We start from the raw sequence: 72,089 nt of genomic DNA on the forward strand, positions 1-72,089 counted from the left end.
CAGTACAGGAAGTGTTTTGTTTGTTATCTGGGCCTCCTTTTTCATTGTAAGACTAGTATTCTATTGGGAAGGCTGTCATAGACAGTCCCTCTTTGAGAAGTAGGGTATTTCCAAATGCTTTCTTGACACTTTTCTATGTTGCTATGGAAATTTTCCATATTTCCCCTCCCCGCAACAGCTCAGTTTAGTATCCAGTAGAGGGAGTTGCTGGATATCTAATTTGTCCATCTAAACTGATCTGAAACATGACTCTTTTGCCATCTGTGGCTCAGATGGTTGCTTTTAGTATAATTTTTGGATTATTTATAGAAAGCTGTCTTTATTTTTTTTAATGTATGTAGCATCCCGCAAGAGATCTGCTACACACAAACATACAGCTAAGATAGTTAGATGTCAAGGTTGAGGTGCATCAGAATGTGTTTTCAGCTCGACATTCAGTAGACATAACAAATAATAATAACATTGCATAACAAGTTATAGTTGGTCTGAAGTAAATTCAAGTATTAAAGTAATTTGGTTTCTTACAACCAATGCTTTTAGTTTTTTTATTTTCCTGGCTTTGTTAATGAATAGCAAAATATTTGCTCTTATTTGTTAGGGCTGGCCAAATGCAATGTGGAATTAAGCCATAATAGTTTTATTTTCCATTAATTTTGTTGGTATTATGTAACAGGTGAAACTATTAACAATACTTAACATGAAGCTGCTCTAAATCTGTGTTGTGGCTCTACTTTGTGTGGAACAAAACCACATGTAAAATTTTGCTATCAAGTAGAAATGAGAGATTAACTGCACCATGCATTATACTCTGCTCTGTTCTAATAGTATCAAAACCATAATAACCATACAGAGCATTTAGCCCTGGTATTAAATAAGAGTTGAGTGAATGAGTCTAGCAACATGATAGAAGGTGTGCCTCTAGGTGACTCAAAGTATTGTTTGCTGTGTGTTAATTCTGGCCTTTGCCTCTGCCTCACACTTTGTATCAGTTCATACCTTTCTGTTTGCACCCTGATGGGACACTCCTGTCTTCCCCCATCAGACACACTGAGCCTCATCTGGTGGGACAACCTTTGGCTTTCGGCTGGCTAACTTTAGCCTCACAGCTTGCATGGTTTCTCTAAGCCTTTTTTGGGGTTGTGGTGTGCCAAAGTAGATTTACCTTCAATAACCATTTATTAAATCTCTATCCATTAGACTCTGAGGCTTCGTAAGAGCTGGCTGCATTAAGCCTGATTATGGGATGCCCGGCAGAGGAAAAGGGTCTATGTGTCAAGTGTGTCATCGAGTGATTTATATCCCTGGCTGGGATCTCTGTCTTGTCAGTCGGGAGTAAGCTGCAGAGAGGACAGAGAAGCACCGCAACCTTTAATGATGGCGAAACTTTGATACTTTTTACCTGTGGCTCCAGGGGCTGCCTTGGTTCTGCCGTGCATATCTAGGGTTTCTGTTTGTCTCTGATGTTGGCGTGGCTGCTGAACCCTGACCTGTCGCTGCTCTCCAAGGATCCCTGTCGAAGTCAGTTTGACTTAAATTCTTTTCAACAGTCTTCAGCATGGACACCAAGGGCCCGAGTGGCACCTTTAAAAGGTCGTCCCTCAAACGCAGCACATCTGGCTCACAGAGGGTAAGACGAAACCTGTTACACAGCATCACATTCAACAGGTGATTCAGTATTACCTTACCGAGTTGGCTGCAAACTGTTTTAATTTGTCTTTAAAACTTTGTTTTATGACATCCTGAGCTTTTTCTTGAATTATGCTTTTAATGGCAAGTAAGTTTAATGTTAATGACTGACAACTGCCGTTTATCTTAGATGCTTTCAGTGAACTTTTGGTGCCCAGAAACCATTTGATTATTCTCAGAATGACTTGTGCTGCACAGCTTGTGTCACATGAAACCATTTCTATAGCCAGAGTCCATATTAGGACCTGACCAATCATTTTAGAGCCTCTATGTCCGGTATAATGACATTCATCATTCAGGACTGCCGGCTGTATATTGGTGAGCGCATGGTCGGCACACCCGGCCCTGCAAACTCACCGCTAAGTGGTGTTTGAAGCTGAGCAGCCGCTTGCTCCAGTACAGCAGTTTAATCCTTCATAATGGTCCAGTATGGATGACCACAACCATGACAGATTAAGGACTTTTATATCATTCTAATGTCTGCTTTCATGTGATTAACACACTCCTGTTAACATGTCCTTGAAAGCAAGAAAGATTTTTATATACATGTACGCCTCCACTCCCGGTCGAATGAGCAGTGTATGCTGGGATTAGAGCGCGCGCACACACACACACACACACCTAAACAATTTTAAAAGCGTCTAGTTTTCCTGAAAAATATGAAGACGGAAAATAAACTGAAGTATAAAAACACAACATAAAGAATTTTTTATTCATTGTTTCTGGATGACATATAGTCCATATCCAGGATCAACATCAGATATTGTACTTTTTTTTTAATACCAAGGAAAATTGTTTACTGTGTGGATGACCAGCCCAGCTCCTGATGTATTTTCCAACAGTATATCTGACAATGACATCCTTAAAAGAATTTAGTGTGATGGGTTTCTATACATTACAGCAGGCATTATTTGATGAGATTAATATTCTTTGTATAATCCACAGCCTTTTTTTTTTTTTTTATGAGGTTTTACTCTGTAAAGCAATCAGCAATGTCATGGCTCTCAGTTGAATAGTGCTGCACTTTTAATAAGATCGGAAATGTTGCTAAATATAAACTCATTGGCTGGACAAACCAGACGGCTGAGAAATAATATTGTCCTTTTTTCTGATCATGCATATTTGTCATGTAGTTATGACAGTCTTTAATCATGGATTTAACTGCTATATTTAAATCATAGGCGTATACTTCACTATTTACAGTGGGTGATGGTATGAAGGAGGATTTATTTTTCATCCATGGTATATTATATCAGAATAGAGTAAAGGCAATATCTCTTTGAATTGTTTAGATGGATGACCCTTGATTAGAAACGAGGGTAAAAGTCATGCTTGTTGTGTTCTCCAATAGAGGGCACATTCAGTTATATGTTCACGTGATATTACTCAAACCATAAATGAACTTTGTAAAGAGGTCACGTCCATCTGTGGAGTCCTAACTACAGATACAGATACACTGTTCACCCGCAAACAAGCTGACTCTACTGCCCTTTCACTACTTTTACTGAGAAACTGTAGGTTACTGCTCAATAGCGAGGAAAGAAACATACTAAAAGCATCGGTGGCCTGATGAGTTTGGTGCCTGGACCCTTATAAACCAAATTAACTGTATCAAAATTAATAAATAACTGCGAAAGCATCAAAATCAATACAAATGCGATTGAGAAATTCCACAATTTCCACACTGGGTTGGCGAGATCATATGACTGTGATGTAAGCGTCAGGCTCAGGTCAGGTGAGGGCTTAAAAAGCTGTTTAGACTCAGGTCAGGGTTGAGCTTAGGGGAGGGGACCTCTATGTGTGAATGGCTGAGTTTGTTAGGGTTGTGAAAAATAAAAGTTAAATGAGTAAGATCAAATGTTGCAGCATTTGCTGCTGACTGGCCATAAGCTGCCTCCATATTTATGCTACAGAATACTGCAAAGACTAAAGATCATATCGGTCAACTGAATGTTGCAGTTTGTTTTAAATGTAATATGGCCTATAAGGCTAACATTTAAATATAACCACTGTCAGAGCGATTACAACTAATGTGTGACCTGCTGTCAAACTTTATAAGAGTTAGAAATTGTTACCTGTTGCGTTTTCTACAGACGCTATCTTTATTCCGATTCCCTGATTTTAATTTTTAAAAATTCCATTTGGTCTCTTTTCCTGTCAGACTTTCCTTTGGGGAAAACACAGAAAAACAGCAGCTTTAAAACATGTCTTATGACTCCCTCAACTCTCGGGGATAATCAGTGACATGTTGGACTCATGTGATGGCTAACTGGATTTTCAAACCCAGGAGGACAATGAATGCATTTACAAACAGGGCTGACTGAAAACAGTTAGCTTCACAGTTAATGAAAATTTGCCTATCCAGACTCTATAACTCTGTTGTGTTGCTTTGTCAAAATATCTTTCCCCTCAAGTGAAAATTTGAAAAAGGAAGCTTGTTGTTTGGTCCACATGGGATTGACCATGAGTCTGGAATATTTTTTTAGACAGTAAAGGAGTCTACATGGGTTTCCTTCCTGTCACACTGCATCAAACTCTACCCACATCGCCATTCAGCACCAAAGCCGAGCAATTAGTTGCTTTTATCTTCAACCCTGGTGACATCACATTCCTCATAGGACCCCCAAATCCTTTCTGATCCATTTCACTTGTGCTGATGAGGCTTTTGTTGTGTGAATTCCATCATATTAAAATCAATATTCAGAGTAAATGGTGTGTCATTTGACACATGTGGTTTTTACTCAACTTTACAAAGCCACACACTGTAAACAAGTATGTGTTCAAAAATGTTCTGAACTAGACCAGGTCAGATGTCAACGTACAGAAATACAGCCGTCATTATACCTTTTCCTTATGACTGCTTATGACTCCTTATGACTGAATAGTCCATGTAATTGTATCTGAACTGGAACAAATTTGCTGTGATGTAGCTGCTCACTAAGCTGTGGGTCAGGAGACCAGGACCATGTGATTCAAGCACAAAAAGGCATGACTGTATGGAGTATACATACTCTGTATGTATACAGAGCATTGGGACTGTAGATGTCTTAACTAATCAAAATACGGAATCTGCAACATTGTGGTAGAGGTACTTATTCTTAGAGAGAATTAGGACAGTAGAATATGCATATCCACCACAGCAGTGGTTGCGGTCTCATACAATAGCCAAATTTTAAGGAAAAGCATCATTGCATCAGTTCAGCTAATTAAAAAAGAGGTCAGAAATATCTTTTCTGAGTCCTCCTCAGCAATCCAGCAGTTTTAATTTTCATCTCACACAGTTGTTTTTTGTTTTGACCGATCATTTCCTCAGAAAATTCTGCATGTTGGAATGAATGTTGTTTATTGTTCCGAGGCTTGTCCTAAGTCTTGTTAATTTGCTTGGTGTGACACAGTCTGATCCTGCAGTATCTAATTCTTTAAGGTTTTTGTTGTTAAGTGCTCAAAGGCAGCCCTTAACGAGGCAGCTGGTTGCTGACTGGATTTTGGTTTTAATTGCTGTGGTTAATGAGTTTAAGTAAGCTGAAATAACTGCGTCATACTGGCCAAACCCTTCTGGAAATGCGCTTTGTTTTCTTCAGCTATAATTAACAGTGGACCATGTGTGTGTGTTTTTTTTTATTTTTTTTATTCTGAAGCAGGACCAAAAGGGGGAAGTTGGGGGGGATGTTAGGCTCCTCTCTCTCTCTCTCTGTGTCTTTCTGAGTCATCAACCACCAACCTCCCTTGTCTTTTTCATGGAGAGTTACAGTCAGGCTCAAACTGCTCACTTCAACCATAAAAGGAGTGATTATCAAACCACTTCACATGAGGAAGGTTTTAAATGAATGTCCACGACTTTGTGCTTTTTAACGCCATCTCAGCTTCTAGCTCACTTAATGCCTTCCTCTGCTTATTTAAGCATGCACCGGAAAGCCCTCAACAACTTTAAATAGTTTTAATTGAATTACTACCGTGAATGATAAACAGAATTCATTTTAAACTCGCTTAAAAATCTGATTTCACTTTCCCCTACCCAAACAGAAGTCTAAAAATCCCTTTTTCAGTTTTAGTCTACACTTTAAAATGTTATATGTCAAACTGCAGTCTGTAGGCTAAATGTCATTTTTAAAAACAGAAACAGCCTGCACGGAGGCTATATATTATACAAGGTTTAAAATGCAAATCAACTTAACACTAACAAAAATTAAAAGGCAAGCTTGAGAGAATACTGAATGGCAGGTCTGCTGAGTTTTCTTTTCTTCCACAAAAACAAGGTGGGTGGAAATAGAGATTAACTGCAATTAGCATTGACTGACCTTGCCCCCAACTGGAGACCAGTCATGTCTTAACAAGGCGCCTTCCAAAAGAATGCCTGCATCCAATTCTCTCAATTATGCAAATTGGGTTGAAATCAAAGTAGTTGGAGGGGGTGAAAATTTTCAAATGAAAAGTTGGGGGGCCACTGAACGAGACTGCAGTCTTTTTAGGTTGGCCACTCTGCTCCGTCTTCTCACACAAGCTAAGATCTTCCACACTCTGAAGTGAACACAAAGAAAGGAGTTTCAACAAATTGGGAGATTAGGGGCCAGTTATCAAAGTAGATTTATTGTGCCTTGTTCAAGCGAAGGATGAAAATACCCTGTGGGCATGGAGAAGGGGTCATGGGACTCCCAAAAGGATTACCTTGAACTGGAGTCATGAGACTTGGGCGAACAAAGACCCTGCTCACATGCTCATCATATTAAGTGGCCCTCATAAAGTGAAGAAGTTTCATGTCCTGTGGGATTCAATGAGAGCACTTGACTGGGAGTGCAGCACCAGGAGAAGGCTCTGGTAGAGGGGCAGCAGACTGTAGACTTCCCCTCTGCTCTCTAGGCTTAATCTCCAGCAGCCTTAGAGATAGGACTCCGCAGCTCGGACAGAAGATTAAGTGTAAGTGTATCTACATTCTATAACTGCAACTTTATTTAATCGCTTTTATGACAGAATTAGTTAGATACTGTTGAGTGGCAAGAGATGTGGTATGAATTATAGACCCTCAAATGTGAAATTATTTGTGGTGAATGTGAGCAGGGCAGCACTGTGTGAGTTGGGAGTGCTTAATGATGCATGATAACACTAAGATGGAAAATTGCCGAGCAACAACTACACTATGCCTTAGACTTTTTGAAAATACATCAGGATGGAAATATTTTTGCAAAAACCTATAGGTGGCAGGTTGTATTTGTAATTTACCAACATGTAGGTTTGTCTTCATGCAACAAACAGTTTAACATTTTAAATTGGAAAATGCAAAAATTTCTCTAAATGGTTTTAAATAGGAAAAAATGTGGATTTTAAAAATTAGATTAAGCTTCACAGTTTAGCATGAGACTTAGTGATTAAATCTGCTCAGCTAAATCATTATCAGATTACTGTTTTTGATTAAGACAAATCAAAATGAATCTTTAATGAGTCTGGTGCAAAAATCAGTTCAATGTAGGCTACTGGCAAACAATAACGAGAGTAGTTACAGCTAATGAAAAATAATACATATGCGTGACATTAACAGGTATTTTTCTAGGCCATAGATATTTGTTCATAGTGTGTAGACAGGCTGTAAAAAATTATTAACCTGGTCAAATAATAACGCACAGCACTGAATCACATGAGGATTAGATGGTACCATGAGGGTACCATACCAACCAAAATCTCTACTAATATAATCCAAATATTTTTGTAGATATCGAACACACATGCTACACTTACAGAAAAAATTATTCTTCTTTTTTATTCTTTGAACACTTTTTTTTTTTAATGCATAACATACACCAGACAGTCTAGGATAGTTTGCAGTTTTTCTGCCACCCTCCTGCAGTACCTCCTGGGTGAGGCTGAGGCCATTTGAGCAGATAAAGAGAGGAGAGAGAGCGAGAACAGTAACTGTACTGTGTTATTGGCACTTGTGGTTACTGGTCACTAGACGTCATTAGAACTTATCCACGGTCTTTTATTTATGCTCATATGACTTCTTCAGACTCATTGGTAAAGTTAAAATGGAGATTTTAAAAATATGTTTTAAGCTGTGAATGCTGTTAAATATTATAATTCTGTTTTGCCAATTAACTTCTGAATGTTTTCTTGGAAAGATTTACTTCCAGTGCTTCAGTTTTAATTGGTCTTTCACTGTCAACAATGGCCCTCAGAGAAACTTTGCTTTGAACTCAGGTTATTTTTGCTCAGCACTGGAAAAAGATCAGACAGCAATGTGATGCTTTTCACTGGCTGCTTATCAAATTTGAGCAGACAATAGAAGGTGTCTAATTCCACAGTTGTTAGTCACCATCAATTATCCTATAATAATCTCAGGAATAAGAGAACGTGCTCGACCGTACCGTGTGATATACAATGTTTTTCCCTGTTGACACTGGTCAATGTGCAATATAAACTGTATTTACACCTCTCAGCAAAAACATTTTCCCTTGAATACTTTTTCCTGCTTTCTGCCATTTCTGGTTTCTTTCTAGAAAGTCCTCATCTTTTAGCCAGGATTACCACTAAGAGGATTTTGATAGTGAAACTCAGGGAAAAAAAATTCAGATATCAGCCAGGATGATCTCCCTGTGACTGTGGTATGACAGCATGTTATGTCAACTAACACTTTTTTTTCCTTTCTCTTTATAGGCACAGAAAGCTTGGATTGAGAGGACCTTTCTTAAAAGAGAATGTATTCACATATTTCCCAGCAAAGACCCGACCAGGTAATTGTGGTCTTTAAATGGTTACTTCTCACTTACGGCGAGTAACATATGGCCTTAGGCAGCAACGGCAGCTATGTTATGACTCCAAAACATTATCAAGACAACTTTGTCTGTCAAATTTAACTGAGTTTGACTGATAGTGTTGCACTGGGACTGGCTTCCATACCCTGGGACCGGCACTAAGCTGCACTTTATTATCACTATACTTTACTTTGTGTTTATATTTTTCACAAGTGTTCTTTTTTAACTTTTTGTGTTATTTATATGTGTGCCTTTAAGCCCGGGAATCTTACTGTTTCAGCTACAGCTTACTATAAATAATTTTCATTTTACTCAAATTTGTTGAGTAAGATGTTAATAGAACATGAGTAATGTTTTAAATAGATCAGAAATCATTTCTCCCTATTAATTCATTCACTTACTAAATCACGACACTTATGACAACAGGTTATCAGACATTTACAGAGATTAAAACTGATTTTTCAGAGCCTATTGTAGGACATGGTTACTATCCTGAGAACAGGCTCAGACAGGCAGTGAAACCCTTTGTTTGTCGAGGCATGTATTTCCCAGAGATGGGCACTGTCACGGAAGAGCCTGTGAGGTGTGTGTTTCGAGGAAAAGACACAGCCCATATCAGCAAACAAAACAACAGTGTTGGACTTAGCTCATTCATTTCTAGTAATGGTTCACGCCCTCGGCAACACTGGATGGTATTTTGCGCAGGGATTTCTATGAACAACCAGCCTAGTTTTTCAGTTTAGAAATCAGGGGCCAGACCACACAGACACACAGGGCCAAGTACTGATGTGTTAACATCAATGATTCTTGTTCTGTGATTTGTCTAGATGTGCCTGTGGTCAACTGACAACACAGCATGTGGCCATTCCTCCTGGTGCCAACTCAATAGAGGAAGCACACCAGCTGGTGCAGATTGACACCCCAAAGGATAAATGGACTGTGATCAAACACACCAGAACATACCCAACCAACGCCTTTGGCATAATCGAGTTCCAGGGCGGAGGATTCATCAACAAGGCCATGGTGAGTCTCAGCTACTGAATGTAGCTGTTTCTCTAAGAAGCTACAACAGCATGAGAGAAGTGAGTGGATGTGATGTGTCTTCAGTGGTGGTCTTTTCACATCTGGCCCTCTATTGAAAACATTTAGAACTTGCAGCAGATGAAGTGACTGTGTAGTCTGATTAGAAACAAGTTACAATACTGTGCTTTTCCATTCTTTACTTTACTAGTATATCCGGGTTTCCTATGACACCAAGCCTGACAACCTTCTGCATTTGATGGTGAAGGACTGGCAGCTGGAGCTGCCCACATTGCTCATCTCTGTTCACGGAGGTCTCCAGAACTTCGACCTGCAGCCCAAACTCAAGCAAGTGTTTGGCAAAGGCCTGATCAAAGCCGCCGTCACCACTGGAGCGTGGATCTTCACGGGTGGAGTCAACACGGGTAGGGCGCTGACAGCTCAGGATAATGCTTTTAATGTTCCCTTAACAAATAACAATTTGTGACATTAGAAGATTACCTTTGCTCTAAAATGTCATTACATAATACGTATTCTGCAATTTCCTGGGGAGATTTGACCAACCTATTGTCACAGGTTTAAGCAATATAATTAGAGCTTCTGTGGAAAAATTAATCGCAAATGAAAATCTGTGTGGATTTCGCGTGCAGTAAACACAGTGTGTCCCATGGTGCAGCTCCATTAGACAGTTGAGAGGGTCATTATTCATGAGGCTATATTTTGCTTATCACAACTTAGGGGTGATCCGTCATGTCGGAGATGCCTTAAAGGACCATTCCTCCAAGTCACGAGGGAAGGTGTGCGCAATAGGAATTGCTCCATGGGGGATACTGGAAAACAAAGAGGACCTCATCGGAAAAGACGTGAGAGCATTTGCATCTGCATTTAGTTTCCCTTAGACAGACACTTTATAACTACTATTTCCTCTTGAAGCATTTCAAATTAATTTCTTCTTCCTTTTCCAGGTAACCAGACCCTATCAGACAATGGCAAACCCACTGAGCAAGCTGGCCGTGCTCAACAACAGCCACTCCCACTTCATCCTTACTGACAACGGCACCTGCGGGAAGTACGGCTCTGAGGTCAAACTGCGTCGACTGCTGGAGAAGCACATCTCCCTGCAGAAGATTAACACTCGTAAGTCAAACAGTGTTCCACAGACGTCATAAAACATACTCCATCCTCCATGGTGTGTGAGTGTGAGCCACTCAGTCTTGTTGGACATGTGGATGAAGAGCTCCTCTGTGACCTGTGGGCTTCCCTTTGTCATCCTATGCCTGGAGCTCGGATAAGGCAGGGACAGCAAAGGGATGCTCAGCTGTCACCACTGACTTCACTCCCTCCCTCCTCTGGTTTTGCTTGTTGACACATCACATCGACGCATTCTGCTTCAACATTTCCATTCTCAAAGTCCTGTTATTATAAGGCAACAGATTAATGGATGGATGGGTTTTAAGGACTCACAATTTTTGCTGTGTTTTCCAGGTTTGGGTCAGGGGGTCCCCCTGGTGTGTCTGATAGTGGAGGGAGGTCCCAATGTTATCTCCATCGCCCTAGAGAGTCTGAGAGATGAGCCTCCCATCCCTGTGGTGGTGTGTGACGGCAGCGGCCGAGCTTCTGACATCATTTCCTTTGCACACAAGTTCTCAGAGGACGGAGGGTGAGATTTTAGATTATTTCTCCTTCTATGTGTTCTTATTATTCTTCTGATAAAAAGCTGAAATGTCATCCTTAAACATCCACTTCCAGCCTGGTTAATGATGACGTCAGAGACCAACTATTGGTGACCATTCAGAAGACTTTCAATTACAGCAAAAGCCAATCGCAGCAGATCCTGCTCATGGTAATGGAGTGCATGAAGAAAAGGGAACTGGTGAGTAGAAACTTAGTAAAATCCTCAGAAAACTTAAAATATGTTAATATCTTCAGGCTCCTTGTATTTCACAGTTTTCTCATATTTGAATATAACATGTCTGTGTTGATCAATAAATAATTCTTGAGTTGTGAAAAACATCTGTCTCCATCGTCATTCATCCATTCCACTCATCTGTGTATTTTCCATTAACATATTGAATAAAGATAATCCCCACAACCTGCCTGTCATTCCTCCTTCTTGTTATGGTCATGTGTGGTCATGTCATGTAATCCGTGGCATTCGCAGCTTCACTGTGGACCATTCTCAACGCTAATGTATAAGCGATCAGCTGTAAAGTGGTGGTGGTGGTGGTGGTGGTGGGTGTCTGATTCTGCAGTGTTAAACTCTTCACTTTAATGCAAACAGTTGTAGTTGTGGTTCAGCGCTCTATGATGAAGCACACACCTCTTCACAGAGCGCGGATTAATCCCAGAGCTGAGAGTGTTTCTCCAAAGTGTTTGCTCAAGACCTTGGTACGTAAATAGCAGCAGCATTTGTTGCATCCCCAGCAGATTTCCGTAAGTGATGTGATTAGTAGTTTGTAATACCCAGCACATATAATCTCCGGACTCCATACATTTGGGTGGGAAAGATCAGAGCACACTACCACCTGCTTAGCAGAGGCACTTCATCTATTCACCGTAAACATGCAGCACACAGATGGAAGAGAGGATCCATCTCCGTAATCCTCGGCCAGGGTCCTCTCTCTCTCTCTCTCTCTCTCTCTCTCTCTCTCTCTCTCTCTCTCCCTCCACTCCCCAGGCTTTTTTCAGTGCCTTGAGTGCTATCATTTCACCAGCGACTCTGCAACCTCTATCCCCAATGTATTAGACTGCCTAATGCTCCAACATGCTCAGATAAGCAACTTAAACTGCTTTTTTAAAGATCATGCCGCTGTGGGCTTTTTTTCCCCGTACCATTTAGTTCTCACTGATACCCGACCCAGACAATGCCACAGAACTTTACACACAACTAAGAGGCTACACTATTGCCTGCTCTTAATCTAAAGTGCCATGACTAACCTACAGGTGAATCAGTGTCACTGTCTAGTCCCCACATAATCCTTTCATCCTAAGTGCATCTCATGTGAACAGCTGGGTTACAGAAATAAAAACACTGATTTAGAAGAACTGAAATTTGCAATGATGTAACACCAGGATACAACATTTAACTAAATTATGACAGTTATATATGTATATATATATATATATATATATACATACATATATATGTATTTTTTAAACAGAATTCACTGTTGTAGAAGTTTCACTGTTTGCAAAAAAACAAAGCACACAGTTCACCCTACAACTGTCTGAAAGAGCAACACAAGTTTTCATACTGATGCAGGCTGCTCATTATTAACGCATCTCGGGACCAGCCCTGAAATCTATGGCTCTGTGCCACTTATTCATTCCAACCTAATCCCATTTACCATGGCTGCACATGTGACAGGCCTGTAAGCGTAATTTCATTTGATATAGTCCAGTCTATAACAAGGCAAGTACTATCACTCTGTCCGACCAGTAAATTAGCTGTTTGCGCTCGAGGGGTCAGCTGCAGTGAGAAAGCTGAAAGAATCTCCCACCAGTTGACGTCATATATTTACAGCTACAGCGAGAGAGGCAATACACTCCTGGCATAATTTCATTTACTTATTGATTCATGTATTCATTTATGCGGTTTGATATTGACAGATTCCACCATGTAATGACTGCCTGCCTCACATCTGCAAACATTTCTTCTCTTTTCATTTCTTTTCTCATGTAGATCACAGTTTTTCGAATGGGTTCAGAGGGACAACAAGATATTGAAATGGCCATTCTCACTGCTTTGTTAAAAGGTATTATCAAGTTGCATCACAGTTAGATTTTTCAACAGTATTTGTATTATTACATCTCAGCACTATTGCTCTTGTTATTTACTACATAACATCACTTCTCTCTCTCTGTTCCTCCATGTCCTTTGTATCAGGCACGAACGCTTCAGCAGCAGATCAGCTCAGTTTGGCGCTGGCCTGGAACAGAGTGGATATTGCTCGGAATCACATCTTTGTTTATGGACACAATTTACCAGTGAGTGGTGCTCACATCTGAAAAGTGTAAACGAATCGTTCCACGAGTGCACTATAGTTGCAGAGTTACCAAACTGTAAGGACAGAAGGAGCTTGTTTGAACTGATTTGTGTTTCTACACAAAACTCCAATGATTTAATGAAGTAACACAAAATTTAATACGAGACAGAGACAATGTTGAGACGACTGATATATTGATGTTAACTCAAAGAGGAGCTATAGCTTTCCCCCCTACTTATTTCTTTTGGTCAGCCTGCGGGTGCCATCGCGAACACAACAACCTCTGTAGCCCCAGCGCAGGAGAAGCAGAAGAGTCCTACCACCGCTCCTCGCAACAAGACCAGAGGGAAGAAGGGGAAAGGCAAAGGAAAGGCGAAGCCTGAACCTCCAGAGGAAACAGACCCAAGGAAGTTGGAGTTGATTCGTTGGGTAAGAGTGGGGTGTATACGAAAAATATTCACTACAGATAGAAATTTGAGAAAATGGAATTAAGGCTGTACAGTGTAAATAATACTTAGTTTCATGTATTAACTTCTCCTAGGTGAACTCTCTGGAGCAGGCTATGATGGATGCCCTGGTGCTGGACAGGGTGGACTTCGTCAGACTGCTCCTTGAGAATGGGGTCAATATTCACCACTTCCTCACCATTCCCAGACTGGAGGAGTTATACAACACGGTGGGCCTGACACAGAAACCACATCTAGATGCCACAAAATACAGAACTGACAAATACGAAAAAAGGTTGACACTTACGTCTCACCTTTGACCTCCTGTCCTCTGTTCTGTTCTGTTCTGTTCTGTTCTGTTCTCTTCTCTTCTCTTCTCTTCTCTTCTCTTCTCTTCTCTTCTCTTCTCTCAGAAACTTGGCCCGGCTAATACACTGCATGCGGTGGTTAGAGACGTCAAAAAGGTAAAAGGAGTTTTCATGCAGTATTAAACGTTTTCTGAAGTATAATATCTTAATGTCTAACATTTCAGACTATTTCAGGTTTTATATTATATCGAGATCGACACCTGCTTTATTATATATTACTCTGGTGCCTCTACAGGGAAATCTTCCTCCGGATTATCAGATCACTTTGATTGATATTGGTCTAGTGCTGGAGTACCTCATGGGTGGAGCGTACAGGAGCAATTATACCAGGAAGGCTTTCCGTAACCTCTACAATAATCTGTATGGACTAAAAAGGGTACGCATGGTTGGAAGAAAACAAATGATAATAACTTGCTCATCATATTAACTAACATTTGATATTATCTCATTTCTTTCTCCTCTTGCAGCCAAAAGCTCTAAAGCTTCTAGGAATGGAGGTGGGGTGTCCTTTTTATAACAAAACACTGTCAGTTAACTGAAACAATACAACTCACACAGCAGAATAATCTGTCATCATCTTTTTTTTATTTTGCTAGGATGATGAACCTCGGTCAAAGGGCAAGAGAAAACCCAAAAAGAAGAAAGAGGAAGAAGTGGAAATTGACGTGGATGACCCTGAGGTCTGTCGATTCAAGTTCCCCTTCCATGAGCTGATGCTGTGGGCGGTGCTGATGAAGCGCCAGAAGATGGCGCTCTTTCTCTGGCAGCGTGGGGAAGAAGCCATGGCGAAGGCCCTGGTGGCTTGTAAACTGTATAAAGCAATGGCTCATGAGTGTTCTGAGAGTGAACTGGTGGATGACATTTCCCAAGACCTGGAGAACAACTCCAAGTCAGTACACATAACATCTCTTGCAGTGGTTTCAGTGATATTGTAACAAGTTATTTTATGAAGATAAGAACACACTGGTACTTATGACTAATTCTAACACTTTTATGTTGGTTTCCTGTCAACAACTCTGAACAGACTAGGCTCGCTTATATATGCTTTCTATTACGTAACTTCAGTTTTTCTTTTGCTTCTCATACTTCTGCATTAATATAGCTACATTTATTCTATCTATAGAAAATAGATTTCATAACCTTATCTGTGGTCTCAAGCTCTTTGAGAAGTGCTATATAAAAGTGATTGTTATTGCTCCCTCTCCTTTCACAGAGAATTTGGACAGTTGGCGTACGAACTGTTAGACCAGTCCTACAAGCATGATGAACAGGTGGCCATGAAACTCTTAACATATGAGCTGGTTAATTGGAGTAACTCCACCTGTCTCAAGCTGGCTGTGGCTGCTAAGCAACGTGACTTCATTGCCCACACCTGCAGCCAGATGTTGCTCACTGACATGTGGATGGGTTGCTTAAGGATCGGCAAGAACCCTGGGCTCAAGGTTGTTGTGACAAAATGTTTTTCCTTTCAAGCTACCATACAAAATATTTTACAATGATAGCAATGACTTCAGTAGTTGTAATATTAGTCAAAGCATTGGTGTCACTTTAGAGTAAAATAATTCTCTCTGACCTAGGTTATTCTGGGAATCATCTTTCCTCCTCTGATTCTACTGTTGGACTTCCGTATTGGAGATGATGCGTCCTATCATGTACCTGGAGGCAAAGAAGAGGGAAAAGAAAAGGATGATGACACAAAATCCAGCAAGGTCCTGGTTCATACTGACAGTCAGATTAATTCACTTTCACTTACGCGTAAGCCCTTTTTGTCAAGACTGAAAGATGACAAACTGAGAGTTTTCTGTTACGTTGTAGGAACCTAATACTGATGCAACTTCTCGAAAGGGAGATGAGGAAGAGGGAAGCACCAAAGTCCGCAAAATCCCCATTGGAAAAAGGTTCTTTGAGTTTTACGATGCGCCCTTCACCAAATTCTGGTTCAACACTGTAAGTTCCCTTCTTCTGCATGAGGAGAATTATGGTGAGCATTTAAAAAATATTTATAACTAACAATAAAATGGCTTTATTACTTTCTTCTTCCAACAGATTTCCTATCTGGGCTATTTAATGTTGTACAACTACATAATCCTGGTGAAAATGGAGCGATGGCCATCTATACAAGAGTGGACTGTCATTGCATATATCCTCACTCTCGGCACTGAAAAAGTCAGACAGGTAAAAGTGACAAAATATAATTAGTTTGATCAGATTCTAGTCACTATGCAAGTCAAATATAATTTGTGGTTTCTGCCTGACCTTTAAATCCTGGTGCCTAGATTCTAATGTCAGAGCCGGGGAAGCTGAAACAGAAGATAAGTGTGTGGTTGGAGGAGTACTGGAACATCACAGACCTGGTTGCCATATCCACCTTCCTTCTTGGGCTCATGCTACGACTGCAGCATGAGCCTTACATGGGCTACGGCAGAGTCATCTACTGTATAGACATCATCTTCTGGTACATTCGCGTCCTGGACATCTTTGGAGTCAACAAATACCTGGGACCTTATGTGATGATGATAGGGAAGATGGTATGGACCTTTAGTATTTCACTCTGATTTAAGCAAATCATATGAAGGTCACATGAGAGACATGGCATTTATACAAATTTATTTTCCTTTTTGTCTTTTTCAGATGATTGATATGATGTACTTTGTAGTGATCATGCTGGTGGTGCTTATGAGTTTCGGGGTGGCTCGACAAGCCATCCTTCACCCAGATGAGGAGCCGACCTGGCGCCTGGCCAGAAACATTTTCTACATGCCCTACTGGATGATCTATGGAGAGGTTTTTGCGGACTCGATAGACCGTAAGACTAGAATTCATAGTAAGATTCTGTTTCCTGATTCTGGGCAGATGATCAGTCTTAAATTCTGTGATGTTTAGTGAGAATACATTACACCGTGACCCCCTCAATACTTTGTCTCCCTCTGCTGGCACATTTGTAATTCTTACTTCAGCGCATAGCAATAATTTTGTATTGAGGAAGAGCAGAATAGGTATCATTATCTCATCGCCCTTGACCATGATCATCTGCCTTCAAGTTTTTTTTTCTGTCAGTGCTTCTTCTGTCAGGGTGAAGGCTATAAGCAGCTATTGAAAAAGTATTTAAACATTAAAACAGTTGTTTTCTGAAGAAGTAGCCAGTACGTTTGTTTTAATATGGTCTATATTGATATTTGAATCTGCATGTTTGATTCTTCCATTTTTTTAAAACAAAATATTTGACTCTATTTTTCATTTTTTTCCAAGTTGTGAACTAATCTTAAAATCAGATTTTGCACGAGATTAAAGTTAAAAAAAAAAAAAAAAAAACATTTTGATGACACCAGTCCACTCTTTCATGGACATGAGCTTGACCTTGACAGAAGTATAATATGACAATCCTGTTGTTATTGATTTTAACGCTTTCTCCATGTTTCTGTGTGAATGCGTTTTTCTTGGATTTCTCAAAGTCTATGCAATGGAAATCAACCGTGAGTAATTTTCAAGTCAAGACTGCAATTCTAATCAATTAGCATAAATTATCAGAATAAATTCAATAGCTATAACCTCCTTTTCCCGCAGCTCCGTGTGGTGAACATTTATATGATGAGGATGGGAAGAAACTGCCTCCATGTATCCCTGGTGCCTGGCTCACACCTGCTATTATGGCCTGTTACCTTCTAGTGGCAAACATTCTTCTGGTCAACTTGCTCATTGCAGTATTCAAGTAAATATATGTTGCAATGTCTGACTGCTCTATTATTTTACAAGAAAGATCTACTGTACTGTTACAGCTTGTGCTCACTGGTCTGTTTCCTTTCCCACAGCAACACCTTCTTTGAAGTCAAGTCCATTTCCAACCAGGTGTGGAAGTTCCAGAGATATCAGCTGATCATGACTTTTCATGACCGCCCCATCCTGCCTCCACCTCTCATCATCTTCAGTCACGTCTACATCCTCCTCAACAGGATGTTTCGACGATGCGCCAGGAAGAAACAAGAGGGGGAGCTAGATGAGAAAGACCGAGGCCTCAGTTAGTTTCCTCTAATGATACAAAACATATAGATAGATAGATATACTTTATTCATCCCTCAGAGGGAAATTGTTATGTTACATATATGTTACATATATACATACAGTCTAACCAATCAAAGATAACTTAATATATAATTTCACTGGCTAAATGGCATACATGGCATACTTTGAATCCTTTAAGAACCTAAAGTGATTAAATTCAATCTGGGTCAATAAAACTAATATTATCATGTTTTAGCTCACTGACATACACTGACTTAAATAGCACACAGACTGATGTTGTCGTGATCTGTTATGTGATCCAGAGCTTAGGTTGAATCCAGAGGAGCTAAAAAATCTGTACGAGTTCGAAGAACAGTGTGTGGAGGAATATTTCCGCGAGAAAGAGGACGAGCAGCAGTCCTCCAGTGATGAACGCATCAAGGTTACCTCAGAAAGGTGAACCCTCTTTTCACGTATGGTTTTGACATTTCTACACTTGATAATTACAGCTCATGCTTATATAAACTTTGTGTTCTTTGCAGAGTTGAGAATATGTTCATGCGTCTGGAGGAGGTAAATGAGAGGGAGAACACAATGAAGGCCTCCCTGCAGACAGTGGATCTGCGTCTGGCCCAGCTGGAAGAGATCCACGGAAGAATGGCAGTCGCCCTGGAAAAGCTTGCAGGGGTGGACAGATTGGAGTTAACCAGAACCTATTCGCGAAACTCCTCTGTGTGTGACCCTTCCTCCCTCCTTCGCCAGGGAAGTATCAACAGTGCTGATGGTTACAGCCTTTACCGCTTCCACATGGACATGGAAGAGTTCGCATCGAAGCAGAAAGACACGGATGAGACAACAAAAACTGGTCTAGAGAGACAGAAGAGTCTGCGGCAAGCCTCCAGTACTTGTAATCTGAACACAAAGGAAGGTGGTCAGACCTTAGACGTTGTTGGTTTGGAGAGATCGAGGCCCAGCTCTTGTGTGGACATTCTCATATCTCCATGTGAGCAAAAGCCTGCTTCTGCAGCATCAAGTCAAGAGACCATAACCAACATAAAACAAGGCAGCACAATGCTGCTAGACAGATTATCAGACAAGAATAGACTAAGGCCTTCCTCCCCTCCTAAAAGGACTAAATCCTTGAGATGCTATCCAGTTGAAGATCAATACACATCTCCTCTGACAAAGAGGAGGGCGATGAGCACCATCATTGTCAGCCCTCCTGATGAAACAGAGGCAACAGGAGAAGCCACACAGAAAGCTCACATGCTGCTGGGATCCTCCTCTTCTCCAAAGAGGACTGAATCTTTGAGATATGTCCCTACTGAAACCCAAAGTCAAAGCTCTCCTATCACAAAGAAGAGGGCTATGAGCAGCATCATCTACAACCCAGTCGAAACAGGTGATGATGTGCTGCAAACTGCAGACTACAGGTCACTGGTGGAGCAAGTAACTAAGACGCCAAGTCAGTGGCCAGCAAACTTGGAGTATCAGGTGCACCCCAGCACTTTTGGTCACATGCCTAAAGTATCAACAGTCAGAACTCTTGCCCAGCAGTTTCAAACCAGCGCTGCACCTGCAGAGTTTAAAAAAGAGGAGCATCAGATTGATCAAATTCCTTTAGAAAGTAAGGGAACTCTTCCAGCGACAGAGCCCGAGGCAGACCAAACAAAGACGAAGGCGAAGAGAAACCTCTCGGACACTACTGAGTATCTGACTGTAGCTGATGAAAAGTATTTGCCATCTCACAGGTCACACAGCTGGAATTCCAGTGAGAGGAAAGCAAAGTGCTCAGAGTTTAGCAAGGAGCCCAGAGCCTCCAGCAGTGAGAGAGACCTTGCTGAAGCCTGCAGGGTGGCAGCTGGTGGAGGGGAAGACGTGGGAAAGAAGATGGAGGCAGAGAAGGGAGAAGAGGATGCACAGGAAAAGAAATGAGAGGTACCAAGAGCGAAAGTTGATTAAAGCAGCAACAGAGGACAGTTAAAAAAAAAAAAAAAGAGGAAAATAATTTATGTATAAGAGGAAGAGGAACTGAATGTTACCAGCAAGGTTGGTAGCTATGAAAATTAAGATAGCTTGCCATGGACTGGAGATCACCACTGACTATGGTTATGAAACAGTTTTCACAATGATGGAAAAAAAAGAATGACAGTGATTACCAAACTCTCCTATATATTTTCAAACATGCAGTTAATGATTGTCGTCATTGCCCAATAGTGAAAACCAACATAATATTCTCTCCCATCCACTTTCTTTACTTTTCACTGGCGGAACATACAGTTGCTTACAAAGACAATCATTCACATTACAGCTTTCCCAAGTTATTGTGTTTTCATGGTGGAGATGTCAAGGGAACCTGCTGGACAGTTTATTAGAAAATAAAGGATATACACAACTGTTAATTGTGCTTACATATACACTATGCAAACAGCAAAAACATGAATCTCCTATATATGATTAACACTTTGAAATATTGTCTGTAAACATTTTTTGAGATATTGTAAAATGTGCTTAATAATGACCCAATCAGAGGTGTCCCTACAGCTTTCATGCAAATACTGACAACTGCATAACAATATGTATTAAGTACAGCATCCAAGAAACAAACAACCCTTTAACATTTTCATTTAGTTACAGAAACCTGTATAAATAAAGGTTCCATTAAAAAAAATAAAATAAAATTGAGAGAATACAGTAGGTTGTATTTATACATACTTTTGTCTCTTCTGTCACAATACTGTAAATCCTTCTAGGTGCACATGAACAAGCAGAAATGTTGGCGGTGCAACTGGAGACCATAAGTCGATTAACATACATTAATTCACACAGATAAATACAATCACTGCTGAGACTTGATATGTGCATCTCACATAATCATCATAGTAAATATGACAGTAGGTAGTGTGTGTAAAGTAATGCTACAGTATATGAAAAAAATGATTTTTTTTTCATAGTTTTACATTCATAAGACAACTATGTGTAACTGAGATATTTTCATAAGCTCCACCAGAGGTATCATAAATGCCGACAGAATCACTGCTTCCTGTGAGCAGACACTGCATGGCCAGCTACAAACCACTGCTGACGATCACGTGCAAGTCTTTTGGATGGGCAGATAAAGAGTATCAGGCCATTCCTCACTGATGCAGATCAGGACGGCATCTCAACCACTCATGAACCTGTGAGCTTCAGCTGGCAGTAAGGCCCCTCTGATTATGACCAGTGCTGCCACTGCTGCGAGGACGTCTGGGGGGCAGTAACCGTCCAAAACAGCAAAGTCACGCTAGCTGTGAGCCGTGAACACCAGAGATAAGCAGCCTAGAGGACTGAACACTTGAAGAATTTAATTCTCTTCGACTTCTTCTCTGTGATCTTGACCGGTTTGCCTGACCCTCCGGTATTGTTGTCAGTCTAGCACAGGAAGACATGATAGTGGAGAAATGTAATACGTACAGTATTAAACAAGTGGGCCTTCTCATATAGTGCAGCATCTATTATAAGAAACTGTTCGACACTTACTGTCTTTGAGCTCAGATTATGTAATATGTCTCTTCCCATAGTATAAAAAGCCTTGTGTGAGAGAAAAACAAAAACAAATGTTAAATGTACATATACATGAGTCTTGTTACGTGACACTTTCAGGGTTAAAAATTTTTGCTTACCTCCTCTACATTTAAGCTGGACTTTGCGCTGGTTTCCAAGAACTTAACACCATAATCAATAGCCAGCTAAGTGAGATTTAAAAAAAATCAAGTCAGTGTCACTCAGTGCACACTGGAAATGTGCACAGGATTTCAATTTGTTTGAGACTGTTTTTTAGTAATGATCAGCTACAGAGACTCACTTTTTCACCTCTGTCTTTGGACACCTGTCTCCTGTCAGTCATGTCACATTTGTTACCCAGGATCATCTTCTCCACATCAGACGAGGCATGCTGGAAGAAAATTAAGACTCTTTAAGCAAGGTATGTTACTCTCAGCATATCATGACAATATCAAAGAGCGATGTTTAGAAAATATGAATTAACTTCATGCAAAAGTTTTAGTTTAAATACTAATATAAATAAAATTCAGAGCTCACCTCTTCAATATTCCTAATCCAGTTTTTTATGTTTTCAAAGGACTTCTCGTTGCAGATGTCATAGACCAACATAATGCCCTGTGAAGGAAAACAGTCATCCTCACAGTTTCTAAACTCTGATATGTAAGGTAGACGCACACTGAGAAGGTGCAGGATGAAGAGAGCACTTACCATAGCCCCTCTGTAGTAAGCTGTAGTGATGGTGCGAAACCTCTCCTGTCCTGCAGTGTCCCTGAGAACATCAAATCAACTTCACTGGTAAATGGACAGACCCGTCAAACTTAGATTTGGAAAAAACAAAAAACAAAACAAAGTCTGCCCAAATCACACTTACCAGATCTGAAGTTTGACTCTCTTTCCATCCAGCTCTATCGTTCTGATTTTGAAATCTATTCCTGAATTTGAACAAACAGAGTTGTATAAGCTAATTCTTATGAAATATGAAATTATGAAATTTGTTATGTTTACACTGCGGAGCAAACCAGCTACTTCTGTAATAAGTGGCTGTCCTTTGAGAACTATGAAATTATGAACTGTTTATCCTATCTCATTTTCCTGAAGGACATCATTTAATGTCACAGCAAAAGTAGCTGCAGCACTATAGAGCTTTATGGAGGTTACAACAATATTGTAACTATTCTTAAAGGCTTCACGTTTCAATTAGGTTTCCAAAGGTCAAACATCATGAATATAGTTTTAATCTCCTTCTAAATTTAGCCTAACTGATGCCTATGAACCATCAAGGACAGGAGATCATCACTAATTTTCTCTCAGTCCCATTGTCTTTCTCTTCTGCCCCTCCAAACACTGTGGGTCTGTATTGAATAATACAAATTTGTTACTGAACACTACTGTTACTATATATATTGACCAACACAAGAGCTATTACAGTAAAACACTGAAATCGGTTAATATGAGCATGCATTATATCAGATTTATATCCTTAGGGGCGGCTGCAGGGTACTCACCTATTGTGGATATGAAGGTGGTGTTGAAGGAGTCCTCGCTGAATCTGAACAGCAGACATGTCTTGCCGACTCCGCTGTCTCCGATGAGCAACAGCTTGAAGAGATAATCGTACGTTTTCGCCATTTAAACACACTGTAGACTCAAACGTTTCGATATTACAAGGCCGCACTGAGCTGGGATCCCCCGTCTGGAAATCCTCAGCTGTCTGTGGCAGACTGGCAGCCAGACCGGTGCCGAGAGGAGTGACGTCGCTTTTCGAAGTGCATTATGGTCTATGTTGTTTAAAGGCATAAAGAAGTGAACATTGTTCTTTCTTTCTTTCTTTCTTTCTTTCTTTCTTTCTTTCTTTCTTTCTTATTTATTTATTTATTTAACCATCAGTGTCTTTTTTTAAAGAAATAAAACAGACGTAGCCCTCGGCTGGATACTGGAACGTGTTTTTTTACCCTATAAAATGCAGCATCAGTGTACCGCAGCAGCGTGTCCTCGCAGCCGCAGGTGGCACAGAGTGGAACGTAACCAAGGGCGGAGTTGTAGGTTTCAGCAGTGAGGATCACTTCCGCGTTCACGTTTCTCGGCTGCCGCTAGGGGCTGGCTCCAGAAGTGAGTAATTCTCCATTGACCCCCATGTTAAAATAGCCAACTTTACAGCCTGGTACATTTTCTTGTTTTTGGTCTCTATTGATCAGGGGCGGGCTGGGGTTGAAATTCAGCCCGAGAGCTTGGTTTGGAGAGGCCTTTTAACCGATCGCACGGCGGACGCAAGCGGAATTGTGATTTTAACATGAATACTGTATTTGCAATATAAAAACAATCTAATGACATGATATATAGTCAGTAGAATATTAAAGTAAGCTACATATGCTCACACATACTATGCATACTCAAACACTATGTGTATTTAAAAATTAAAACTACTGTGTGTGTGCAGTGTTGGGAAGGATACTTTCCAAATGTATTCCGTTACAGATTACATGCCCAAAAAAGTAATTTGTAACGTATTCCATTACATTACTCAATCTAAGAAACGTATCCTGAATAGGATACTTGGATTACTTCCACATTGAAATGCATTTTATAAGTGTAGGAATGCGGCCATCAAATCCTGCTTATTAAACAGCCCTGTTCTGTGTTCTTCTGCTCTGTCTGAATGTGTTAGGTCCAAGACACCCTGAAAGTGCAATATATTATCATTTTCTGAACAGACTAAAGGTATGTTAACACAAAAGATGTTTTGCTTGATTAAAAAAGAGATTTTTCCCAACCAAATTTCCCTTTGTTTCTTTATTTACTCAGCAGAGAATATAGAACATTAAATAACAAAAAAATTATAATATGTATAAATATATAAATAAATTCAATAAATGTTCAATAAATATTCTGTTTCTGGACAGAATTTACTGTTACATATAACATTTTTTACACTGAGTGACTGTGAACTTAAAAAAAAAAATCCGGCCTTTGGTAAGAATTTTAAGCCGGTGAATTTTTTTATACCACAATCGTTTTAGTGTTAATTAGGCTTAAAATTCTTACATAAATTAGGGCATGGTTACATTGAGTGACAGCTTCATAGACAGGCACTGGCAGTTAGCTCTTTGCTAAAGCATTGGCTGGACTAGGCGGCTACATCCAGAGGCCTCCGGCTACCTACAGTGGTTGACAGGGGCTGCAGTGGACGTGTTTGTTTGCCAATGTTCAGATAGGTTTTTGTGACAATATGGCTTCTTGACTATACTAACTAGCATGTATTAGCATATTTTGCCGTTGGCTTATGTCTTAATTGCCAATTTATGGTCGCTGCTGATACAGAAAGAAGACTGCAGCAGCTAATGTAAGGAACGCTGTTGCGGTGTGTTCCGTGCTCTCAAAGTCAGTTTATTGCGGGAATACTAGGCTACAATTTTATTTCGTCTCATTTTTCTGTTTAAGAAGTCCGACATTGCATGGACAGAGCAGCTCTGTCAGTAAGCGGCTGCTGTTGATTTTGTGATGCTGTAAATGTAAATGGATAGTGGATGGACGCAGCAGTGAAAGCCGGTAAAAATCAAACATTTTAATATATTATCAATATTTTAGTAACACCTCAAAATGTCATAAAAAAGGTAAAACGTCCGTAAGGCGTAAAAAATTGTCAGAAAAGTCTTTTTTTTTCGAAGACCTCCAAATGCCATAAAAAACGTCATAGTATAGTATGGCGTTTTTTTTGGGCAAAAAAAGTCAAAATTTTTTTCGACCTCAAAATGTCATAAAAAACGTCATAGTATAGTATGGCGTTATTTCGGGCAAAAAAAGTCAAAAAAATTTTCGACCTCAAAATGTCATAAAAAACGTCATAGTATAGTATGGCGTTTTTTTCGGGCGAAAAAAGTAAAAAATTTTTCGACCTCAAAATGTCATAAAAAACGTCATAGTATAGTATGGCGTTTTTTTCGGGCGAAAAAAGTAAAAAAAATTTTCGACCTCAAAATGTCATAAAAAACGTCATAGTATAGTATGGCGTTTTTTTCGGGCAAAAAAAGTCAAAATTTTTTCGACCTCAAAATGTCATAAAAAACGTCATAGTATAGTAAGGCGTCAAAATCGGCCAAAAAAAAGTCAAAAAATTTTTCGACCTCAAAATGTCATAAAAAACGTCATAGTGTAGTAAGGCGTCAAAATCAGACAAAAAAAGTCAAAAAATTTTTTGACCTCAAAATGTCATAAAAAAACGTCATAGTATAGTATGGCGTTTTTTTCGGGCAAAAAAAGTCAAAATTTTTTTTTACTTCAAAATGTCATAAAAAATGTCATAGTATAGTATGGCGTTTTTTTCGGGCAAAAAAAGTCAAAAAATTTTTCGACCTCAAAATGTCATAAAAAACGTCTTAGTATAGTATGGCGTTTTTTTCGGGCAAAAAAAGTCACAAAATTTTTCGACCTCAATATGTCATAAAAACGTCATAGTATAGTATGGCGTTTTTTTTGGACAAAAAAAGTCAAAAAAATTTTTGACCTCAAAATGTCATAAAAACATCATAGTATAGTATGGCGTTTTTTTCGGCCATAAAAAGTCAAAAAAATGTTGACCTCAAAATGTCATAAAAAACGTCATAGTATAGTAAGGCGTCAAAATCGGACAAAAAAAGTCAAAAAAATTTTTGTCCTCAAAATGTCATAAAAAACGTCATAGTATAGTATGGCGTTTTTTTCGGCCAAAAAAAGTCAAAAATTTTTTTGACCTCAAAATGTCATAAAAAACGTCATAGTATAGTAAGGCGTCAAAATCGGACAAAAAAAAGTCAAAAAATTTTTTTACCTCAAAATGTCATAAAAAACGTCATAGTATAGTATGGCGTTTTTTTCGGACAAAAAAAGTCAAAATTTTTTTTGACCTCAAAATGTCATAAAAACGTCATAGTATAGTATGGAGTTTTTTTCGGACAAAAAAAGTCAAAATTTTTTTTGACCTCAAAATGTCATAAAAAACGTCATAGTGTAGTAAGGCGTCAAAATCAGACAAAAAAAGTCCAAATTTTTTTTTACCTCAAAATGTCATAAAAAACGTCATAGTATAGTATGGGGTTTTTTTCGGCCAAAAAAAGTCACAATTTTTTTTGACTTCAAAATGTCATAAAAAACGTCATAGTATAGTATGGCGTTATTTTGGGCAAAAAAAGTCAAAAATTTTTTCGACCTCAAAATGTCATAAAAAACGTCATAGTATAGTATGGCGTTTTTTTCGGGCAAAAAAAGTCACAAAATTTTTCGACCTCAAAATGTCATAAAAAACGTCATAGTATAGTATGGCGTTATTCTCGGACAAAAAAAGTCAAAAATTTTTTTGACCTCAAAATGTCATAAAAAACGTCATAGTATAGTATGGCGTTTTTTTTGGACAAAAGAAGTCAAAATTTTTTTGACCTCAAAATGTCATAAAAAACGTCATAGTATAGTATGGCGTTTTTTTCGGGCAAAAAAAGTCAAAAATTTTTTCGACCTCAAAATGTCATAAAAAACGTCATAGTATAGTAAGGCATGAAGATCGGACAAAAAAAGTCAAAAAATTTTTTGACCTCAAAATGTCATAAAAAACGTCATAGCATAGTAAGGCGTCAAAATCGGACAAAAAAAGTCAAAAATTTTTTTGACCTCAAAATGTCATAAAAAACGTCATAGCATAGTATGGAATTTTTTTCGGACAAAAAAAGTCAAAAATTTTTTCGACCTCAAAATGTCATAAAAAACGTCATAGTATAGTATGGCGTTTTTTTTGGACAAAAGAAGTCAACATTTTTTTTGACCTCAAAATGTCATAAAAAACGTCATAGTATAGTATGGCGTTTTTTTCGGACAGAAAAAGTCAAAAAAAATTTTGACCTCAAAATGTCATAAAAAACGTCATAGTATAGTAAAGCGTCAAAATCGGACAAAAAAAGTCAAAAATTTTTTTGACCTCAAAATGTCATAAAAAACGTCATAGTATAGTATGGCGTTTTTTTCGGACAGAAAAAGTCAAAAATTTTTTCGACCTCAAAAAGTCATAAAAAAATGTCATAGTATAGTAAGGCGTCAAAATCGGACAAAAAAAGTCAAAAAATTTTTTGACCTCAAAATGTCAAAAAACGTCATAGTATAGTATGGCATTTTTTTCGGACAAAAAAAGTCAAAATTTTTTTTGACCTCAAAATGTCATAAAAAACGACATAGTATAGTATGGCGTTTTTTTCGGACAAAAAAATCCAAAAATTTTTTTGACCTCAAAATGTCATAAAAAACATCATAGTATAGTATGGGGTTTTTTTCGGAAAAAAAGTCAAAATTTTTTTTGACCTCAAAATGTCATAAAAAACGTCATAGTATAGTATGGCGTTTTTTTCGGACAGAAAAAGTCAAAAAAATTTTTGACCTCAAAATGTCATAAAAACGTCATAGTATAGTATGGCGTCAAAATCGGGAAAAAAAAGTCAAAAATTTTTTCGACCTCAAAATGTCATAAAAAACGTCATAGTATAGTATGGCGTTTTTTTCGGACAGAAAAAGTCAAAAAATTTTTTGACCTCAAAATGTCATAAAAAACGTCATAGTATAGTATGCCGTTTTTTTCGGGCATAAAAAGTCAAAATTTTTTTTGACCTCAAAATGTCATAAAAAACGTCATAGTAGTATGGCGTTTTTTTCGGACAAAAAAAGTCAATTTTTTTTTGACCTCAAAATGTCATAAAAAACGTCATAGTATAGTATGGCGTTTTTTTCGGACTGAAAGTCAAAAATTTTTTTGACCTCAAAATGTCATAAAAAACGTCATAGTATAGTAAGGCGTCAAAATCGGCCAAAAAAAGTCAAAAATTTTTTTGACCTCAAAATGTCATAAAAACGTCATAGTATAGTATGGCGTTTTTTTCGGACAAAAAAAGTCAAATTTTTTTTTGACCTCAAAATGTCATAAAAAACGACATAGTATAGTATGGCGTTTTTTTCGGACAAAAAAATCCAAAATTTTTTTTTACCTCAAAATGTCATAAAAAACATCATAGTATAGTATGGGGTTTTTTTCGGAAAAAAAGTCAAAATTTTTTTTGACCTCAAAATGTCATAAAAAACGTCATAGTATAGTATGGCGTTTTTTTCGGACAGAAAAAGTCAAAAAAATTTTTGACCTCAAAATGTCATAAAAACGTCATAGTATAGTATGGCGTCAAAATCGGAAAAAAAAAGTCAAAAATTTTTTCGACCTCAAAATGTCATAAAAAACGTCATAGTATAGTATGGCGTCAAAATCAGACAAAAAAAGTCAAAAAATTTTTTGACCTCAAAATGTCATAAAAAACGTCATAGTAGTATGGCGTTTTTTTCGGACAAAAAAATCCAAAATTTTTTTTTGACCTCAAAATGTCATAAAAAACATCATAGTATAGTATGGGGTTTTTTTCGGAAAAAAAGTCAAAATTTTTTTTGACCTCAAAATGTCATAAAAAACGTCATAGTATAGTATGGCTTTTTTTCGGACAAAAAAAGTCAAAAAATTTTTTTGACCTCAAAATGTCATAAAAAACGTCATAGTATAGTATGGCGTTTTTTTCGGACAGAAAAAGTCAAAAATTTTTTCGACCTCAAAAAGTCATAAAAAATGTCATAGTATAGTAAGGCGTCAAAATCGGACAAAAAAAGTCAAAAAATTTTTTGACCTCAAAATGTCAAAAAACGTCATAGTATAGTATGGCGTTTTTTTCGGACAAAAAAAGTCAAAAATTTTTTTGACCTCAAAATGTCATAAAAAACGTCATAGTATAGTATGGCGTTTTTTTCGGACAAAAAAAGTCAAAAAATTTTTTACCTCAAAATGTCATAAAAAACGTCATAGTATAGTATGGCGTTTTTTTCGGACTGAAAAAGTCAAAAAATTTTTTGACCTCAAAATGTCATAGAAACGTCATAGTATAGTATGGCATTTTTTTCGGACAAAAAAAGTCAAAATTTTTTTTGACCTCAAAATGTCATAAAAAACGACATAGTATAGTATGGCGTTTTTTTCGGACAAAAAAATCCAAAATTTTTTTTGACCTCAAAATGTCATAAAAAACATCATAGTATAGTATGGCGTTTTTTTCGGACAGAAAAAGTCAAAAAAATTTTTGACCTCAAAATGTCATAAAAACGTCATAGTATAGTATGGGGTTTTTTTCGGAAAAAAAGTCAAAATTTTTTTTGACCTCAAAATGTCATAAAAAACGTCATAGTATAGTATGGCGTTTTTTTCGGACAGAAAAAGTCAAAAAAATTTTTGACCTCAAAATGTCATAAAAACGTCATAGTATAGTATGGCGTCAAAATCGGGAAAAAAAAGTCAAAAATTTTTTCGACCTCAAAATGTCATAAAAAACGTAATAGTATAGTATGGCGTTTTTTTCGGACAGAAAAAGTCAAAAAATTTTTTGACCTCAAAATGTCATAAAAAACGTCATAGTATAGTATGCCGTTTTTTTCGGGCAAAAAAAGTCAAAATTTTTTTTGACCTCAAAATGTCATAAAAAACGTCATAGTAGTATGGCGTTTTTTTCGGACAAAAAAAGTCAATTTTTTTTTTGACCTCAAAATGTCATAAAAAACGTCATAGTATAGTATGGCGTTTTTTTCGGACTGAAAGTCAAAAATTTTTTTGACCTCAAAATGTCATAAAAAACGTCATAGTATAGTAAGGCGTCAAAATCGGCCAAAAAAAGTCAAAAATTTTTTTGACCTCAAAATGTCATAAAAACGTCATAGTATAGTATGGCGTTTTTTTCGGACAAAAAAAGTCAAAATTTTTTTTGACCTCAAAATGTCATAAAAAACGACATAGTATAGTATGGCGTTTTTTTCGGACAAAAAAATCAAAAATTTTTTTTTACCTCAAAATGTCATAAAAAACATCATAGTATAGTATGGGGTTTTTTTCGGAAAAAAAGTCAAAATTTTTTTTGACCTCAAAATGTCATAAAAAACGTCATAGTATAGTATGGCGTTTTTTTCGGACAGAAAAAGTCAAAAAAATTTTTGACCTCAAAATGTCATAAAAACGTCATAGTATAGTATGGCGTCAAAATCGGAAAAAAAAAGTCAAAAATTTTTTTACCTCAAAATGTCATAAAAAACGTCATAGTATAGTATGGCGTCAAAATCAGACAAAAAAAGTCAAAAAAATTTTTGACCTCAAAATGTCATAAAAAACGTCATAGTAGTATGGCGTTTTTTTCGGACAAAAAAATCCAAAATTTTTTTTTGACCTCAAAATGTCATAAAAAACATCATAGTATAGTATGGGGTTTTTTTTCGGAAAAAAAGTCAAAATTTTTTTTGACCTCAAAATGTCATAAAAAACGTCATAGTATAGTATGGCGTTTTTTTCGGACAGAAAAAGTCAAAAAATTTTTTGACCTCAAAATGTCATAAAAACGTCATAGTATAGTATGGCGTCAAAATCGGAAAAAAAAAGTCAAAAATTTTTTCGACCTCAAAATGTCATAAAAAACGTCATAGTATAGTATGGCGTCAAAATCGGACAAAAAAAGTCAAAATTTTTTTGACCTCAAAATGTCATAAAAAACGTCATAGTATAGTATGGCGTTTTTTTCGGACAGAAAAAGTCAAAAAAAATTTTGACCTCAAAATGTCATAAAAAACGTCATAGTATAGTATGGCGTTTTTTTCGGACAAAAAAAGTCAAAATTTTTTTCGACCTCAAAATGTCATAAAAAACGTCATAGTATAGTATGGCGTTTTTTTCGGGCGAAAAAAGTAAAAAATTTTTCGACCTCAAAATGTCATAAAAAACGTCATAGTATAGTATGCCGTTTTTTTCGGACAAAAAAAGTCAAAAAATTTTTCGACCTCAAAATGACATAAAAAACATCATAGTATAGTAAGGCATGAAGATCGGACAAAAGAAGTCAACATTTTTTTTGACCTCAAAATGTCATAAAAAACGTCATAGTATAGTATGGCGTTTTTTTCGGACAGAAAAAGTCAAAAAAATTTTTGACCTCAAAATGTCATAAAAAACGTCATAGTATAGTAAGGCGTCAAAATCGGACAAAAAAAGTCAAAAAATTTTTTGACCTCAAAATGTCATAAAAAACGTCATAGTATAGTATGCCGTTTTTTTCGGCCAAAAAAAGTCAAAATTTTTTTTGTCCTTAAAATGTCATTAAAAACGTCATAGTATAGTATGGCGTTTTTTTCGGCCAAAAAAAGTCAAAATTTTTTTTGACCTCAAAATGTCATAAAAAATGTCATAGTATAGTATGGCGTTTTTTTCGGCCAAAAAAAGTCAAAATTTTTTTTGACCTCAAAATGTCATAAAAAACGTCAGTATAGTATGCCCTTTTTTTCGGGCAAAAAAAGTCAAAATTTTTTTTGACCTCAAAATGTCATAAAAAACGTCATAGTATAGTATGGCGTTATTCTCGGACAAAAAAAGTCAAAAAATTTTTTGACCTCAAAATGTCATAAAAAATGTCATAGTATAGTATGGCGTTTTTTTCGGACAAAAAAAGTCAAAAAAATTTTTTTACTTCAAAATGTAATAAAAAACGTCATAGTATAGTATGGCGTCAAAATCAGACAAAAAAAGTCAAAAATTTTTTTGACCTCAAAATGTCATAGAAAAAAGTCATAGTATAGTATGGCGTTTTATTCGGCCATAAAATGTCAAAAATTTTTTTGACCTCAAAATGTCATAAAAAACGTCATAGTATAGTATGGCGTCAAAATCAGACAAAAAAAGTCAAAAATTTTTTTGACCTCAAAATGTCATAGAAAAAAGTCATAGTATAGTATGGCGTTTTATTCGGCCATAAAAGGTCAAAAAAAATTTTGACCTCAAAATGTCATAAAAAACGTCATAGTATAGTATGGCGTTTTTTTTGGACAAAAGAAGTCAAAATTTTTTTTGACCTCAAAATGTCATAAAAAACATCATAGTATAGTATGGCGTTTTTTTTGGACAAAAGAAGTCAAAAATTTTTTTGACCTCAAAATGTCATAAAAAACGTCATAGTATAGTATGGCGTTTTTTTCGGGCAAAAAAAGTCAAAAATTTTTTGGACCTCAAAATGTCATAAAAACGTCATAGTATAGTATGGCGTTTTTTTCGGACTGAAAAAGTCAAAAAATTTTTTGACCTCAAAATGTCATAAAAACGTCATAGTATAGTATGGCGTTTTTTTCGGACAAAAAAAGTCAAAATTTTTTTTGACCTCAAAATGTCATAAAAAACGACATAGTATAGTATGGCGTTTTTTTCGGACAGAAAAATCCAAAATTTTTTTTTACCTCAAAATGTCATAAAAAACATCATAGTATAGTATGGGGTTTTTTTCGGAAAAAAAGTCAAAATTTTTTTTTAACCTCAAAATGTCATAAAAAACGTCATAGTATAGTATGGCGTTTTTTTCGGCAATAAAAACTCAAAAAAAATTTTGACCTCAAAATGTCATAAAAAACGTCATAGTATAGTAAGGCGTCAAAATCAGACAAAAAAAGTCAAAAGTTTTTTTTGACCTCAAAATGTCATAAAAAACGTCATAGTATAGTATGCCGTTTTTTTCGGACAGAAAAAGTAAAAAAAAATTTTGACCTCAAAATGTCATAAAAAACGTCATAGTATAGTATGCCGTTTTTTTCGGACAAAAAAAGTCAAAAAATTTTTTGACCTCAAAATGTCATAAAAAACAACTTAGTATAGTATGGCGTTTTTTTCGGACAAAAAAAGTCAAAAAATTTTTTAACCTCAAAATGTCATAAAAAACGTCATAGTATAGTATGGCGTTTTTTTCGGACAAAAGTCAAAAAAAATTTTTACCTCAAAATGTCATTAAAACGTCATAGTATAGTATGCCGTTTTTTTCAGGCATAAAAAGTCAAACATTTTTTCGACCTCAAAATGTCATAAAAAACGTCATAGTATAGTAAGGCATGAAAATAGGACAAAAAAAGTCAAAAATTTTTTTGACTTCAAAATGTCATAAAAAACGTCATAGTATAGTATGGCGTCAAAATCGGCCAAAAAAAGTCAAAACATTTTTCGACCTCAAAATGTCATAAAAAACGTCATAGTATAGTATGGCGTTTTTTTCGGACAAAAAAAATCAAAAATTTTTTTTACTTCAAAATGTCATAAAAAACGTCATAGTATAGTATGGCGTCAAAATCAGACAAAAAAAGTCAAAAAATTTTTTGACCTCAAAATGTCATAAAAAACATCATAGTATAGTATGGCGTTTTTTTTGGACAAAAGAAGTCAAAAATTTTTTGGACCTCAAAATGTCATAAAAAAACGTCATAGTATAGTATGGCGTTTTTTTCGGGCAAAAAAAGTCAAAAATTTTTTCGACCTCAAAATGTCATAAAAAATGTCATAGTATAGTAAGGCATGAAAATCGGACAAAAAAAGTCAAAAAAATTTTTGACCTCAAAATGTCATAAAAAACGTCATAGTATAGTATGCCGTTTTTTTCGGACAAAAAAAGTCAACATTTTTTTTTACCTCAAAATGTCATAAAAAACGTCATAGTATAGTAAGGCGTCAAAATCGGACAAAAAAAGTCAAAAATTTTTTTGACCTCAAAATGTCATAAAAAACGTCATAGTATAGTATGGCGTTTTTTTCGGACAAAAAAAATCAAAATTTTTTTTTACTTCAAAATGTCATAAAAAACGTCATAGTATAGTATGGCGTCAAAATCAGACAAAAAAAGTCAAAAAATTTTTTGACCTCAAAATGTCATAAAAAACGTCATAGTATAGTATGGCGTTTTTTTCGGACAAAAAAAGTCAAAAAAATTTTTTGACCTCAAAATGTCATAAAAAACGTCATAGTATAGTATGGCGTTTTTTTCGGGCAAAAAAAGTCAAAAATTTTTTAGACCTCAAAATGTCATAAAAACGTCATAGTATAGTATGCCGTTTTATTTGGCCATAAAAAGTCAAAAAAAAATTTGACCTCAAAATGTCATAAAAAACGTCATAGTATAGTAAGGCGTCAAAATCGGACAAAAAAAGTCAAAATTTTTTTTGACCTCAAAATGTCATAAAAAACGTCATAGTATAGTATGCCGTTTCTTTCGGACAAAAGAAGCCAACATTTTTTTTTACCTCAAAATGTCATAAAAAACGTCATAGTATAGTATGGAGTTTTTTTCGGACAAAAAAAGTCAAAAATTTTTTTTTCTTCAAAATGTCATAAAAAAACGTCATAGTATAGTATGGCGTTTTTTTCGGACAAAAGTCAAAAAAAATTTTTACCTCAAAATGTCATAAAAACGTCATAGTATAGTATGGCGTTTTTTTCAGCCATAAAAAGTCAAAAATTTTTTCGACCTCAAAATGTCATAAAAAACGTCATAGTATAGTAAGGCATGAAAATCGGCCAAAAAAAGTCAAAATTTTTTTTGACTTCAAAATGTCATAAAAAACGTCATAATATAGTATGGCGTTATTCTCGGACAAAAAAAGTCAAATTTTTTTTTGACCTCAAAATGTCATAAAATGCGTCATAGTATAGTATGCCGTTTTTTTCGGCCAAAAAAAGTCAAAATTTTTTTCGACCTCAAAATGTCATAAAAAACGTCATAGTATAGTATGGCGTTTTTTTGGACAAAAAAAGTCAAATTTTTTTTCGTCCTCAAAATGTCATAAAAAACGTCATAGTATAGTATGGCGTCAAAATCGGCCAAAAAAAGTGAAAATTTTTTTTTACTTCAAAATGTCATAAAAAACGTCATAGTATAGTATGGCGTTTTTTTCGGCCAAAAAAAGTCAAAAATTTTTTTACCTCAAAATGTCATAAAAAACGTCATAGTATAGTAAGGCGTCAAAATCGGACAAAAAAAGTCAAAAATTTTTTTGACCTCAAAATGTCATAAAAAACGTCATAGTATAGTATGGCGTTTTTTTCGGGCAAAAAAAGTCAAAAATTTTTTCGACCTCAAAATGTCATAAAAAACGTCATAGTATAGTATGGCGTCAAAATCAGACAAAAAAAGTCAAAAAATTTTTTGACCTCAAAATGTCATAAAAAACGTCATAGTATAGTAAGGCGTCAAAATCGGACAAAAAAAGTCAAAATTTTTTTTGACCTCAAAATGTCATAAAAAACGTCATAGTATAGTATGGCGTTTTTTTACGGACAAAAAAAGTAAAAAATTTTTTTGACCTCAAAATGTCATAAAAAACGTCATAGTATAGTATGGCGTTTTTTTCGGACAGAAAAAGTCAAAAAAATTTTTGACCTCAAAATGTCATAAAAACGTCATAGTATAGTATGGCGTCAAAATCGGGAAAAAAAAGTCAAAAATTTTTTCGACCTCAAAATGTCATAAAAAACGTCATAGTATAGTATGGCGTTTTTTTCGGACAGAAAAAGTCAAAAAATTTTTTGACCTCAAAATGTCATAAAAAACGTCATAGTATAGTATGGCGTTTTTTTGGACAAAAAAAGTCAAAATTTTTTTTGACCTCAAAATGTCATAAAAAACGTCATAGTATAGTAAGGCGTCAAAATCAGACAAAAAAAGTCAAAAATTTTTTTGACCTCAAAATGTCATAAAAAACGTCATAGTATAGTAAGGCGTCAAAATCGGAAAAAAAAAAGTCAAAAATTTTTTTTACCTCAAAATGTCATAAAAAACGTCATAGTATAGTATGGCGTTTTTTTCGGACAAAAAAAGTCAAAAATTTTTTTGACCTCAAAATGTCATAAAAACGTCATAGTATAGTATGGAGTTTTTTTCAGACAAAAAAAGTCAAAATTTTTTTTGACCTCAAAATGTCATAAAAAACGTCATAGTATAGTATGGCGTTTTTTTCGGGCAAAAAAAGTCAAAAAATTTTTTTGACCTCAAAATGTCATAAAAAACGTCATAGTATAGTATGGCGTTTTTTTCGGCCAAAAAAAGTCAAAATTTTTTTTTACTTCAAAATGTCATAAAAAACGTCATAGTATAGTATGGCGTTTTTTTCGGCCAAAAAAATCAAAAATTTTTTGACCTCAAAATGTCATAAAAAACGTCATAGTATAGTATGCCTTTTTTTTCGGACAAAAAAGGTCAACATTTTTTTTGACCTCAAAATGTCATAAAAAACAGCATAGTATAGTATACCGTTTTTTTCGGACAAAAAAAGTCAAAATTTTTTTTGACCTCAAAATGTCATAAAAAACGTCATAGTATAGTATGGCTTTTTTTTTGGCCAAAAAAAGTCAAAATTTTTTTTGACCTCAAAATGTCATAAAAAACGTCATAGTATAGTATGGCGTTTTTTTCGGATAAAAAAAGTCAACATTTTTTTTGACCTCAAAATGTCATGAAAAACATCATAGTATAGTATGCCGTTTTTTTTGGACAAAAAAAGTCAAAATTTTTTTGACCTCAAAATGTCATAAAAAACGTCATAGTATAGTATGCCGTTTTTTTCGGACAAAAAAAGTCAAAAATTTTTTCGACCTCAAAATGTCATAAAAAACGTCGTAGTATAGTAAGGCATGAAAATCGGACAAAAAAAGTCAAAAATTTTTTTGACCTCAAAATGTCATAAAAAACGTCATTGTATAGTAAGGCGTCAAAATCGGACAAAAAAAGTCAGAAATTTTTTTGACCTCAAAATGTCATAAAAAACGTCATAGTATAGTATACCGTTTTTTTCGGGCAAAAAAAGTCAAAATTTTTTTTGACCTCAAAATGTCATAAAAAACGTCATAGTATAGTATGGCGTTTTTTTACGGACAAAAAAAGTCAAAAATTTTTTTGACCTCAAAATGTCATAAAAAACGTCATAGTATAGTATACCGTTTTTTTCGGACAAAAAAAGTCAACTTTTTTTTTACCTCAAAATGTCATAAAAAACGTCATAGTATAGTATGGCGTTTTTTTCGGCCAAAAAAAGTCAAAAATTTTTTTGACCTCAAAATGTCATAAAAAACGTCATAGTATAGTATGGCGTTTTTTTCGGACAAAAAAAGTCAAAAATTTTTTTGACCTCAAAATGTCATAAAAACGTCATAGTATAGTATGGCGTTTTTTTCGGCCATAAAAAGTCAAAAAAAAATTTGACCTCAAAATGTCATAAAAAACGTCATAGTATAGTAAGGCGTCAAAATCAGACAAAAAAAGTCAAAAAATTTTTTGACCTCAAAATGTCATAAAAAACGTCATAGTATAGTAAGGCGTCAAAATCGGAAAAAAAAAGTCAAAAATTTTTTTTACCTCAAAATGTCATAAAAAACGTCATAGTATAGTATGGCGTTTTTTTCGGACAAAAAAAGTCAAAATTTTTTTTGACCTCAAAATGTCATAAAAACGTCATAGTATAGTATGGAGTTTTTTTCAGACAAAAAAAGTCAAAATTTTTTTTTACCTCAAAATGTCATAAAAAACGTCATAGTATAGTATGGCGTTTTTTTCGGCCAAAAAAAGTCAAAAATTTTTTGACCTCAAAATGTCATAAAAAACGTCATAGTATAGTATGCCTTTTTTTTCGGACAAAAAAGGTCAACATTTTTTTTGACCTCAAAATGTCATAAAAAACAGCATAGTATAGTATACCGTTTTTTTCGGACAAAAAAAGTCAAAATTTTTTTTGACCTCAAAATGTCATAAAAAACGTCATAGTATAGTATGGCTTTTTTTTTGGCCAAAAAAAGTCAAAATTTTTTTTGACCTCAAAATGTCATAAAAAACGTCATAGTATAGTATGGCGTTTTTTTCGGACAAAAAAAGTCAAAATTTTTTTTGACCTCAAAATGTCATAAAAAATGTCATAGTATAGTAAGGCGTCAAAATCGGCCAAAAAAAGTCAAAATTTTTTTTGACCTCAAAATGTCATAAAAAACGTCATAGTATAGTATGGCGTTTTTTTCGGACAAAAAAATTCAAATTTTTTTTTTACTTCAAAATGTCATAAAAAACGTCATAGTATAGTATGGCGTCAAAATCGGACAAAAAAAATCAAAAAAATTTTTGACCTCAAAATGTCATAAAAAACGTCATAGTTTAGTATGGCGTTTTTTTCGGACAAAAAAAGTCAAAAATTTTTTTGACCTCAAAATGTCATAAAAACGTCATAGTATAGTATGGCGTTTTTTTCGGCCATAAAAAGTCAAAAAAAATTTTGACCTCAAAATGTCATAAAAAACGTCATAGTATAGTAAGGCGTCAAAATCGGACAAAAAAAGTCAAAAATTTTTTTGACCTCAAAATGTCATAAAACACGTCATAGTATAGTAAGGCGTCAAAATCGGAAAAAAAAAAAGTCAAAAATTTTTTTTACCTCAAAATGTCATAAAAAACGTCATAGTATAGTATGCCGTTTTTTTCGGACAGAAAAAGTCAAAAAATTTTTTGACCTCAAAATGTCATAAAAAACGTCATAGTATAGTAAGGCGTCAAAATCGGACAAAAAAAGTCAAAAAAATTTTTGACCTCAAAATGTCATAAAAAACGTCATAGTATAGTATGCCGTTTTTTTCGGACAAAAAAAGTCAAAATTTTTTTTGACCTCAAAATGTCATAAAAAACGTCATAGTATAGTATGCCGTTTTTTTCAGACAAAAAAAGTCAAAATTTTTTTTGACCTCAAAATGTCATAAAAAACGTCATAGTATAGTATGCCGTTTTTTTCGGACAAAAAAAGTCAAAATTTTTTTTGACCTCAAAATGTCATAAAAAACGTCATAGTATAGTAAGGCGTCAAAATCGGACAAAAAAAGTCAAAAATTTTTTTGACCTCAAAATGTCATAAAAAACGTCATAGTATAGTATGGCGTTTTTTTCGGACAAAAAAAATCAAAATTTTTTTTTACTTCAAAATGTCATAAAAAACGTCATAGTATAGTATGGCGTCAAAATCAGACAAAAAAAGTCAAAAAATTTTTTGACCTCAAAATGTCATAAAAAACGTCATAGTATAGTATGGCGTTTTTTTCGGACAAAAAAAGTCAAAAATTTTTTTGACCTCAAAATGTCATAAAAAACGTCATAGTATAGTATGGCGTTTTTTTCGGGCAAAAAAAGTCAAAAAATTTTTAGACCTCAAAATGTCATAAAAACGTCATAGTATAGTATGCCGTTTTATTTGGCCATAAAAAGTCAAAAAAAAATTTGACCTCAAAATGTCATAAAAAACGTCATAGTATAGTAAGGCGTCAAAATCGGACAAAAAAAGTCAAAATTTTTTTTGACCTCAAAATGTCATAAAAAACGTCATAGTATAGTATGCCGTTTTTTTCGGACAAAAGAAGTCAACATTTTTTTTTACCTCAAAATGTCATAAAAAACGTCATAGTATAGTATGGAGTTTTTTTCGGACAAAAAAAGTCAAAAATTTTTTTTTCTTCAAAATGTCATAAAAAAACGTCATAGTATAGTATGGCGTTTTTTTCGGACAAAAGTCAAAAAAAATTTTTACCTCAAAATGTCATAAAAACGTCATAGTATAGTATGGCGTTTTTTTCAGCCATAAAAAGTCAAAAATTTTTTCGACCTCAAAATGTCATAAAAAACGTCATAGTATAGTAAGGCATGAAAATCGGCCAAAAAAAGTCAAAATTTTTTTTGACTTCAAAATGTCATAAAAAACGTCATAATATAGTATGGCGTTATTCTCGGACAAAAAAAGTCAAATTTTTTTTTGACCTCAAAATGTCATAAAATACGTCATAGTATAGTATGCCGTTTTTTTCGGCCAAAAAAAGTCAAAATTTTTTTCGACCTCAAAATGTCATAAAAAACGTCATAGTATAGTATGGCGTTTTTTTGGACAAAAAAAGTCAAAATTTTTTTCGTCCTCAAAATGTCATAAAAAACGTCATAGTATAGTATGGCGTTATTCTCGGACAAAAAAAGTCAAATTTTTTTTTGACCTCAAAATGTCATAAAATACGTCATAGTATAGTATGCCGTTTTTTTCGGCCAAAAAAAGTCAAAATTTTTTTCGACCTCAAAATGTCATAAAAAACGTCATAGTATAGTATGGCGTTTTTTTGGACAAAAAAAGTCAAAATTTTTTTCGTCCTCAAAATGTCATAAAAAACGTCATAGTATAGTATGGCGTTTTTTTCGGACAAAAAAAGTCAAAATTTTTTTTGACCTCAAAATGTCATAAAAAACGTCATAGTATAGTATGGCATCAAAATCAGCCAAAAAAAGTCAAAATTTTTTTTTACTTCAAAATGACATAAAAAACGTCATAGTATAGTATGGCGTTTTTTTCGGCCAAAAAAAGTGAAAAATTTTTTTACCTCAAAATGTCATAAAAAACGTCATAGTATAGTAAGGCGTCAAAATCGGACAAAAAAAGTCAAAAATTTTTTTGACCTCAAAATGTCATAAAAAACGTCATAGTATAGTAAGGCGTCAAAATCGGACAAAAAAAGTCAAAAAATTTTTTGACCTCAAAATGTCATAAAAAACGTCATAGTATAGTATGCCGTTTTTTTCGGGCAAAAAAGGTCAACATTTTTTTTTACCTCAAAATGTCATAAAAAACAGCATAGTATAGTATACCGTTTTTTTCGGACAAAAAAAGTCAAAATTTTTTTTGACCTCAAAATGTCATAAAAAATGTCATAGTATAGTAAGGCGTCAAAATCGGACAAAAAAAGTCAAAAATTTTTTTGACCTCAAAATGTCATAAAAAACGTCATAGTATAGTATGCCGTTTTTTTCGGGCAAAAAAGGTCAACATTTTTTTTGACCTCAAAATGTTATAAAAAACATCATAGTATAGTATACCGTTTTTTTCGGACAAAAAAAGTCAAAATTTTTTTTGACCTCAAAATGTCATAAAAAATGTCATAGTATAGTAAGGCGTCAAAATCGGCCAAAAAAAGTCAAAATTTTTTTTGACCTCAAAATGTCATAAAAAACGTCATAGTATAGTATGGCGTTTTTTTCGGACAAAAAAAGTCAAAATTTTTTTTTACTTCAAAATGTCATAAAAAACGTCATAGTATAGTATGGCGTTTTTTTCGGACAAAAAAAGTCAAAATTTTTTTTTACTTCAAAATGTCATAAAAAACGTCATAGTATAGTATGGCGTCAAAATCGGACAAAAAAAGTCAAAAAATTTTTTGACCTCAAAATGTCATAAAAAACGTCATAGTATAGTATGGCGTTTTTTTCGGACAAAAAAAGTCAAAATTTTTTTTGACCTCAAAATGTCATAAAAACGTCATAGTATAGTATGGCGTCTTTTTCGGCCATAAAAAGTCAAAAAAAATTTTGACCTCAAAATGTCATAAAAAACGTCATAGTATAGTAAGGCGTCAAAATCAGACAAAAAAAGTCAAAAAAATTTTTGACCTCAAAATGTCATAAAAAACGTCATAGTATAGTAAGGCGTCAAAATCGGAAAAAAAAAAGTCAAAAATTTTTTTTACCTCAAAATGTCATAAAAAACGTCATAGTATAGTATGGCGTTTTTTTCGGACAAAAAAAGTCAAAATTTTTTTTGACCTCAAAATGTCATAAAAAACATCATAGTATAGTATGCCGTTTTTTTTGGACAAAAAAAGTCACAATTTTTTTTGACCTCAAAATGTCATAAAAAACGTCATAGTATAGTAAGGCGTCAAAATCGGACAAAAAAAGTCAAAATTTTTTTTGACCTCAAAATGTCATAAAAAACGTCATAGTATAGTATGGCGTTTTTTTCGGACAAAAAAAGTCAAAATTTTTTTTTACTTCAAAATGTCATAAAAAACGTCATAGTATAGTATGCCGTTTTTTTCGGCCAAAAAAAGTCAAAATTTTTTTGACCTCAAAATGTCATAAAAAACGTCATAGTATAGTATGGCGTTTTTTTTGACCATAAAAAGTCAAAAAAAATTTTGACCTCAAAATGTCATAAAAAACGTCATAGTATAGTAAGGCGTCAAACTCGGACAAAAAAAGTCAAAAATTTTTTCGTCCTCAAAATGTCATAAAAAACGTCATAGTATAGTATGGCGTCAAAATCGGACAAAAAAAGTCAAAAAATTTTTCGACCTCAAAATGTCATAAAAAACGTCATAGTATAGTATGGCGTTATTCTCGGACAAAAAAAGTCAAAATTTTTTTTGACCTCAAAATGTCATAAAAAACGTCATAGTATAGTAAGGCGTCAAAATCGGACAAAAAAAGTCAAAATTTTTTTTGACCTCAAAATGTCATAAAAAACGTCATAGTATAGTATGGCGTTATTCTCGGACAAAAAAAGTCAAAATTTTTTTTGACCTCAAAATGTCATAAAAAACGTCATAGTATAGTATGGCGTTTTTTTAGGACAAAAAAAGTCAAAATTTTTTTTGACCTCAAAATGTCATAAAAAACGTCATAGTATAGTATGCCGTTTTTTTTTGGACAAAAAAAGTCAAAATTTTTTTTGACCTCAAAATGTCATAAAAAACGTCATAGTATAGTATGCCGTTTTTTTTGGACAAAAAAAGTCAAAATTTTTTTTTACCTCAAAATGTCATAAAAAATGTCATAGTATAGTATGCCGTTTTTTTCGGACAAAAAAAATCAAAATTTTTTTTTACTTCAAAATGTCATAAAAAACGTCATAGTATAGTATGGCGTTTTTTTCGGACAAAAAAAGTCAAAATTTTTTTTAACCTCAAAATGTCATAAAAAACTTCATAGTATAGTATATATATAAAAAACGTCATAGTATAGTAAGGCGTCAAAATCGGACAAAAAAAGTCAAAAATTTTTTTGACCTCAAAATGTCATTAAAAACGTCGTAGTATAGTAAGGCGTCAAAATCGGACAAAAAAAGTCAAAATTTTTTTTTACATCAAAATGTCATAAAAAACGTCATAGTATAGTATACCGTTTTGTTCGGACAAAAAAAGTCAAAATTTTTTTTGACCTCAAAATGTCATAAAAAACTTCATAGTATAGTATGGCGTTTTTTTTGGACAAAAAAAGTCAAAATTTTTTTTGACCTCAAAATGTCATAAAAAACGTCATAGTATAGTATGCCGTTTTTTTTGGCCAAAAAAGTCAAAATTTTTTTTGACCTCAAAATGTCATAAAAAACGTCATAGTATAGCATGGCGTTTTTTTCGGACAAAAAAAGTCAAAATTTTTTTGACCTCAAAATGTCATAAAAAACGTCATAGTATAGTATGGCGTTATTCTCGGACAAAAAAAGTCAAAATTTTTCGACCTCAAAATGTCATAAAAAACGTCATAGTATAGTATGCCGTTTTTTTCGGACAAAAAAAATCAAAATTTTTTTTTACTTCAAAATGTCATAAAAAACGTCATAGTATAGTATGGCGTTTTTTTCGGACAAAAAAAGTCAAAATTTTTTTTAACCTCAAAATGTCATAAAAAACGTCATAGTATAGTATGGCGTCAAAATCAGACAAAAAAAGTCAAAAAATTTTTTGACCTCAAAATGTCATAAAAAACGTCATAGTATAGTAAGGCGTCAAAATCGGACAAAAAAAGTCAAAAGTTTTTTTTGACCTCAAAATGTCATAGTATAGTATGGCGTTTTTTTCGGGCAAAAAAAGTCAAACATTTTTTCGACCTCAAAATGTCATAAAAAACGTCATAGTATAGTAAGGCGTCAAAATCGAACAAAAAAAGTCAAAATTTTTTTTGTCCTCAAAATGTCATAAAAAACGTCATAGTATAGTATGGCGTTTTTCTCGGGCAAAAAAAGTCAAAAAGTTTTTAGACCTCAAAATGTCATAGTATAGTATGGCGTTTTTTTCGGGCAAAAAAAGTCAAAAATTTTTTCGACCTCAAAATGTTATAAAAAACGTCATAGTATAGTATGGCGTTTTTTTTTACCATAAAAAGTCAAAAAAATTTTTGACCTCAAAATGTCATAAAAAACGTCATAGTATAGTAAGGCGTCAAACTCGGACAAAAAAAGTCAAAATTTTTTTCGTCCTCAAAATGTCATAAAAAACGTCATAGTATAGTATGGCGTCAAAATCGGACAAAAAAAGTCAAAAAATTTTTCGACCTCAAAATGTCATAAAAAACGTCATAGTATAGTATGGCGTTATTCTCGGACAAAAAAAGTCAAAAATTTTTTTGACCTCAAAATGTCATAAAAAACGTCATAGTATAGTATGGCGTTTTTTTCGGACAAAAAAAGTCAAAATTTTTTTTGACCTCAAAATGTCATAAAAAACGTCATAGTATAGCATGGCGTTATTCTCGGACAAAAAAAGTCAAAATTTTTTTTAACCTCAAAATGTCATAAAAAACTTCATAGTATAGTATATATATAAAAAACGTCATAGTATAGTAAGGCGTCAAAATCGGACAAAAAAAGTCAAAAATTTTTTTGACCTCAAAATGTCATTAAAAACGTCGTAGTATAGTAAGGCGTCAAAATCGGACAAAAAAAGTCAAAATTTTTTTTGACCTCAAAATGTCATAAAAAACGTCATAGTATAGTATGGCGTCAAAATCGGACAAAAAAAGTCAAAAAATTTTTCGACCTCAAAATGTCATAAAAAACGTCATAGTATAGTATGGCGTTATTCTCGGACAAAAAAAGTCAAAAATTTTTTTGACCTCAAAATGTCATAAAAAACGTCATAGTATAGTATGGCGTTTTTTTCGGACAAAAAAAGTCAAAATTTTTTTTAACCTCAAAATGTCATAAAAAACGTCATAGTATAGTATGGCGTCAAAATCAGACAAAAAAAGTCAAAAAATTTTTTGACCTCAAAATGTCATAAAAAACGTCATAGTATAGTAAGGTGTCAAAATCGGACAAAAAAAGTCAAAAGTTTTTTTTGACCTCAAAATGTCATAGTATAGTATGGCGTTTTTCTCGGGCAAAAAAAGTCAAAAAGTTTTTAGACCTCAAAATGTCATAAAAAATGTCATAGTATAGTATGGCGTTTTTTTCGGGCAAAAAAAGTCAAAAAATTTTTCGACCTCAAAATGTCATAAAAAACGTCATAGTATAGTATGCCGTTTTTTTCGGGCAAAAAAAGTCAAAAATTTTTTCGACCTCAAAATGTTATAAAAAACGTCATAGTATAGTAAGGCATGAAAATCGGACAAAAAAAAGTCAAAATTTTTTTTGACCTCAAAATGTCATAAAAAACGTCATAGTATAGTATGGCGTTTTTTTCGGACAAAAAAAGTCAAAAATTTTTTTGACCTCAAAATGTCATAAAAACGTCATAGTATAGTATGGCGTTTTTTTCGGCCATAAAAAGTCAAAAAAATTTTTGACCTCAAAATGTCATAAAAAACGTCATAGTATAGTAAGGTGTCAAAATCGGACAAAAAAAGTCAAAATTTTTTTGGACCTCAAAATGTCATAAAAAACATCATAGTATAGTATGGCGTTTCTTTTGGCCAAAAAAAGTCAAACATTTTTTTTACTTCAAAATGTCATAAAAAACGTCATAGTATAGTATGGCGTTTTTTTCGGACAAAAAAAGTCAAAAAATTTTTTTTCTTCAAAATGTCATAAAAAACGTCATAGTATAGTATGGCGTTTTTTTCGGGCAAAAAAAGTCAAAAAATTTTTCGACCTCAAAATGTCATAAAAAACGTCATAGTATAGTATGCCGTTTTTTTCGGGCAAAAAAAGTCAAAAATTTTTTTGACCTCAAAATGTCATAAAAACGTCATAGTATAGTAAGGTGTCAAAATCGGACAAAAAAAGTCAAAATTTTTTTGGACCTCAAAATGTCATAAAAAACGTCATAGTATAGTATGGCGTTTTTTTTCGGCCAAAAAAAGTCAAAATTTTTTTTTACTTCAAAATGTCATAAAAAACGTCATAGTATAGTATGCCGTTTTTTTCGGCCAAAAAAAGTCAAAATTTTTTTGACCTCAAAATGTCATAAAAAACGTCATAGTATAGTATGGCGTTTTTTTTGACCATAAAAAGTCAAAAAAATTTTTGACCTCAAAATGTCATAAAAAACGTCATAGTATAGTAAGGCGTCAAACTCGGACAAAAAAAGTCAAAATTTTTTTCGTCCTCAAAATGTCATAAAAAACGTCATAGTATAGTATGGCGTCAAAATCGGACAAAAAAAGTCAAAAAATTTTTCGACCTCAAAATGTCATAAAAAACGTCATAGTATAGTATGGCGTTATTCTCGGACAAAAAAAGTCAAAATTTTTTTTGACCTCAAAATGTCATAAAAAACGTCATAGTATAGTATGGCGTTTTTTTAGGACAAAAAAAGTCAAAAATTTTTTTGACCTCAAAATGTCATAAAAAACGTCATAGTATAGTATGCCGTTTTTTTCGGACAAAAAAAGTCAAAATTTTTTTTGACCTCAAAATGTCATAAAAAACGTCATAGTATAGTATGGCGTTTTTTTAGGACAAAAAAAGTCAAAAATTTTTTTGACCTCAAAATGTCATAAAAAACGTCATAGTATAGTATGCCGTTTTTTTCGGACAAAAAAAGTCAAAATTTTTTTTGACCTCAAAATGTCATAAAAAACATCATAGTATAGTATGCCGTTTTTTTCGGACAAAAAAAATCAAAATTTTTTTTTACTTCAAAATGTCATAAAAAACGTCATAGTATAGTATGGCGTTTTTTTCGGACAAAAAAAGTCAAAATTTTTTTTAACCTCAAAATGTCATAAAAAACGTCATAGTATAGTATGGCGTCAAAATCAGACAAAAAAAGTCAAAAAATTTTTTGACCTCAAAATGTCATAAAAAACGTCATAGTATAGTAAGGCGTCAAAATCGGACAAAAAAAGTCAAAATTTTTTTTGACCTCAAAATGTCATAAAAAACGTCATAGTATAGTATGCCGTTTTTTTCGGACAAAAAAAATCAAAATTTTTTTTTACTTCAAAATGTCATAAAAAACGTCATAGTATAGTATGGCGTTTTTTTCGGACAAAAAAAGTCAAAATTTTTTTTAACCTCAAAATGTCATAAAAAACGTCATAGTATAGTATGGCGTCAAAATCAGACAAAAAAAGTCAAAAAATTTTTTGACCTCAAAATGTCATAAAAAATGTCATAGTATAGTAAGGCGTCAAAATCGGACAAAAAAAGTCAAAAGTTTTTTTTGACCTCAAAATGTCATAGTATAGTATGGCGTTTTTTTCGGGCAAAAAAAGTCAAACATTTTTTCGACCTCAAAATGTCATAAAAAACGTCATAGTATAGTAAGGCGTCAAAATCGAACAAAAAAAGTCAAAATTTTTTTTGTCCTCAAAATGTCATAAAAAACGTCATAGTATAGTATGGCGTTTTTCTCGGGCAAAAAAAGTCAAAAAGTTTTTAGACCTCAAAATGTCATAAAAAATGTCATAGTATAGTATGGCGTTTTTTTCGGGCAAAAAAAGTCAAAAATTTTTTCGACCTCAAAATGTTATAAAAAACGTCATAGTATAGTATGGCGTTTTTTTTTACCATAAAAAGTCAAAAAAATTTTTGACCTCAAAATGTCATAAAAAACGTCATAGTATAGTAAGGCGTCAAACTCGGACAAAAAAAGTCAAAATTTTTTTCGTCCTCAAAATGTCATAAAAAACGTCATAGTATAGTATGGCGTCAAAATCGGACAAAAAAAGTCAAAAAATTTTTCGACCTCAAAATGTCATAAAAAACGTCATAGTATAGTATGGCGTTATTCTCGGACAAAAAAAGTCAAAATTTTTTTTGACCTCAAAATGTCATAAAAAACGTCATAGTATAGTATGGCGTTTTTTTAGGACAAAAAAAGTCAAAAATTTTTTTGACCTCAAAATGTCATAAAAAACGTCATAGTATAGTATGCCATTTTTTTCGGACAAAAAAAGTCAAAATTTTTTTTGACCTCAAAATGTCATAAAAAACGTCATAGTATAGTAAGGCGTCAAAATCGGACAAAAAAAGTCAAAAAATTTTTTGTCCTCAAAATGTCATAAAAAACGTCATAGTATAGTATGGCGTTTTTCTCGGGCAAAAAAAATCAAAATTTTTTTTTACTTCAAAATGTCATAAAAAACGTCATAGTATAGTATGGCGTTTTTTTCGGACAAAAAAAGTCAAAATTTTTTTTAACCTCAAAATGTCATAAAAAACGTCATAGTATAGTATGGCGTCAAAATCAGACAAAAAAAGTCAAAAAATTTTTTGACCTCAAAATGTCATAAAAAACGTCATAGTATAGTAAGGCGTCAAAATCGGACAAAAAAAGTCAAAAGTTTTTTTTGACCTCAAAATGTCATAGTATAGTATGGCGTTTTTTTCGGGCAAAAAAAGTCAAACATTTTTTCGACCTCAAAATGTCATAAAAAACGTCATAGTATAGTAAGGCGTCAAAATCGAACAAAAAAAGTCAAAATTTTTTTTGTCCTCAAAATGTCATAAAAAACGTCATAGTATAGTATGGCGTTTTTCTCGGGCAAAAAAAGTCAAAAAGTTTTTAGACCTCAAAATGTCATAGTATAGTATGGCGTTTTTTTCGGGCAAAAAAAGTCAAAAATTTTTTCGACCTCAAAATGTTATAAAAAACGTCATAGTATAGTATGGCGTTTTTTTTTACCATAAAAAGTCAAAAAAATTTTTGACCTCAAAATGTCATAAAAAACGTCATAGTATAGTAAGGCGTCAAACTCGGACAAAAAAAGTCAAAATTTTTTTCGTCCTCAAAATGTCATAAAAAACGTCATAGTATAGTATGGCGTCAAAATCGGACAAAAAAAGTCAAAAAAATTTTCGACCTCAAAATGTCATAAAAAACGTCATAGTATAGTATGGCGTTATTCTCGGACAAAAAAAGTCAAAATTTTTTTTGACCTCAAAATGTCATAAAAAACGTCATAGTATAGTAAGGCGTCAAAATCGGACAAAAAAAGTCAAAATTTTTTTTGACCTCAAAATGTCATAAAAAACGTCATAGTATAGTATGGCGTTATTCTCGGACAAAAAAAGTCAAAATTTTTTTTGACCTCAAAATGTCATAAAAAACGTCATAGTATAGTATGGCGTTTTTTTAGGACAAAAAAAGTCAAAATTTTTTTTGACCTCAAAATGTCATAAAAAACGTCATAGTATAGTATGCCATTTTTTTCGGACAAAAAAAGTCAAAATTTTTTTTGACCTCAAAATGTCATAAAAAACGTCATAGTATAGTATGGCGTCAAAATCAGACAAAAAAAGTCAAAAAATTTTTTGACCTCAAAATGTCATAAAAAACGTCATAGTATAGTAAGGCGTCAAAATCGGACAAAAAAAGTCAAAAGTTTTTTTTGACCTCAAAATGTCATAGTATAGTATGGCGTTTTTTTCGGGCAAAAAAAGTCAAACATTTTTTCGACCTCAAAATGTCATAAAAAACGTCATAGTATAGTAAGGCGTCAAAATCGGACAAAAAAAGTCAAAATTTTTTTTGTCCTCAAAATGTCATAAAAAACGTCATAGTATAGTATGGCGTTTTTCTCGGGCAAAAAAAGTCAAAAAGTTTTTAGACCTCAAAATGTCATAAAAAATGTCATAGTATAGTATGGCGTTTTTTTCGGGCAAAAAAAGTCAAAAAAATTTTCGACCTCAAAATGTCATAAAAAACGTCATAGTATAGTATGCCGTTTTTTTCGGGCAAAAAAAGTCAAAAATTTTTTCGACCTCAAAATGTTATAAAAAACGTCATAGTATAGTATGGCGTTTTTTTTGACCATAAAAAGTCAAAAAAATTTTTGACCTCAAAATGTCATAAAAAACGTCATAGTATAGTAAGGCGTCAAACTCGGACAAAAAAAGTCAAAATTTTTTTCGTCCTCAAAATGTCATAAAAAACGTCATAGTATAGTATGGCGTCAAAATCGGACAAAAAAAGTCAAAAAATTTTTCGACCTCAAAATGTCATAAAAAACGTCATAGTATAGTATGGCGTTATTCTCGGACAAAAAAAGTCAAAATTTTTTTTGACCTCAAAATGTCATAAAAAACGTCATAGTATAGTATGGCGTTTTTTTAGGACAAAAAAAGTCAAAAATTTTTTTGACCTCAAAATGTCATAAAAAACGTCATAGTATAGTATGCCATTTTTTTCGGACAAAAAAAGTCAAAATTTTTTTTGACCTCAAAATGTCATAAAAAACGTCATAGTATAGTAAGGCGTCAAAATCGGACAAAAAAAGTCAAAAATTTTTTTGTCCTCAAAATGTCATAAAAAACGTCATAGTATAGTATGGCGTTTTTCTCGGGCAAAAAAAATCAAAATTTTTTTTTACTTCAAAATGTCATAAAAAACGTCATAGTATAGTATGGCGTTTTTTTCGGACAAAAAAAGTCAAAATTTTTTTTAACCTCAAAATGTCATAAAAAACGTCATAGTATAGTATGGCGTCAAAATCAGACAAAAAAAGTCAAAAAATTTTTTGACCTCAAAATGTCATAAAAAACGTCATAGTATAGTAAGGCGTCAAAATCGGACAAAAAAAGTCAAAAGTTTTTTTTGACCTCAAAATGTCATAGTATAGTATGGCGTTTTTTTCGGGCAAAAAAAGTCAAACATTTTTTCGACCTCAAAATGTCATAAAAAACGTCATAGTATAATAAGGCGTCAAAATCGGACAAAAAAAGTCAAAATTTTTTTTGTCCTCAAAATGTCATAAAAAACGTCATAGTATAGTATGGCGTTTTTCTCGGGCAAAAAAAGTCAAAAAGTTTTTAGACCTCAAAATGTCATAAAAAATGTCATAGTATAGTATGGCGTTTTTTTCGGGCAAAAAAAGTCAAAAAAATTTTCGACCTCAAAATGTCATAAAAAACGTCATAGTATAGTATGCCGTTTTTTTCGGGCAAAAAAAGTCAAAAATTTTTTCGACCTCAAAATGTTATAAAAAACGTCATAGTATAGTATGGCGTTTTTTTTGACCATAAAAAGTCAAAAAAATTTTTGACCTCAAAATGTCATAAAAAACGTCATAGTATAGTAAGGCGTCAAACTCGGACAAAAAAAGTCAAAATTTTTTTCGTCCTCAAAATGTCATAAAAAACGTCATAGTATAGTATGGCGTCAAAATCGGACAAAAAAAGTCAAAAATTTTTTTGACCTCAAAATGTCATAAAAAACGTCATAGTATAGTATACCGTTTTTTTCGGGCAAAAAAAGTCAAAATTTTTTTTGACCTCAAAATGTCATAAAAAACGTCATAGTATAGTATGGCGTTTTTTTTACGGACAAAAAAAGTCAAAAATTTTTTTGACCTCAAAATGTCATAAAAAACGTCATAGTATAGTATACCGTTTTTTTCGGACAAAAAAAGTCAACTTTTTTTTTACCTCAAAATGTCATAAAAAACGTCATAGTATAGTATGGCGTTTTTTTCGGCCAAAAAAAGTCAAAAATTTTTTTGACCTCAAAATGTCATAAAAAACGTCATAGTATAGTATGGCGTTTTTTTCGGACAAAAAAAGTCAAAAATTTTTTTGACCTCAAAATGTCATAAAAACGTCATAGTATAGTATGGCGTTTTTTTCGGCCATAAAAAGTCAAAAAAAAATTTGACCTCAAAATGTCATAAAAAACGTCATAGTATAGTAAGGCGTCAAAATCAGACAAAAAAAGTCAAAAAAATTTTTGACCTCAAAATGTCATAAAAAACGTCATAGTATAGTAAGGCGTCAAAATCGGAAAAAAAAAAGTCAAAAATTTTTTTTACCTCAAAATGTCATAAAAAACGTCATAGTATAGTATGGCGTTTTTTTCGGACAAAAAAAGTCAAAATTTTTTTTGACCTCAAAATGTCATAAAAACGTCATAGTATAGTATGGAGTTTTTTTCAGACAAAAAAAGTCAAAATTTTTTTGGACCTCAAAATGTCATAAAAAACGTCATAGTATAGTATGGCGTTTTTTTCGGCCAAAAAAAGTCAAAAATTTTTTGACCTCAAAATGTCATAAAAAACGTCATAGTATAGTATGCCTTTTTTTTCGGACAAAAAAGGTCAACATTTTTTTTGACCTCAAAATGTCATAAAAAACAGCATAGTATAGTATGGCGTTTTTTTCGGACAAAAAAAGTCAAAATTTTTTTTGACCTCAAAATGTCATAAAAAATGTCATAGTATAGTAAGGCGTCAAAATCGGACAAAAAAAGTCAAAATTTTTTTTGACCTCAAAATGTCATAAAAAACGTCATAGTATAGTATGGCGTTTTTTTCGGACAAAAAAATTCAAATTTTTTTTTTACTTCAAAATGTCATAAAAAACGTCATAGTATAGTATGGCGTCAAAATCGGACAAAAAAAGTCAAAAAAATTTTTGACCTCAAAATGTCATAAAAAACGTCATAGTTTAGTATGGCGTTTTTTTCGGACAAAAAAAGTCAAAAAATTTTTTGACCTCAAAATGTCATAAAAACGTCATAGTATAGTATGGCGTTTTTTTCGGCCATAAAAAGTCAAAAAAAATTTTGACCTCAAAATGTCATAAAAAACGTCATAGTATAGTAAGGCGTCAAAATCGGACAAAAAAAGTCAAAAATTTTTTTGACCTCAAAATGTCATAAAACACGTCATAGTATAGTAAGGCGTCAAAATCGGAAAAAAAAAAAGTCAAAAATTTTTTTTACCTCAAAATGTCATAAAAAACGTCATAGTATAGTATGCCGTTTTTTTCGGACAGAAAAAGTCAAAAAATTTTTTGACCTCAAAATGTCATAAAAAACGTCATAGTATAGTAAGGCGTCAAAATCGGACAAAAAAAGTCAAAAAAATTTTTGACCTCAAAATGTCATAAAAAACGTCATAGTATAGTATGCCGTTTTTTTCGGACAAAAAAAGTCAACATTTTTTTTTACCTCAAAATGTCATAAAAAACGTCATAGTATAGTATGCCGTTTTTTTCGGACAAAAAAAGTCAAAATTTTTTTTGACCTCAAAATGTCATAAAAAACGTCATAGTATAGTATGCCGTTTTTTTCGGACAAAAAAAGTCAAAATTTTTTTTGACCTCAAAATGTCATAAAAAACGTCATAGTATAGTAAGGCGTCAAAATCGGACAAAAAAAGTCAAAAATTTTTTTGACCTCAAAATGTCATAAAAAACGTCATAGTATAGTATGGCGTTTTTTTCGGACAAAAAAAATCAAAATTTTTTTTTACTTCAAAATGTCATAAAAAACGTCATAGTATAGTATGGCGTCAAAATCAGACAAAAAAAGTCAAAAAATTTTTTGACCTCAAAATGTCATAAAAAACGTCATAGTATAGTATGGCGTTTTTTTCGGACAAAAAAAGTCAAAAATTTTTTTGACCTCAAAATGTCATAAAAAACGTCATAGTATAGTATGGCGTTTTTTTCGGGCAAAAAAAGTCAAAAAATTTTTAGACCTCAAAATGTCATAAAAACGTCATAGTATAGTATGCCGTTTTATTTGGCCATAAAAAGTCAAAAAAAAATTTGACCTCAAAATGTCATAAAAAACGTCATAGTATAGTAAGGCGTCAAAATCGGACAAAAAAAGTCAAAATTTTTTTTGACCTCAAAATGTCATAAAAAACGTCATAGTATAGTATGCCGTTTTTTTCGGACAAAAGAAGTCAACATTTTTTTTTACCTCAAAATGTCATAAAAAACGTCATAGTATAGTATGGAGTTTTTTTCGGACAAAAAAAGTCAAAAATTTTTTTTTCTTCAAAATGTCATAAAAAAACGTCATAGTATAGTATGGCGTTTTTTTCGGACAAAAGTCAAAAAAAATTTTTACCTCAAAATGTCATAAAAACGTCATAGTATAGTATGGCGTTTTTTTCAGCCATAAAAAGTCAAAAATTTTTTCGACCTCAAAATGTCATAAAAAACGTCATAGTATAGTAAGGCATGAAAATCGGCCAAAAAAAGTCAAAATTTTTTTTGACCTCAAAATGTCATAAAATACGTCATAGTATAGTATGCCGTTTTTTTCGGCCAAAAAAAGTCAAAATTTTTTTCGACCTCAAAATGTCATAAAAAACGTCATAGTATAGTATGGCGTTTTTTCGGACAAAAAAAGTCAAAATTTTTTTCGTCCTCAAAATGTCATAAAAAACGTCATAGTATAGTATGGCGTTATTCTCGGACAAAAAAAGTCAAATTTTTTTTTGACCTCAAAATGTCATAAAATACGTCATAGTATAGTATGCCGTTTTTTTCGGCCAAAAAAAGTCAAAATTTTTTTCGACCTCAAAATGTCATAAAAAACGTCATAGTATAGTATGGCGTTTTTTTTGGACAAAAAAAGTCAAAATTTTTTTCGTCCTCAAAATGTCATAAAAAACGTCATAGTATAGTATGGCGTTTTTTTCGGACAAAAAAAGTCAAAATTTTTTTTGACCTCAAAATGTCATAAAAAACGTCATAGTATAGTATGGCATCAAAATCAGCCAAAAAAAGTCAAAATTTTTTTTTACTTCAAAATGACATAAAAAACGTCATAGTATAGTATGGCGTTTTTTTCGGCCAAAAAAAGTGAAAAATTTTTTTACCTCAAAATGTCATAAAAAACGTCATAGTATAGTAAGGCGTCAAAATCGGACAAAAAAAGTCAAAAATTTTTTTGACCTCAAAATGTCATAAAAAACGTCATAGTATAGTAAGGCGTCAAAATCGGACAAAAAAAGTCAAAAATTTTTTTGACCTCAAAATGTCATAAAAAACGTCATAGTATAGTATGCCGTTTTTTTCGGGCAAAAAAGGTCAACATTTTTTTTTACCTCAAAATGTCATAAAAAACAGCATAGTATAGTATACCGTTTTTTTCGGACAAAAAAAGTCAAAATTTTTTTTGACCTCAAAATGTCATAAAAAATGTCATAGTATAGTAAGGCGTCAAAATCGGACAAAAAAAGTCAAAAATTTTTTTGACCTCAAAATGTCATAAAAAACGTCATAGTATAGTATGCCGTTTTTTTCGGGCAAAAAAGGTCAACATTTTTTTTGACCTCAAAATGTTATAAAAAACATCATAGTATAGTATACCGTTTTTTTCGGACAAAAAAAGTCAAAATTTTTTTTGACCTCAAAATGTCATAAAAAACGTCATAGTATAGTATGGCGTTTTTTTCGGACAAAAAAAGTCAAAATTTTTTTTTACTTCAAAATGTCATAAAAAACGTCATAGTATAGTATGGCGTTTTTTTCGGACAAAAAAAGTCAAAATTTTTTTTTACTTCAAAATGTCATAAAAAACGTCATAGTATAGTATGGCGTCAAAATCGGACAAAAAAAGTCAAAAAATTTTTTGACCTCAAAATGTCATAAAAAACGTCATAGTAAAGTATGGCGTTTTTTTCGGACAAAAAAAGTCAAAAATTTTTTTGACCTCAAAATGTCATAAAAACGTCATAGTATAGTATGGCGTCTTTTTCGGCCATAAAAAGTCAAAAAAAATTTTGACCTCAAAATGTCATAAAAAACGTCATAGTATAGTAAGGCGTCAAAATCAGACAAAAAAAGTCAAAAAATTTTTTGACCTCAAAATGTCATAAAAAACGTCATAGTATAGTAAGGCGTCAAAATCGGAAAAAAAAAAGTCAAAAATTTTTTTTACCTCAAAATGTCATAAAAAACGTCATAGTATAGTATGGCGTTTTTTTCGGACAAAAAAAGTCAAAATTTTTTTTGACCTCAAAATGTCATAAAAAACATCATAGTATAGTATGCCGTTTTTTTTGGACAAAAAAAGTCACAATTTTTTTTGACCTCAAAATGTCATAAAAAACGTCATAGTATAGTAAGGCGTCAAAATCGGACAAAAAAAGTCAAAATTTTTTTTGACCTCAAAATGTCATAAAAAACGTCATAGTATAGTATGGCGTTTTTTTCGGCCAAAAAAAGTCAAAATTTTTTTTTACTTCAAAATGTCATAAAAAACGTCATAGTATAGTATGCCGTTTTTTTCGGCCAAAAAAAGTCAAAATTTTTTTGACCTCAAAATGTCATAAAAAACGTCATAGTATAGTATGGCGTTTTTTTTTTACCATAAAAAGTCAAAAAAAATTTTGACCTCAAAATGTCATAAAAAACGTCATAGTATAGTAAGGCGTCAAACTCGGACAAAAAAAGTCAAAAATTTTTTCGTCCTCAAAATGTCATAAAAAACGTCATAGTATAGTATGGCGTCAAAATCGGACAAAAAAAGTCAAAAAAATTTTCGACCTCAAAATGTCATAAAAAACGTCATAGTATAGTATGGCGTTATTCTCGGACAAAAAAAGTCAAAATTTTTTTTGACCTCAAAATGTCATAAAAAACGTCATAGTATAGTAAGGCGTCAAAATCGGACAAAAAAAGTCAAAATTTTTTTTGACCTCAAAATGTCATAAAAAACGTCATAGTATAGTATGGCGTTATTCTCGGACAAAAAAAGTCAAAATTTTTTTTGACCTCAAAATGTCATAAAAAACGTCATAGTATAGTATGGCGTTTTTTTAGGACAAAAAAAGTCAAAATTTTTTTTGACCTCAAAATGTCATAAAAAACGTCATAGTATAGTATGCCGTTTTTTTTGGACAAAAAAAGTCAAAATTTTTTTTGACCTCAAAATGTCATAAAAAACGTCATAGTATAGTATGCCGTTTTTTTTGGACAAAAAAAGTCAAAATTTTTTTTTACCTCAAAATGTCATAAAAAATGTCATAGTATAGTATGCCGTTTTTTTCGGACAAAAAAAATCAAAATTTTTTTTTACTTCAAAATGTCATAAAAAACGTCATAGTATAGTATGGCGTTTTTTTCGGACAAAAAAAGTCAAAATTTTTTTTAACCTCAAAATGTCATAAAAAACATCATAGTATAGTATATATATAAAAAACGTCATAGTATAGTAAGGCGTCAAAATCGGACAAAAAAAGTCAAAAATTTTTTTGACCTCAAAATGTCATAAAAAACGTCATAGTATAGTATGGCGTTTTTTTCGGACAAAAAAAGTCAAAATTTTTTTTTACTTCAAAATGTCATAAAAAACGTCATAGTATAGTATGCCGTTTTTTTCGGCCAAAAAAAGTCAAAATTTTTTTGACCTCAAAATGTCATAAAAAACGTCATAGTATAGTAAGGCGTCAAAATCGGACAAAAAAAGTCAAAATTTTTTTTGACCTCAAAATGTCATAAAAAACGTCATAGTATAGTATGGCGTTTTTTTCGGCCAAAAAAAGTCAAAATTTTTTTTTACTTCAAAATGTCATAAAAAACGTCATAGTATAGTATGCCGTTTTTTTCGGCCAAAAAAAGTCAAAATTTTTTTTGACCTCAAAATGTCATAAAAAACGTCATAGTATAGTATGCCGTTTTTTTTGGACAAGAAAAGTCACAATTTTTTTTGACCTCAAAATGTCATAAAAAACGTCATAGTATAGTAAGGCGTCAAAATCGGACAAAAAAAGTCAAAATTTTTTTTGACCTCAAAATGTCATAAAAAACGTCATAGTATAGTATGGCGTTTTTTTCGGCCAAAAAAAGTCAAAATTTTTTTGACCTCAAAATGTCATAAAAAACGTCATAGTATAGTATGGCGTTTTTTTTGACCATAAAAAGTCAAAAAAATTTTTGACCTCAAAATGTCATAAAAAACGTCATAGTATAGTAAGGCGTCAAACTCGGACAAAAAAAGTCAAAATTTTTTTCGTCCTCAAAATGTCATAAAAAACGTCATAGTATAGTATGGCGTCAAAATCGGACAAAAAAAGTCAAAAAATTTTTCGACCTCAAAATGTCATAAAAAACGTCATAGTATAGTATGGCGTTATTCTCGGACAAAAAAAGTCAAAATTTTTTTTGACCTCAAAATGTCATAAAAAACGTCATAGTATAGTAAGGCGTCAAAATCGGACAAAAAAAGTCAAAAATTTTTTTGACCTCAAAATGTCATAAAAAACGTCATAGTATAGTATGGCGTTATTCTCGGACAAAAAAAGTCAAAATTTTTTTTGACCTCAAAATGTCATAAAAAACGTCATAGTATAGTATGGCGTTTTTTTAGGACAAAAAAAGTCAAAAAATTTTTTGACCTCAAAATGTCATAAAAAACGTCATAGTATAGTATGCCGTTTTTTTCGGACAAAAAAAGTCAAAATTTTTTTTGACCTCAAAATGTCATTAAAAACGTCGTAGTATAGTAAGGCGTCAAAATCGGACAAAAAAAGTCAAAATTTTTTTTGACCTCAAAATGTCATAAAAAACGTCATAGTATAGTATACCGTTTTGTTCGGACAAAAAAAGTCAAAATTTTTTTTGACCTCAAAATGTCATAAAAAACTTCATAGTATAGTATGGCGTTTTTTTTGGACAAAAAAAGTCAAAATTTTTTTTGACCTCAAAATGTCATAAAAAACATCATAGTATAGTATGCCGTTTTTTTTTGGCCAAAAAAGTCAAAATTTTTTTTGACCTCAAAATGTCATAAAAAACGTCATAGTATAGCATGGCGTTTTTTTCGGACAAAAAAAGTCAAAATTTTTTTTGACCTCAAAATGTCATAAAAAACGTCATAGTATAGTATGGCGTTATTCTCGGACAAAAAAAGTCAAAATTTTTTTTGACCTCAAAATGTCATAAAAAACGTCATAGTATAGTATGGCGTTTTTTTCGGACAAAAAAAGTCAAAAATTTTTTTGACCTCAAAATGTCATAAAAAACGTCATAGTATAGCATGGCGTTATTCTCGGACAAAAAAAGTCAAAATTTTTTTTGACCTCAAAATGTCATAAAAAACGTCATAGTATAGTAAGGCGTCAAAATCGGACAAAAAAAGTCAAAAGTTTTTTTTGACCTCAAAATGTCATAGTATAGTATGGCGTTTTTTTCGGGCAAAAAAAGTCAAACATTTTTTCGACCTCAAAATGTCATAAAAAACGTCATAGTATAGTAAGGCGTCAAAATCGGACAAAAAAAGTCAAAATTTTTTTTGTCCTCAAAATGTCATAAAAAACGTCATAGTATAGTATGGCGTTTTTCTCGGGCAAAAAAAGTCAAAAAGTTTTTAGACCTCAAAATGTCATAAAAAATGTCATAGTATAGTATGGCGTTTTTTTCGGGCAAAAAAAGTCAAAAAAATTTTCGACCTCAAAATGTCATAAAAAACGTCATAGTATAGTATGCCGTTTTTTTCGGGCAAAAAAAGTCAAAAATTTTTTCGACCTCAAAATGTTATAAAAAACGTCATAGTATAGTATGGCGTTTTTTTTGACCATAAAAAGTCAAAAAAATTTTTGACCTCAAAATGTCATAAAAAACGTCATAGTATAGTAAGGCGTCAAACTCGGACAAAAAAAGTCAAAATTTTTTTCGTCCTCAAAATGTCATAAAAAACGTCATAGTATAGTATGGCGTCAAAATCGGACAAAAAAAGTCAAATTTTTCGACCTCAAAATGTCATAAAAAACGTCATAGTATAGTATGGCGTTATTCTCGGACAAAAAAAGTCAAAATTTTTTTTGACCTCAAAATGTCATAAAAAACGTCATAGTATAGTAAGGCGTCAAAATCGGACAAAAAAAGTCAAAATTTTTTTTGACCTCAAAATGTCATAAAAAACGTCATAGTATAGTATGGCGTTATTCTCGGACAAAAAAAGTCAAATTTTTTTTTGACCTCAAAATGTCATAAAAAACGTCATAGTATAGTATGGCGTTTTTTTAGGACAAAAAAAGTCAAAATTTTTTTTAACCTCAAAATGTCATAAAAAACGTCATAGTATAGTATGGCGTCAAAATCAGACAAAAAAAGTCAAAAAATTTTTTGACCTCAAAATGTCATAAAAAACGTCATAGTATAGTAAGGCGTCAAAATCGGACAAAAAAAGTCAAAAGTTTTTTTTGACCTCAAAATGTCATAGTATAGTATGGCGTTTTTTTCAGGCAAAAAAAGTCAAACATTTTTTCGACCTCAAAATGTCATAAAAAACGTCATAGTATAGTAAGGCGTCAAAATCGGACAAAAAAAGTCAAAATTTTTTTTGTCCTCAAAATGTCATAAAAAACGTCATAGTATAGTATGGCGTTTTTCTCGGGCAAAAAAAGTCAAAAAGTTTTTAGACCTCAAAATGTCATAAAAAATGTCATAGTATAGTATGGCGTTTTTTTCGGGCAAAAAAAGTCAAAAAATTTTTCGACCTCAAAATGTCATAAAAAACGTCATAGTATAGTATGCCGTTTTTTTCGGGCAAAAAAAGTCAAAAATTTTTTCGACCTCAAAATGTTATAAAAAACGTCATAGTATAGTAAGGCATGAAAATCGGACAAAAAAAAGTCAAAATTTTTTTTGACCTCAAAATGTCATAAAAAACGTCATAGTATAGTATGGCGTTTTTTTCGGACAAAAAAAGTCAAAAATTTTTTTGACCTCAAAATGTCATAAAAACGTCATAGTATAGTATGGCGTTTTTTTCGGCCATAAAAAGTCAAAAAAATTTTTGACCTCAAAATGTCATAAAAAACGTCATAGTATAGTAAGGTGTCAAAATCGGACAAAAAAAGTCAAAATTTTTTTGGACCTCAAAATGTCATAAAAAACATCATAGTATAGTATGGCGTTTCTTTTGACCAAAAAAAGTCAAACATTTTTTTTACTTCAAAATGTCATAAAAAACGTCATAGTATAGTATGGCGTTTTTTTCGGACAAAAAAAGTCAAAAATTTTTTTTTCTTCAAAATGTCATAAAAAACGTCATAGTATAGTATGGCGTTTTTTTCGGGCAAAAAAAGTCAAAAAATTTTTCGACCTCAAAATGTCATAAAAAACGTCATAGTATAGTATGCCGTTTTTTTCGGGCAAAAAAAGTCAAAAATTTTTTCGACCTCAAAATGTTATAAAAAACGTCATAGTATAGTAAGGCATGAAAATCGGACAAAAAAAAGTCAAAATTTTTTTTGACCTCAAAATGTCATAAAAAACGTCATAGTATAGTATGGCGTTTTTTTCGGACAAAAAAAGTCAAAAATTTTTTTGACCTCAAAATGTCATAAAAACGTCATAGTATAGTATGGCGTTTTTTTCGGCCATAAAAAGTCAAAAAAATTTTTGACCTCAAAATGTCATAAAAAACGTCATAGTATAGTAAGGTGTCAAAATCGGACAAAAAAAGTCAAAATTTTTTTGGACCTCAAAATGTCATAAAAAACGTCATAGTATAGTATGGCGTTTCTTTTGGCCAAAAAAAGTCAAAAATTTTTTTTACTTCAAAATGTCATAAAAAACGTCATAGTATAGTATGGCGTTTTTTTCGGGCAAAAAAAGTCAAAAATTTTTTTGACCTCAAAATGTCATAAAAACGTCATAGTATAGTAAGGTGTCAAAATCGGACAAAAAAAGTCAAAATTTTTTTGGACCTCAAAATGTCATAAAAAACGTCATAGTATAGTATGGCGTTTTTTTCGGCCAAAAAAAGTCAAAATTTTTTTTTACTTCAAAATGTCATAAAAAACGTCATAGTATAGTATGCCGTTTTTTTCGGCCAAAAAAAGTCAAAATTTTTTTGACCTCAAAATGTCATAAAAAACGTCATAGTATAGTATGGCGTTTTTTTTTGACCATAAAAAGTCAAAAAAATTTTTGACCTCAAAATGTCATAAAAAACGTCATAGTATAGTAAGGCGTCAAACTCGGACAAAAAAAGTCAAAATTTTTTTTGACCTCAAAATGTCATTAAAAACGTCGTAGTATAGTAAGGCGTCAAAATCGGACAAAAAAAGTCAAAAAATTTTTTGACCTCAAAATGTCATAAAAAACGTCATAGTATAGTATGGCGTTTTGTTCGGACAAAAAAAGTCAAAATTTTTTTTGACCTCAAAATGTCATAAAAAACTTCATAGTATAGTATGGCGTTTTTTTTGGACAAAAAAAGTCAAAATTTTTTTTGACCTCAAAATGTCATAAAAAACATCATAGTATAGTATGCCGTTTTTTTTGGCCAAAAAAGTCAAAAATTTTTTTGACCTCAAAATGTCATAAAAAACGTCATTGTATAGTATGGCGTTTTTTTTGGCCAAAAAAGTCAAAAATTTTTTTGACCTCAAAATGTCATAAAAAACGTCATAGTATAGTATGCCCTTTTTTTCGGACAAAAAAAGTCAAAATTTTTTTTGACCTCAAAATGTCATAAAAAACGTCATAGTATAGTATGCCGTTTTTTTCGGACAAAAAAAATCAAAATTTTTTTTTACTTCAAAATGTCATGAAAAACGTCATAGTATAGTATGGCGTTTTTTTCGGACAAAAAAAGTCAAAATTTTTTTTAACCTCAAAATGTCATAAAAAACGTCATAGTATAGTATGGCGTCAAAATCAGACAAAAAAAGTCAAAAAATTTTTTGACCTCAAAATGTCATAAAAAACGTCATAGTATAGTAAGGCGTCAAAATCGGACAAAAAAAGTCAAAAGTTTTTTTTGACCTCAAAATGTCATAGTATAGTATGGCGTTTTTTTCGGGCAAAAAAAGTCAAAATTTTTTTTGACCTCAAAATGTCATAAAAAACGTCATAGTATAGTATGGCGTTTTTTTAGGACAAAAAAAGTCAAAAATTTTTTTGACCTCAAAATGTCATAAAAAACGTCATAGTATAGTATGCCATTTTTTTCGGACAAAAAAAGTCAAAATTTTTTTTGACCTCAAAATGTCATAAAAAACGTCATAGTATAGTAAGGCGTCAAAATCGGACAAAAAAAGTCAAAAAATTTTTTGTCCTCAAAATGTCATAAAAAACGTCATAGTATAGTATGGCGTTTTTCTCGGGCAAAAAAAATCAAAATTTTTTTTTACTTCAAAATGTCATAAAAAACGTCATAGTATAGTATGGCGTTTTTTTCGGACAAAAAAAGTCAAAATTTTTTTTAACCTCAAAATGTCATAAAAAACGTCATAGTATAGTATGGCGTCAAAATCAGACAAAAAAAGTCAAAAAATTTTTTGACCTCAAAATGTCATAAAAAACGTCATAGTATAGTAAGGCGTCAAAATCGGACAAAAAAAGTCAAAAGTTTTTTTTGACCTCAAAATGTCATAGTATAGTATGGCGTTTTTTTCGGGCAAAAAAAGTCAAACATTTTTTCGACCTCAAAATGTCATAAAAAACGTCATAGTATAGTAAGGCGTCAAAATCGGACAAAAAAAGTCAAAATTTTTTTTGTCCTCAAAATGTCATAAAAAACGTCATAGTATAGTATGGCGTTTTTCTCGGGCAAAAAAAGTCAAAAAGTTTTTAGACCTCAAAATGTCATAAAAAATGTCATAGTATAGTATGGCGTTTTTTTCGGGCAAAAAAAGTCAAAAAAATTTTCGACCTCAAAATGTCATAAAAAACGTCATAGTATAGTATGCCGTTTTTTTCGGGCAAAAAAAGTCAAAAATTTTTTCGACCTCAAAATGTTATAAAAAACGTCATAGTATAGTATGGCGTTTTTTTTGACGATAAAAAGTCAAAAAAATTTTTGACCTCAAAATGTCATAAAAAACGTCATAGTATAGTAAGGCGTCAAACTCGGACTAAAAAAGTCAAAATTTTTTTCGTCCTCAAAATGTCATAAAAAACGTCATAGTATAGTATGGCGTCAAAATCGGACAAAAAAAGTCAAAAAATTTTTCGACCTCAAAATGTCATAAAAAACGTCATAGTATAGTATGGCGTTATTCTCGGACAAAAAAAGTCAAAATTTTTTTTGACCTCAAAATGTCATAAAAAACGTCATAGTATAGTAAGGCGTCAAAATCGGACAAAAAAAGTCAAAATTTTTTTTGACCTCAAAATGTCATAAAAAACGTCATAGTATAGTATGGCGTTATTCTCGGACAAAAAAAGTCAAAATTTTTTTTTACTTCAAAATGTCATAAAAAACGTCATAGTATAGTATGGCGTTTTTTTCGGACAAAAAAAGTCAAAATTTTTTTTAACCTCAAAATGTCATAAAAAACGTCATAGTATAGTATGGCGTCAAAATCAGACAAAAAAAGTCAAAAAATTTTTTGACCTCAAAATGTCATAAAAAACGTCATAGTATAGTAAGGCGTCAAAATCGGACAAAAAAAGTCAAAAGTTTTTTTTGACCTCAAAATGTCATAGTATAGTATGGCGTTTTTTTCGGGCAAAAAAAGTCAAACATTTTTTCGACCTCAAAATGTCATAAAAAACGTCATAGTATAGTAAGGCGTCAAAATCGGACAAAAAAAGTCAAAATTTTTTTTGTCCTCAAAATGTCATAAAAAACGTCATAGTATAGTATGGCGTTTTTCTCGGGCAAAAAAAGTCAAAAAGTTTTTAGACCTCAAAATGTCATAAAAAATGTCATAGTATAGTATGGCGTTTTTTTCGGGCAAAAAAAGTCAAAAAAATTTTCGACCTCAAAATGTCATAAAAAACGTCATAGTATAGTATGCCGTTTTTTTCGGGCAAAAAAAGTCAAAAATTTTTTCGACCTCAAAATGTTATAAAAAACGTCATAGTATAGTATGGCGTTTTTTTTTGACGATAAAAAGTCAAAAAAATTTTTGACCTCAAAATGTCATAAAAAACGTCATAGTATAGTAAGGCGTCAAACTCGGACTAAAAAAGTCAAAATTTTTTTCGTCCTCAAAATGTCATAAAAAACGTCATAGTATAGTATGGCGTCAAAATCGGACAAAAAAAGTCAAAAAATTTTTCGACCTCAAAATGTCATAAAAAACGTCATAGTATAGTATGGCGTTATTCTCGGACAAAAAAAGTCAAAATTTTTTTTGACCTCAAAATGTCATAAAAAACGTCATAGTATAGTAAGGCGTCAAAATCGGACAAAAAAAGTCAAAATTTTTTTTGACCTCAAAATGTCATAAAAAACGTCATAGTATAGTATGGCGTTTTTTTCGGACAAAAAAAGTCAAAAATTTTTTTGACCTCAAAATGTCATAAAAACGTCATAGTATAGTATGGCGTTTTTTTCGGCCATAAAAAGTCAAAAAAATTTTTGACCTCAAAATGTCATAAAAAACGTCATAGTATAGTAAGGTGTCAAAATCGGACAAAAAAAGTCAAAATTTTTTTGGACCTCAAAATGTCATAAAAAACGTCATAGTATAGTATGGCGTTTCTTTTGGCCAAAAAAAGTCAAAAATTTTTTTTACTTCAAAATGTCATAAAAAACGTCATAGTATAGTATGGCGTTTTTTTCGGGCAAAAAAAGTCAAAAATTTTTTTGACCTCAAAATGTCATAAAAACGTCATAGTATAGTAAGGTGTCAAAATCGGACAAAAAAAGTCAAAATTTTTTTGGACCTCAAAATGTCATAAAAAACGTCATAGTATAGTATGGCGTTTTTTTCGGCCAAAAAAAGTCAAAATTTTTTTTTACTTCAAAATGTCATAAAAAACGTCATAGTATAGTATGCCGTTTTTTTCGGCCAAAAAAAGTCAAAATTTTTTTGACCTCAAAATGTCATAAAAAACGTCATAGTATAGTATGGCGTTTTTTTTGACCATAAAAAGTCAAAAAAATTTTTGACCTCAAAATGTCATAAAAAACGTCATAGTATAGTAAGGCGTCAAACTCGGACAAAAAAAGTCAAAATTTTTTTCGTCCTCAAAATGTCATAAAAAACGTCATAGTATAGTATGGCGTCAAAATCGGACAAAAAAAGTCAAAAAATTTTTCGACCTCAAAATGTCATAAAAAACGTCATAGTATAGTATGGCGTTATTCTCGGACAAAAAAAGTCAAAATTTTTTTTGACCTCAAAATGTCATAAAAAACGTCATAGTATAGTAAGGCGTCAAAATCGGACAAAAAAAGTCAAAATTTTTTTTGACCTCAAAATGTCATAAAAAACGTCATAGTATAGTATGGCGTTATTCTCGGACAAAAAAAGTCAAAATTTTTTTTGACCTCAAAATGTCATAAAAAACGTCATTGTATAGTATGGCGTTTTTTTAGGACAAAAAAAGTCAAAAAATTTTTTGACCTCAAAATGTCATAAAAAACGTCATAGTATAGTATGCCGTTTTTTTTGGACAAAAAAAGTCAAAATTTTTTTTGACCTCAAAATGTCATTAAAAACGTCGTAGTATAGTAAGGCGTCAAAATCGGACAAAAAAAGTCAAAATTTTTTTTGACCTCAAAATGTCATAAAAAACGTCATAGTATAGTATACCGTTTTGTTCGGACAAAAAAAGTCAAAATTTTTTTTGACCTCAAAATGTCATAAAAAACTTCATAGTATAGTATGGCGTTTTTTTTGGACAAAAAAAGTCAAAATTTTTTTTGACCTCAAAATGTCATAAAAAACATCATAGTATAGTATGCCGTTTTTTTTGGCCAAAAAAGTCAAAAATTTTTTTGACCTCAAAATGTCATAAAAAACGTCATAGTATAGCATGGCGTTTTTTTCGGACAAAAAAAGTCAAAATTTTTTTTGACCTCAAAATGTCATAAAAAACGTCATAGTATAGTATGGCGTTATTCTCGGACAAAAAAAGTCAAAATTTTTTTTGACCTCAAAATGTCATAAAAAACGTCATAGTATAGTATGGCGTTTTTTTCGGACAAAAAAAGTCAAAATTTTTTTTGACCTCAAAATGTCATAAAAAACGTCATAGTATAGCATGGCGTTATTCTCGGACAAAAAAAGTCAAAATTTTTTTTGACCTCAAAATGTCATAAAAAACGTCATAGTATAGTATGCCGTTTTTTTCGGACAAAAAAAATCAAAATTTTTTTTGACCTCAAAATGTCATAAAAAACGTCATAGTATAGTATGGCGTTTTTTTAGGACAAAAAAAGTCAAAAATTTTTTTGACCTCAAAATGTCATAAAAAACGTCATAGTATAGTATGCCGTTTTTTTCGGACAAAAAAAGTCAAAATTTTTTTTGACCTCAAAATGTCATAAAAAACGTCATAGTATAGTATGGCGTTTTTTTAGGACAAAAAAAGTCAAAAATTTTTTTGACCTCAAAATGTCATAAAAAACGTCATAGTATAGTATGCCGTTTTTTTCGGACAAAAAAAGTCAAAATTTTTTTTGACCTCAAAATGTCATAAAAAACGTCATAGTATAGTATGCCGTTTTTTTCGGACAAAAAAAATCAAAATTTTTTTTTACTTCAAAATGTCATAAAAAACGTCATAGTATAGTATGGCGTTTTTTTCGGACAAAAAAAGTCAAAATTTTTTTTAACCTCAAAATGTCATAAAAAACGTCATAGTATAGTATGGCGTCAAAATCAGACAAAAAAAGTCAAAAAATTTTTTGACCTCAAAATGTCATAAAAAACGTCATAGTATAGTAAGGCGTCAAAATCGGACAAAAAAAGTCAAAAGTTTTTTTTGACCTCAAAATGTCATAGTATAGTATGGCGTTTTTTTCGGGCAAAAAAAGTCAAACATTTTTTCGACCTCAAAATGTCATAAAAAACGTCATAGTATAGTAAGGCGTCAAAATCGAACAAAAAAAGTCAAAATTTTTTTTGTCCTCAAAATGTCATAAAAAACGTCATAGTATAGTATGGCGTTTTTCTCGGGCAAAAAAAGTCAAAAAGTTTTTAGACCTCAAAATGTCATAAAAAATGTCATAGTATAGTATGGCGTTTTTTTCGGGCAAAAAAAGTCAAAAATTTTTTCGACCTCAAAATGTTATAAAAAACGTCATAGTATAGTATGGCGTTTTTTTTTACCATAAAAAGTCAAAAAAATTTTTGACCTCAAAATGTCATAAAAAACGTCATAGTATAGTAAGGCGTCAAACTCGGACAAAAAAAGTCAAAATTTTTTTCGTCCTCAAAATGTCATAAAAAACGTCATAGTATAGTATGGCGTCAAAATCGGACAAAAAAAGTCAAAAAATTTTTCGACCTCAAAATGTCATAAAAAACGTCATAGTATAGTATGGCGTTATTCTCGGACAAAAAAAGTCAAAATTTTTTTTGACCTCAAAATGTCATAAAAAACGTCATAGTATAGTAAGGCGTCAAAATCGGACAAAAAAAGTCAAAATTTTTTTTGACCTCAAAATGTCATAAAAAACGTCATAGTATAGTATGGCGTTATTCTCGGACAAAAAAAGTCAAAATTTTTTTTGACCTCAAAATGTCATAAAAAACGTCATAGTATAGTATGGCGTTTTTTTAGGACAAAAAAAGTCAAAAATTTTTTTGACCTCAAAATGTCATAAAAAACGTCATAGTATAGTATGCCATTTTTTTCGGACAAAAAAAGTCAAAATTTTTTTTGACCTCAAAATGTCATAAAAAACGTCATAGTATAGTAAGGCGTCAAAATCGGACAAAAAAAGTCAAAAAATTTTTTGTCCTCAAAATGTCATAAAAAACGTCATAGTATAGTATGGCGTTTTTCTCGGGCAAAAAAAATCAAAATTTTTTTTTACTTCAAAATGTCATAAAAAACGTCATAGTATAGTATGGCGTTTTTTTCGGACAAAAAAAGTCAAAATTTTTTTTAACCTCAAAATGTCATAAAAAACGTCATAGTATAGTATGGCGTCAAAATCAGACAAAAAAAGTCAAAAAATTTTTTGACCTCAAAATGTCATAAAAAACGTCATAGTATAGTAAGGCGTCAAAATCGGACAAAAAAAGTCAAAAGTTTTTTTTGACCTCAAAATGTCATAGTATAGTATGGCGTTTTTTTCGGGCAAAAAAAGTCAAACATTTTTTCGACCTCAAAATGTCATAAAAAACGTCATAGTATAGTAAGGCGTCAAAATCGGACAAAAAAAGTCAAAATTTTTTTTGTCCTCAAAATGTCATAAAAAACGTCATAGTATAGTATGGCGTTTTTCTCGGGCAAAAAAAGTCAAAAAGTTTTTAGACCTCAAAATGTCATAAAAAATGTCATAGTATAGTATGGCGTTTTTTTCGGGCAAAAAAAGTCAAAAAAATTTTCGACCTCAAAATGTCATAAAAAACGTCATAGTATAGTATGCCGTTTTTTTCGGGCAAAAAAAGTCAAAAATTTTTTCGACCTCAAAATGTTATAAAAAACGTCATAGTATAGTATGGCGTTTTTTTTGACCATAAAAAGTCAAAAAAATTTTTGACCTCAAAATGTCATAAAAAACGTCATAGTATAGTAAGGCGTCAAACTCGGACTAAAAAAGTCAAAATTTTTTTCGTCCTCAAAATGTCATAAAAAACGTCATAGTATAGTATGGCGTCAAAATCGGACAAAAAAAGTCAAAAAATTTTTCGACCTCAAAATGTCATAAAAAACGTCATAGTATAGTATGGCGTTATTCTCGGACAAAAAAAGTCAAAATTTTTTTTGACCTCAAAATGTCATAAAAAACGTCATAGTATAGTAAGGCGTCAAAATCGGACAAAAAAAGTCAAAATTTTTTTTGACCTCAAAATGTCATAAAAAACGTCATAGTATAGTATGGCGTTATTCTCGGACAAAAAAAGTCAAATTTTTTTTTGACCTCAAAATGTCATAAAAAACGTCATAGTATAGTATGGCGTTTTTTTAGGACAAAAAAAGTCAAAATTTTTTTTGACCTCAAAATGTCATAAAAAACGTCATAGTATAGTATGCCGTTTTTTTCGGACAAAAAAAGTCAAAATTTTTTTTGACCTCAAAATGTCATAAAAAACGTCATAGTATAGTATGCCGTTTTTTTCGGCCAAAAAAAATCAAAATTTTTTTTTACTTCAAAATGTCATAAAAAACGTCATAGTATAGTATGGCGTTTTTTTCGGACAAAAAAAGTCAAAATTTTTTTTAACCTCAAAATGTCATAAAAAACGTCATAGTATAGTATGGCGTCAAAATCAGACAAAAAAAGTCAAAAAATTTTTTGACCTCAAAATGTCATAAAAAACGTCATAGTATAGTAAGGCGTCAAAATCGGACAAAAAAAGTCAAAAGTTTTTTTTGACCTCAAAATGTCATAGTATAGTATGGCGTTTTTTTCAGGCAAAAAAAGTCAAACATTTTTTCGACCTCAAAATGTCATAAAAAACGTCATAGTATAGTAAGGCGTCAAAATCGGACAAAAAAAGTCAAAATTTTTTTTGTCCTCAAAATGTCATAAAAAACGTCATAGTATAGTATGGCGTTTTTCTCGGGCAAAAAAAGTCAAAAAGTTTTTAGACCTCAAAATGTCATAAAAAATGTCATAGTATAGTATGGCGTTTTTTTCGGGCAAAAAAAGTCAAAAAATTTTTCGACCTCAAAATGTCATAAAAAACGTCATAGTATAGTATGCCGTTTTTTTCGGGCAAAAAAAGTCAAAAATTTTTTCGACCTCAAAATGTTATAAAAAACGTCATAGTATAGTAAGGCATGAAAATCGGACAAAAAAAAGTCAAAATTTTTTTTGACCTCAAAATGTCATAAAAAACGTCATAGTATAGTATGGCGTTTTTTTCGGACAAAAAAAGTCAAAAATTTTTTTGACCTCAAAATGTCATAAAAACGTCATAGTATAGTATGGCGTTTTTTTCGGCCATAAAAAGTCAAAAAAATTTTTGACCTCAAAATGTCATAAAAAACATAGTATAGTAAGGTGTCAAAATCGGACAAAAAAAGTCAAAATTTTTTTGGACCTCAAAATGTCATAAAAAACATCATAGTATAGTATGGCGTTTCTTTTGGCCAAAAAAAGTCAAACATTTTTTTTACTTCAAAATGTCATAAAAAACGTCATAGTATAGTATGGCGTTTTTTTCGGACAAAAAAAGTCAAAATTTTTTTTTTCTTCAAAATGTCATAAAAAACGTCATAGTATAGTATGGCGTTTTTTTCGGGCAAAAAAAGTCAAAAAATTTTTCGACCTCAAAATGTCATAAAAAACGTCATAGTATAGTATGCCGTTTTTTTCGGGCAAAAAAAGTCAAAAATTTTTTCGACCTCAAAATGTTATAAAAAACGTCATAGTATAGTAAGGCATGAAAATCGGACAAAAAAAAGTCAAAATTTTTTTTGACCTCAAAATGTCATAAAAAACGTCATAGTATAGTATGGCGTTTTTTTCGGACAAAAAAAGTCAAAAATTTTTTTGACCTCAAAATGTCATAAAAACGTCATAGTATAGTATGGCGTTTTTTTCGGCCATAAAAAGTCAAAAAAATTTTTGACCTCAAAATGTCATAAAAAACGTCATAGTATAGTAAGGTGTCAAAATCGGACAAAAAAAGTCAAAATTTTTTTGGACCTCAAAATGTCATAAAAAACGTCATAGTATAGTATGGCGTTTCTTTTGGCCAAAAAAAGTCAAAAATTTTTTTTACTTCAAAATGTCATAAAAAACGTCATAGTATAGTATGGCGTTTTTTTCGGACAAAAAAAGTCAAAAAATTTTTTTTCTTCAAAATGTCATAAAAAACGTCATAGTATAGTATGGCGTTTTTTTCGGGCAAAAAAAGTCAAAAATTTTTTTGA

General features: G+C 32.4%; 2 protein-coding genes across 2 annotated transcripts; one reads left to right on the forward strand and one right to left on the reverse strand.

Moving 5' to 3' along the window:
• Nucleotides 1-1,555: 1,555 nt before the first annotated feature.
• On the forward strand, nt 1,556-20,320 carry LOC121181752 (transient receptor potential cation channel subfamily M member 1). The gene is made up of 27 exons (XM_041037880.1): nt 1,556-1,627; nt 8,332-8,408; nt 9,257-9,452; nt 9,661-9,874; nt 10,188-10,312; nt 10,415-10,586; nt 10,935-11,109; nt 11,199-11,322; nt 13,132-13,204; nt 13,336-13,436; nt 13,688-13,864; nt 13,977-14,111; nt 14,295-14,345; nt 14,485-14,625; nt 14,717-14,746; nt 14,846-15,138; nt 15,463-15,691; nt 15,827-15,958; nt 16,065-16,196; nt 16,296-16,424; nt 16,526-16,777; nt 16,881-17,073; nt 17,702-17,722; nt 17,814-17,958; nt 18,059-18,264; nt 18,572-18,704; nt 18,791-20,320. Exons 1-27 carry the CDS (start codon nt 1,556-1,558, stop codon nt 20,181-20,183), a joined length of 5,121 nt encoding a protein of 1,706 aa, XP_040893814.1. The 3' UTR covers nt 20,184-20,320.
• Nucleotides 20,321-20,487: 167 nt separating this feature from the next.
• LOC121181753 (ras-related protein Rab-8B-like) lies at nt 20,488-23,881 on the reverse strand. The gene is made up of 8 exons (XM_041037882.1): nt 23,297-23,881; nt 22,663-22,723; nt 22,500-22,560; nt 22,329-22,406; nt 22,093-22,182; nt 21,911-21,976; nt 21,768-21,818; nt 20,488-21,659 (listed from the first exon to the last, which is right to left on the reverse strand). Exons 1-8 carry the CDS (start codon nt 23,418-23,420, stop codon nt 21,567-21,569), a joined length of 624 nt encoding a protein of 207 aa, XP_040893816.1. The 5' UTR covers nt 23,421-23,881; the 3' UTR covers nt 20,488-21,566.
• Nucleotides 23,882-72,089: the final 48,208 nt, after the last annotated feature.

This window comes from Toxotes jaculatrix, chromosome 5, assembly GCF_017976425.1.
Source record: "Toxotes jaculatrix isolate fToxJac2 chromosome 5, fToxJac2.pri, whole genome shotgun sequence".
NCBI lineage: Eukaryota > Metazoa > Chordata > Actinopteri > Toxotidae > Toxotes > Toxotes jaculatrix.

What these genes read in the sequence shown, in the direction of transcription:
- LOC121181752 (XM_041037880.1), top strand. Translation starts at nt 1,556, where the DNA reads ATGGACACCAAGGGCCCGAGTGGCACCTTTAAAAGGTCGTCCCTCAAA. An exon ending in TGGAGGAGTTATACAACACG is followed by an intron (nt 14,112 to 14,294) that starts GTGGGCCTGACA and finishes CTCTTCTCTCAG; the next exon opens with AAACTTGGCCCGGCTAATAC. An exon ending in TGGTTAGAGACGTCAAAAAG is followed by an intron (nt 14,346 to 14,484) that starts GTAAAAGGAGTT and finishes GTGCCTCTACAG; the next exon opens with GGAAATCTTCCTCCGGATTA.
- LOC121181753 (XM_041037882.1), bottom strand. Translation starts at nt 23,420, where the DNA reads ATGGCGAAAACGTACGATTATCTCTTCAAGCTGTTGCTCATCGGAGAC. An exon ending in GGATTAGGAATATTGAAGAG is followed by an intron (nt 22,183 to 22,328) that starts GTGAGCTCTGAA and finishes ATTTTCTTCCAG; the next exon opens with CATGCCTCGTCTGATGTGGA. An exon ending in ATAATCTGAGCTCAAAGACA is followed by an intron (nt 21,660 to 21,767) that starts GTAAGTGTCGAA and finishes TTCCTGTGCTAG; the next exon opens with ACTGACAACAATACCGGAGG.